Source organism: Geotrypetes seraphini, chromosome 18 (assembly GCF_902459505.1).
Source record: "Geotrypetes seraphini chromosome 18, aGeoSer1.1, whole genome shotgun sequence".
NCBI classification, from domain to species: domain Eukaryota; kingdom Metazoa; phylum Chordata; class Amphibia; order Gymnophiona; family Dermophiidae; genus Geotrypetes; species Geotrypetes seraphini.
The window spans coordinates 2,252,728-2,324,816 of NC_047101.1; the positions used below are offsets into that span (position 1 = coordinate 2,252,728).

The window sequence follows — 72,089 nt, forward strand, 5'->3', positions numbered from 1 at the left end:
CTCTAATTGCAAAAATTAGAGTAAAGAAATCCACGTGTGACAAGGACTAATGCAGAAAAAAAAAGAGGAGATCTAGAAAACAGCCCCAGCAGAGAGATGCTGGAAGAGAAAATGGAGAAATACAGGCCGAGTCAGGAATCGAAGTGAGAGACCCAGAAGCTGCCCTGTTCAGAGACAGCTCTACCTTCTGGTGTCCAGCTTAAACTTGGCGTCTACTGCAGAAAGTGATCATCAATTGATGCCTTCGTGCAGTACAAGCAAAGTAGTTTCTATATTATATAGGGAAAGGAAAGCTGGATAGGACTTGATGTACTGCCTTCTGTGGCTACCGTCATGCAGAAATGTGCTTAACATCACCCAGGCACCGCTAGGCTTCCCATTGTATAGGCGTACCTTAGGGTTTTCTTGGCCTAGAGCGCCTAAGTCAAACACACCCATGACCTCACTTTTAGCTTTGTGCTTGGTGCCTACTAAATTGTGCGCCTAATATTTAATTAACGCCAATTATGAGGCATTCATTGGGACTTATCAGCACTGATTACGGTAGTCCAATTATTTAATTAAGCTATGTGCTTACATCAGCTAAGCATCCTGTGATGTATGTGCATAAGTTTAGGCATCAGATATACAGTAGAATTTGGAAAAGAGTGCATAATTAACCTGTGGAATTTGGTGCCAGAGGATGCGGTTAACCTGACAGAGGTTTGGACAAATTCCCGGAGGAAAAATCCATAAAAATTTAATAGACAGGTAGACTCGGAAGAGCCAGTGCTCACCCCTGCAAATGAACTATGAGAAATAGATTGACCTTTTGGGATCTGGACTGACCACCGTTAGACACAGGATGCTGGGTTTGATAAGAACATAAGAACAGCCTTACTGGGTCAGACCAATGGTCCATCAAGCCCAATAGCCCGTTCTCACAGTGACCAATCCAGGTCCCTAGTACCTGGCCAAAACCCAAGGAGTAGCAACATTCCATGCTACCGATCCAGGGTAAGCAGTGGCTTCCCCATGTCTTTTTCAAGAACAGACTATGGACTTTTCCTCCAGGAACTTGTCCAAACCTTTGATAGATCTTGGTCTCATTCAGCATGGCTTTTCTTATGCTTGATATTTTTATTGATTTATAAACCGCCTATCAAAGTTAATCTAAGCGGTTTACATACAGGCATTTTCCCTATCTGTCCCAGTGGGCTCACAATCTATCTAACATACCTGGGACAGGAGGATTGAGTGACTTGCTCAGAGTCACAAGGAACAGCATAGGATTCAACGTTCGAACCCCCCCCTCCCCCCACACACAACCTTAGGGTGCTGAGGTTGTAGCTCTAACCACTAGCTCATTCCTTTCTCTTGTAGGCTTGTAAGAATCAATAAATTATGAGTACCTTAGATGACAAATTCCGATGCAAGGAAACCAGACATTGTGGTAAAAGATGCCCCCCCTTACAAGGATGGCATTATATAGGCATGTAAGTCTAAAGCAACTATTCTGAATTATGTGTGGAGAGTGAGAAGATCCCCCACATATCAAGAAATGCACCAGAAATTAAGAAAATGTGTCAGAGAAACAAACAGAAATGGTTCAGCTGATCCTGGGTGCCTTGGCTTTGATTACAAAGAACTTCCAAGCACACCTGCAAATATTAAACCCTAAGACTTCAAAAAGAAACGGTTCTGACATGGTGCAAGTGCATATTAAAAAAAGCGTTAGCATTAATTTTGAGAGCCTGAAATCTTCTCTAACATCCTCTGGCTTAGGGAGAAATCATCCAGAAGAGACCAGCCTTGCAGCCTCTATACTGCGATCTCAAGTTGTTTGCAATTCATCATTAAAAAAAATATATTCTATGGGCTAAAATTCATCGTTCTCTTCTTTGATGGAAATGCTGAATTCTCATTACATGCATTTTTTCATGTAAATATTGTTAAATACTTTAAAAAGCATAAGACAAAAAGAATAGTAATCTGAATGTATATGTGTTTCATGCCTTCTAGCTCCTTGTCTTTCTAAAACTTGAGCTGCTGGAACTCCAGCCTCCACCAATAGATGGCATCGTGCATATGAAGCTTCATGGCTGCAGTTCTGGCCTCCATCCTCTAGAGGCTGTCAGGAACCTGTCTGTGACAGATAATGCTTCAGTTCTGTGCTCTCATTTCCTGGTTCAATGTCATGTCCAAATGGGTCCTTGAGATTATCAAAATGGATTTTGGAGAGAAATAAATACAGTAAACCAAACGAAACGTTAGACTTTGACCGTGATCCCAGTCAGGTCTCTGTCAAGGCTGATGATGGTGGACTGTGTTTTGTGCTATGAACCCTAAATGTTCTCTATTGCTTGTTTTCTACAGCCCATGTAGATTTAGCACCTTGGTATAACAATATATTTAGGGATTCTGTTTTAAGCAGTTATATATAATTTTGTGTTTTAGAGTTCTATATGGACATGGTATTTGCTGGGGTTTTCACCACTCTCTCAATATCTCTCCCCCTTTTACAAAACCGCAAAAGCAGTTTTTAGCAAAGACCGGCACACTTTGAATGCTCTGCACTACTCCCGACACTCATAGAGTTCCTTTGAGCATTGAGAGCAGCGCAGAGCATTCAGCGTTCTGGCCTGTGCTGAAAGGGGGAGTGGGGGTATATGTCTCTGCTGCCTAATCTATTTTTTTACACCCATGTTTTGACATATGGTGCAGTGAAGTGGAAATTGGAGAACCTGTTGACTGGGGCCAGTCCTGTGGTTCAGTGACTGCTCTGTGGAGGGATCTCAATTCTAATCCCAGCTAAGTCCTGGATTTGCAACCGTGAGGATGAGCTACTAGGTTAGATGGACCATTGGTCTGGGGTTGCCAGATTTTCTTTTCGGAACATCTGGACCCCTCAGCCCTGCCCCCGCCCAGTTCTTCCCATCTCTGCCCTAATCCCACCCCAAGCCCGCCCTAACCCTGCCCCCGCTGCCTGCTCTTCTCGGGTCCAGACCCCCGGACATGTGCTCAAAAGAAGGATATGACCTAAGGGCCGCCGTGTGAGCGGACTGCTGGGCACGATGGACCACTGGTCTGATCCAGCAGCGGCAAATCTTATGTTCTTATGAAATCTGGACATCTGGAAATCCTACCATTGGTCTGACCCAGTAAGGCTATTCTTAGGTCTTCTTTCACCAGGAGGAGGGGATTCAGGATGCTGCTGAGACCTGCCATGATCCGAATCTGTGTACAGGAAGTGAGTCCCAAGCACCGTGCATGCACTAGTAAGACATAAGGGATGCATTTAAGACCCAGGATTAGAGGGTTTTGGAAATAACCCTGGTGGATGGTCTTAGATGAAGACTGCCATTGTATGATGTGACTACAAACAGCTGGAAGGGTTTCTAAAGAGGGAAATATCCCTATGTAGAAAAAAATGGATGATGGGCCTAAATCCCAGCTCTGGTTCTGATCGATCTGGAAGCTTAAAGGAGCAGGTTGGAACCACTGGGTGAAAAACAAACCTTGTGCAGCTGAGGCAGCTCAGAAGAGCAGTAAAGGCAGAGCAGAGGATCTGAAAACACCACAGAAGATATTGAGAGAGTGAAGGGATGCAGTGGTTTTTGTGCATGTGTGTGTTTATCTGATAAACAGATTTCATTTTATGACACTTGGGTTATGTCATTAGTGTTAAACAGAAGACAAATATAATCATACCTGAACTGCTGCTTCAAATACTATGTAATAAGCAGACATTATATTCACGAGGCAGTGACATTATGTTGGAAAGAGAGGAGGTGACTTTAGAATGTGATCTTTGAACATATTGTATCTTTCACATTCAAAATCATTGAAATACACGACAGAGAAAGCAAGAGCTGAGCTCATGCACACACCCTACTGCTGTCTGTTCCCTAAATTCTCGGGGTCATCCTTCAGTGCTGGTTTGGCAAACATATGTGCTCTGAGAACGCACTTGCTTCAGCATGGACTGCAGCCTCTGCTGGCCAGCTAGTGGCTTCCCTTGGCAATCTCTTAGAACTGGCAGTGGGTCTTCAAACAAGCAAATGGTCTGATAGCTGGCCTTGTCTGTGCCTTATTTCAGGACTGTTTTGGCAAAGTGTGGAGTGTGACTCAAGAAAAGCCAGAGTTAGGAGCATCGTGAGGAGCCAGAGGTTGGAGCGCTGCTTTCTGGAACTCTCCATCTTCCAGCACTGGTTCTTCACACATTGGGATCCAGACACTCTGCTTTGGAAGGAACTTTACCAGGCAGAGCCCACTCCAGCAGCTGAGGAGGTTAATGCACTTTGTGCACGGTCCAACACGGTTTCTGTAAGGAGCAAGATCAAAGATTAGCATGTTCTCCCTCTGAACCCTTTCAGCAGCAAGAATGCTGGCTGATTTCTGGCAAAAAAACATACAGTCCTCTTAGGCTGGTTATGAAATGAACTGCTAGGCACTGATAGAAGCAATGCCAAGACTGAATCTGCCACCTGGTGGCACCAGCTCCCATGTAATCCTGTTCCACCCTCAGCTCTGAGATCTCTTATAACCATGTATACTGTATAGGGACGTAGCCATGAGTAGGTACCCTTGAGAGTGCTTTGATGAAGCAAGCTGGGCTCAGCCCCACATCTCCCTCCCTTCTTTCCTTCACAAAGGGTTGCCAGCAATTCTCATATGCTGCCCCCAGCTAACCTGGAAACATCTCCTCTGCCGCATACCAGCCCCATTGATATCTTCCTGTTTTTGACTGAGCAGTACACGGCAGAGGAGATGTTTTTGGGTTACCTGTGGGCAACATGTGGAGTTCAGTGCCACTGCTGGCAACCCTTTCTTAGACAAATTTGTGAAGGTAAGGAGAGAGGGAGGGGGAGATGAGGACAGATTTGCAGAGGATGCATGGGAGGGAAGGAAAGAGGGCTACATGTGGGGAAGGTAAGAGAAAGGGTTGATTACTAGAAGTGGGGTGGGGTGTGAGGGAGGATTGCTAGAGCTTGGTTGGGAGGGAAAGATTCTGCACAAGAAGGGAGAGGAGCAAGAGAGAGAAAGAAATGTTAGCTATGGGAGTGGAGAGGAGAGAGGAGGGAGGGAGGAAGAAAGATGGTGGAATTAGGATGCAAAGAAGAGAGGGATGTGGAGAATGGGAGAGAGGATAGAAGAGAGGTTGGAGAAGAGGAAGGGAGAGATATGCAAGGAGGAAGAAGGGAGAAAGAGGAAGATGGATCCAGGGACAGAAAAGAGTGAAGGAGAAATGCTGGACCATGGGGGAGGGGGCTGGGGGAAGTGAGAAAGGAGAAAGGAGGAAGATGCTGGGGAGGGTTGTGGAATGGAAGGGACAAGGAGATGTCAGGCTACAACAGTGGGGATGGAAGAAAGAGGGAGCAGGTGCTGGGCTAGAAGGCTGGAGGGAGGAAGACACTGGAAATGGAGTGCGGGTAGGACAGAGGCAGAAAAAATATTGTTTCCACCCAATTTGGGCACAGGCTCACCCAAAATTGACTGTCTGGCTATGCCACTGCTGTAGGATTTAAACCATGTACATCCTGCAGTACAGATAGAGCAGACTCTTACATCAGGAGAACACATCGTAACTTTTTAGATAGTGGGAAGGGATTTAATATACTTAGGGTTACCACAAGGAAGACGGATTGAGACGTACTTTCAATGGAAGTAAAACCTGGATGTCTCAATCCATCTTCCTTTTTCTGGAGCCATATTTATTTATTTAAATATTCTTTTAGCCCGCTTAAAATAATAATAAATAATAATTTTATTCTTGTATACCGCCATACCCAATGCCACCGGAAATGAAGGGTCTTCCTCAATCTAGATCCCTAGGGCCCTTCACTTCCAGCAAAAAGCCAAAGTACTGAGCCATACTCAGTTGTCCAAGCCCATAGCTGAGAAGTGACAACGTACTGTCTCTTCACATCTCTAGATCTCTTTGTTGGGAGCTTGATGACCTTGTACATAGTGAAGGAACAAGCCTAGCTCACTCTCCAAAGGTCAGTGCAGAGACTTGGACCCAGTTAGAAAAACAAAGGCTGAATAAATGCCTGCAGCAGCTTATCACTGGAACACGTTTGTTTATTTATTTACCTTGAGTTTAAAGAGAATAAGAAGAAAGAAAGGTATGCAAAGGTTATATTGTCCTTCAACTTTGGTCTCCTCCCCATTGCCTAGCCAAGAAGCAAGGGCAGCCATCCTATGTCGTAACTTTGCCTCTCAGGAAGAAGCTGGTTGTTTTTCGGAATTAGCCTGAGAGTCAGTTGAAGACCCAGCATTAGTGGCTGAAGCATGCTTGAGTGAATTAAGTGCCGCTGGGATGGCCACTGTTGGAAATAGGATCCTGGGCTTGATGGACCTTCAGTCTGTCCCAGTATGGCAGCTCAGGTGGGTGATGTCTTTGGCTGGTGGGGCTTGGCAACCTTGCCAGTCATAAAAGCAGAGGGATTTGGAGCCAAAGGTAAGGGGGCCCAGGCCTCTGAGGCCACCCCCCTAGATACATGATTTTATGTTAATGATCCATGTGCTACCACTACATATTAATGGCCACTCTACTCTGTCCTGGTCACTCCTCCATAGGTAGTAGAAACTGCACTGACTGTTTGAGATGTTTTGATTAGGTTTGTAAGTACTTTGCTTTGTGGACAACTCAATAAATGGGAATTATACAGTAATTAAGATTCAAGTTTCATTTCAAATGTGATTAATCACTTATCAAAACCAAGTGATGCACAATAATTTAAAAAAGGGGAAAGTACGTTTAACATATTAGACTTAAACGCAGACCAAAAAATTACTAGACACAATGGAAAAAAGGGAAGAATGACAATAGTTAAAGGAAAATTAAACGTCTAAGGAAAACCATTGGGGGGGGGGGGACCAGGATCAGAAAAAAACCCTCTGCCTAAAAAGCATAGGCTAGGAATAATCAGTTGTTTCAGTGAATTGGTCTCAATGATAACTATTGGAGTTTCTAAGATTCGAAAGCGTCTTCCAATAAGAAACTTTTCAGACTTCCTTAAAACCGATCTAAACTCTTTTTCTCATAGCTAAGGAGTTCCAGGTTTGAGGTGTTGGAACAGAAAAGATTGTATTAATTACTCTCAGAGTCTCCCAGATACCTTTTGCGCTAGTTCTTGGCGCGTAGCACGGGGTTAGCGTGCGCGTCAATTTAAAGTATTTGCACGGCCTTTCTCCTACCTCTCATATCCAACTTCTAACGTTTCCGGTAGTGTGGAAATCATCACGCTTTTATTTCACACTGAATTTGGGTTTTCCAATAGTTAGACATGTTCAATAGATAAGTCCTTCTGAGAGCTCATGTACATATGAATCTAGCAAAATGTGGAACAATTACCCTCTCAGAGAGAGAACGAGATAACGGTTACTGCAGATGGGCAGACTAGATGGGCCATTTGGCCTTTATTGGCCGTCATGTTTCTAGGTTTCTACCTCGAGGCAAATACAAACAATACCAGAATATTGGAATTTTGATAAGGCTTTGAAAACTTATTTAATGAGCATTTTAACTTGTGAATGGGATGAACTCTCTAATGTTTCTACTGTTTGATTGTTGTAACCCGCTAAGATGCGAGCGAAATAGAAATGCTGAGAATAGAGTTGACTAGCATAGAGACGTTTCGAGAGAGCTGGAGTGCATTTTGGCCATAGATCTTAACTCAAATCCCTTAACGCCAATATCTGAGAGGTGCGTTCCATAATCAGAACCAAAGATCCAGCCCTGATTTTGCCTCAGTGCATGCAGGGAGCTGTAGTTTATTTATTTCAGTATTTATATACCACTTATATTTCTTTATTTATTTTTAGAATTTAGATACTGTTTAAAACTAAGCAGTTTACATAATTTACATACATGATAAAATAAACATGCAAACAGAAAGATGTCATAATTTGGATACTAAAGATCGGGGATAGTTCATCAATTTTACTAGAGATAGCTGGAAAAAGGCATCTACAAATAACTGTGTTTTAAGTACTTTTCTAAACCTGGTTCCCATTCAGCTACTCAGGCATTTTCCCCTGTCTGCCCCCACTCTACCTAATGTATCTGGGGAAATGGGGGATTTAGTGACATGGGATAAAGAGAGATCAATCATAAATCCACAAAAATACCTCCCTTATATTCAATTTTCAAATTCTTAAGTAGAAACATATCAGAGGCAGAGCCGAGCTGGCATAAGCTGCTCACCTATGCCAGGAAAGAAATCAAGAGGTAGGGGTGGGCAGAGAGGAGGAGATAGGGTTTCCATATGGCTCCAGAAAAAGAAGGATGGATTAAGACATCCAGGTTTTACTTTCATTGAAAGCAATGACAGGCTGCGACATCTGGCTTAGAGAACGACACAGGGACAAATTTTTCCCTATCCCCCAGGTGAACTCATTTTCCCATCCCACCCCCAGGAGTTATTTTCCTGCACCATTCCTGCAAGCTCTGTCCTCCTCTGCACAAGCCTCAAACGCTTTAAAATCCTAAGTGTTCAAGGCTTGACAAAATTCATGGGGACAGGTCGGAAAAATCGAGTTCCTATGAGGACAGGGACAAATATGTTCTCTAATCTGGCCTTTCCATAGGAAGCAATGTAAGTAAAACCTGGATCTCTCAATCCTTCCTGATATGGAAACCCTATCTCCTCTTCTCTGCCCACCCCTACCTTTGATTTCTTTCCTGGCATAGGTGAGCAGCATCTCCAACCTGCTTCTTGTGCCAGCTCGGCTCTCCCTCTGATGTGACAAAACCAGAATCAAGGAGCCAACATCCACTGCTCCTAGAACCACTGGCACCATGCCCACCCCACTGCCTGCATAGCACGAGAACTGCAATTCTCTGAATGCTATGGGCCAAAGTCAGCACTAGATCAGCCTGTTCTTTATGGCACAAAGTGGCAAACCTAGCATTGCTCATGTGAATCTGAAGCAAAGGGAAGTGTTACTGTTTTATATCTTGGTTTGTAAGCGTCAATTTTGCCAAGCCGGCAGTAGGATGTAGGACTTTGCTGTCAGGTCTTTACATCCTGTGCTTCAATTATCTTGTCAGCCTGGTACTTCATAAGCAAAATCAAGTTATTGGGCCTTAATAAGACAGAGGATCTATGGTCATCTTCTGCTTGGTTCTTGAAATCAAGTCAGGAGCTCAGGAAGTGGATGTCCTTCCCCTGCCCTAATTGCATTTCTGGATTTGCTCGGTCTAGTGACTCTGGTCCTAAGGCCAGTAATATTCAGGGATAACTGGCGTCGGCAGCTCCAGTCATACACTTACCTTTCTTACTGGTTCTCCAGCTTTGGCTCCAGGCTGCCAACGACATTCACATTCTACAGTAGATGTAACGTAAGTTTTGCATTATTGTGTCTTGACACACATCAACGCAAAGTGACTCTTGAGTGTGTGTTTATAGTACCATAGCAACTGAAATAGACAAAGACTGCCCAGCAAGGTGGCAAGCCTAATACCTGCCATTCCTCATCTATGCCTTGTTTGGGATTGTACCCTCTGCTCCATGCACATTACACCCCTCCATATCATTTCTTTTGCTTTGATCCCATCCTCGTTAGATACAGTACTTCTCTGTGCTTATCCCTCACCTAGAACACCAAGGTATTACATAGCTGCTAGGTTTTTACTTCGTGTGATTACATAAAAACATGATGGCAGATAAAGGCCAAATGGCCCATCCGCTGCATCCACTATCTCCTCCTCTCCCTAAGAGATCCCATGTGCCTGTCCCATACTTTTTTGAACTCAGACACAGTCTTTGTCTCCGCCACCTCTTCCGGAGACTGTTCCACGCATCTACAGCCCTTTCTGTAAAAAAGTATTTCCTTAGATTACTCCAGAGCTTATCACTTCTTAACTTCATCCTATGCCTTCTCATTCCCGAGCTTCCTTTCAAATGAAAGAGATTTGCCTTATGCGCATTTATGCCACTTAGGTATTTAAACACCTCTGTCATATCTGTCCTCTTCTGCCTTTCTTCCAGAGTCTCCGTACGCCGTATGATGTAGATGTGTGGAATAGTCTCCTGGTAGAGGTGGTGGAGACAAAGGGTCTATCTGAATTCAAAAAAGCTGCAGATGGGCAGGCTGGATGAGGGTGGCATATGTATGCAGGTCACATCTGGTGGCCCCCCTGGCAAGAGACAAGATGTGATGGCAGGAAAGAGAGCAAGGCATCCAACAACATTAGCAATGCAACAGGAAGTGAGACTAAGGAAAAACTAGACAAAAAGTGAAATGGCCACTGAAAAGTAGCTAGAAAGCAATGACCCTAAATGCTCAGAGTCTAGGCCAGAAAAATCACAATCTGCAAGCCCTGATGTCAGACTTGGATATTGTAGAGATCACATAGACATGGTTCAGTGATTCCCGTGCATTCTACAGTTTAATTACATGTAGAGTGAAGAAATATTTTCTCCAATTTGTTTAAAATCTACTACTTAGTAGCTTCATCACATGTCCCCTAGTCCTAGTATTTTGGGAAAGAGTAAACAGGCGATTCACATCTATCCTTTCTACTCCACTCAGGATTTTATAGACCTCTGTCATTTCTCCCCCAGGCCATCTCTTCTCCAAGCAGAAGAACCTTCATAGGGAAGTTGACCCATCCCTCTATATCTTTCTTGAGATGAGGGGACCAGAATTACACACAGTATTTGCACCATGGCGTGATACAAAGTCATTATAACATTCATATGTTTTCCATTCCTTCTCTTTGTTTTCTTAATCGCTACTGTGCACTGAGCAGAAGGTTTCAACAAGTCCTTTTCCTGGGTGAAGCAACTTCTAATGTGATCTTTGCATTGCATAACTATAGTTTGGGTTCCTCTTTCCTATATGCATTTACTTTTGTATCTGTCTAGTTCTTCACCGTGTATCTCAGTACCTTAACTGAAACAACCTCTTTCTCGTCTTCTCTGCTCTCAGCTAATGTAACATTTCTACAGATTTCACAAGTTCACAGATTCTGCATCTATTTCATAATAAACTTCTGCTTTCATGGAACTCCCAGAGATTTCTGTCTGGTTTTGCCCAGTAATAGAAGACAGATTGCTTCCCAACAGGAGAAAAATACTTTCCCTCCAATTCACTTCAAGATCCAACCACTTCCAGGCTCAATTTTGGAAGGCTCCCTGTTGACTCAGCCTATAGTGAGGAAGCTGTATGTGGAAAGCAGGCTTTTGTGAGATTAAAGCTGCCTTTTTCCTGTCTGATCATGTCCAGGATCTCATTTCTTTCTCAAATTCATTCTCTTTTCATCTGAAAAGATTTGCAGATTCTGATGCTCTTTGCAAGCTTTAATTGTTGTCTCTCTGTTCCATCCCTCTTGATGATAATCTTCCTTAATCATAACCCAAAGCCCATTCATTGCTGTGTCAGAAATCTGCACAAGTTTGCATTTGTAAAGGAGAGCAAACAAGGCGGATGTACGGAAGCATTAGGGAAGGGAGCCATTCAAGCCTTTCCATACCATATTGCAAAGGCGGCAAGTGACGGTGCTGAGAAACACACTCGGTGCACATCCTGAGTTTCTCCTTTTGGAGGTTGTTCCTGGAGAATCTTCCATCTCCGCACTCTCCAGTGCTAGACCCCCCTCTTGACCCAGAGTTTCATTTGATAACAGCAGCTGCAAAAATAATGTATCCCAGCTTTGGCTTCTCTTTTTACACTGAAGAAAATAAGCATGGTAAAAAAGAGAACAGATATTTCAATTACTACACTAAAAATAAAATGATTTATCTTACCTTTGTTGGCTGCTGATTTTCTTTCTAATCTTCTTGTTCCCTGACCCTGGTGCTTGCAGCACCCATCCAGCATCTTTCCCTTCTTCTCCTGCCTCCTACCCTCCCCACCACCCCTGGGTCCACCATCTCTCCCTTTCTCTTCCCAACTATCCTCCCATCCAACATCCTTCCCATCCACTCCCAGATCCACCATCTCTTTCTTTCTTTCTTTCTCTCTCCCTCCCCACCACCCCAGAGTCCACCATTTCTTTTATCCCAATTGCTCTCCCATCCAGCATCTCTCCCTTCCTCTCCCCAATTTCGCATTTCTGGTTAATGGGAGGTCAAGCAGGCCTGATCCAAGGGGGTCCCAATGAGCAGGAAGTCCTTCCCTTCTCCAGTCCTGGGTTGGCCACTGTTGGAAACAGGACACTGGGTTTGATGGACCATCAGTCTGACCCAGTATAACAGCTCTTATGTTCTTATGTGAGCCAAGTATAGGACAGTCAAGCCATTATGACCTCACTGATAAGGTTGGCTGTTAGGCATTGGTGGAATGAGGCATTATGAGATCACAATCTCAGCTCTGGAATGTTGCTACTCTTTGGGTTTCTGTCTGTTTGGCCACTGTTGGAAACAGGAGACTGGGCTTGATGGACCATCAGTCTGACCCAGTATAGCAGCTCTTATGTTCTTATGTGAGCCAAGTATGACAATGAAAGAAAGACTCCTAATGGTGTATTTTGTGTTAGTTATCTCATGAATAATTAAATATGTGGTATAGTCTACTTCACATACGCTCAGAATTGTGTAATTTGGCCAAGAGCTGAAGCTCCTATAGTCGAATCCACCACCCAATCACTGTGTATGGAATAGTGAAAAATGTGAGTAAAAGTGCTTTTCAAAGGTTGAAATCAGTGTTCTCAATGGCAAAAAAGGAAAATTCTCACTTAGCTTTCAGGATTTTCTGCAGGTCTCGACATGGACCATGTTTCAACTTTCTTTTCCAAGGAACCCAAAGTAAGAATTAAGCAGCTTAGATGTCTGACTAGTAAAAGTGAAGCTGTTCTGTCATGTACGAATAGTTGAGTAGAAAACTCCTCTGCTTCTTCTTTCGTTGAGCCAAGCCATTGTGACCTCACTGAGGTTTGTTCTTCTCTGACTCAAGGTGAGGTTGCACCATTGAGGGATGCAGAACCCTGGCGTAGGAAGGGGAGGGTCATTCTCATTTCTGCCTCTCCGCTCCTTCCCCATCCCCCCACTACCACACATGTACGCCTCTTGTGCCAGCGTCGGCTCCTCTTCGAACATCACTTCTGGGACCCGAGGCTAGGAAGTGACATCAGGGAAAGAGCCGATGCTCACGCCCTGAACGTTAAAGAGGTATGGGGGGAGGGGTACCACCACCCCGGTCGTCTCTCACTGATAGAGAGGCTTGATAATCATGTTCATCTTATTTTCTCTCAATACTATAAGAAGAGTAGGATATGGAAGGAAAAGGGGTTTCCTCTTACTCTAATGCTACCGAACTTCAAGATTTAGAATCTAAGATCAGACCAACTATGTGACCCGTTAATTGTGCACAGGCCATTGGCGTGCCACCAATTCCGCCCTGACATTTAAGCGCAGGAGAAATGTGCGCCACTCCTATGCCTTCCCATTTGCATTCTGAAGGGAGGGGTTTGGGGGGACTCCTCAACACACTTGCGCTCTTGTTGAGGGTGTGTGTGGGAACCCCCCCACTACACTTACAACTCGCGCTCTCCTCCCGAAGCCTTCCCGTTTCCGCTCTTCCGCTCTGAGGGGGGGGGGGAGGAGGAAACACCCCCCACTACAATCGCGCTCTCCTTCACGGAGATGTCAACGCGCTCTCAATTTGAAGATTGCCGCAAACCCCCCACCACTAAACATACAATTGTGCCCCCAAAATCCCGCTCCTTTCATGCGTACATTTGATGGAGCACAATTGTCCTGCGCGCTATTGACGGTATACCATGGAACATAGAACCCCAATACATAACAAACCAGAGATAAATAATTTGGAGGCTGAGCCCCGATGCCTTTAACCCTTCCTTTGTGGACTCAGAGGTCCTTCACCAGTTTCTCTTCTTTTCCCAACAGTAACCTTGACTCTTTACCACCCCCTCCCCCACCTTGATGACTGCTTAATGGTTAATCCAGCCTTGAACAGCAGCCAATCCTTGAAAACCTGCCAGGTCTCTTGCATCGCCATGGACTTGCCTTTGCAAAAGCAGGAAATGGTGGTCCAGCACCACGAAGGGCTCCTTCAGTTACTGAGTCTGCATTGCAGCACAGTGAGGGGTGGGTTTGTGCTTTCGAAGCTCATAGGAGATAGTCAACTAGAAAGATTGAATCTGCCGAAACATTGGTTGAGGCTACCGAAACCCAGTCCTCACAATGCCCTCCAGGAGAGAGTTAAGAAAAGCCTCACGTCAGTTTTGATTACAATAATATCACCCATTTATTTGCACAAAGTCAGTGCTATCAGGTGGAAACTTTGAGTGAAGTTAATCTGCTTCAGAGTAGAAAGTAAGATTAGAGCTGAAAGGTGGATATAGCCAGGAAGCAATCAGGAGAGCCATTCTGCACTTTCTTTAAGGTGATGATCTCACTTGGAACTGCCTGGATACTCCTACAACACAGTATGACAGTACCAAATCTACGCTGCTTTCAATTTAGGGTCACTGCAGCTCCTTATCACCTCCCTATGTCTTCTTCTACTTATGTCATCAGTGGCATAGTACGTTGGGTGGGGGGGGGGAGCACTAGCACACCTCCTCCTCTCTGCCTTGCCTTTTCCCATTCCTCCCCTCCAAGTACACACCTTCCTTCTGGGAAATGGTGCCAGAGGGAGAGCTGACGGGGTTGTGAGGAGCAGTTAATGACCTCCACGAGCAACAACTTCAACTAGAAATACAAAGGAAGGGGGGCGCACATGGCAGGTGGGATTAGGCAAAGAACGGGGGGCAGAGATGAGGGTGGGGAGGGGTGCCTCTCATTGGGAGGTGAGACAGTTTTGGAACAGCTGGAGTAGACTTCTTGTTTCTTGGAAGGGGAATCTCACGATTGGAACGACAGGTAGTCCTGCACTACATGAGTGAACTATATTGGCAGAGCAGTGTAGGGGTTTGAAATATTGGGACAACAGAGGATGCTGCAGGGCAGGAGTGAGTTGCATCAGCAGAGCTGTGTGTGTAGGAGTGGCTCAGGGCAATTCACTACCTGAGGCAAGGGTTGAGATGGTGTTTGCCCCAACAAGATCCCGAAAAGACAGGGCCTCGTTAGAGCTCTGGTCAGACAGCAAGGTGAGGGAAGTCCCCTCACTTGGAACTGAGGTAGTTGCCCCAAGAAAAAAAAAAAGAATGCAACTTAACACTTCCAGGCATGTCATACAAAAATGAACTTTGCCATTATGTAGCCTGGAACTCTAACACAAAAAGTATTGACATCTGACCTCTGCACACTGGACAGCCACTGTGTTAAATGCATCCACCAAAGTCCTCCTTCATCACCAAACAGCAGATGCCATGGTGGGAGGGTTGGTGGGGTTCTGCTGCACAGGAGGATGGAAGGGAGGGATAGAGAAATGCTGCACAAGGGGATGGGGGGAGAAAGGAAAGAGGAAGAATTGGGGTGGAGGAGAGGAAGGCATAGAAGTCAGATCTTGGCCCTGGGCAAATCTCTACCTTGCACCTCCTATTAACTCGTTGACCTTTTGCTTCCCCCCAACAATTACAAGCACCCCAACACTGTCACTCATTGCTGGTAAGGGAACCCCGTGTTGCTTTTTGAGTTTATGAGGTTGTCAGGACCTATTGTTTGCTCCCATCCCCCCCCCAACAAGTTGTTGCCTTAAACAGTTACCTAAGGGAAGATTCTCTAATATCACCGGTAAAATCCGCCGGGCCACTGTTGCGGCCATAAACGTAGCAATTTCAAAAAGATGAGTGATTCTCAAAGAACCACACATGCAAATGAGGTTCACAGAGGGTCACAGAGATGAGCATGTGTGCAGAATACACCACAGAAAGAGGCGTAACTGCGCACATGTGCCGGGCAAAGCTACGCTGTGGGCACACATTGATGGCATGGGTGGACATGAGGGGCAGAGAACAATCAATTAAAGCTACATCACTGGGTCAATCATGTATGCCAGGAGGGAGAGGAGGTGTGAGAATTGGCTTTCAACATGCACGGATTAGACATACCTTTAATATACGTGCTCGAAAATCATGCTTTTGAGATCTTTTCCCCCCAAACTACTATAATTTATGTGAATGGTGTACTTAAAAAAAAATTTCTTATGATGAATCACATCCAGAGGCGTGCTTTGCGCAGTTCCGGCATGCCCGGACCAGTAGGTAATTTGTGGTCATCAAAAGCCAGTGCCGCACTTGGAGAGTCACTCAGCAATGATAGAGAATCACCCGGAGTGCTTATTTAAATATTGATGAGCCCATTTTACTTTAATATTTATGACTTCATTATAATACATTTGCATGGCAGAGTTGGAGTCTGCCAGGAAGCTCAGAAAAGACCACAGTGAGTCATTTTGAAAATCAGCTGGTAAAATACTGCCACGCTATACCAGCTGGAGCCGGTTTAGCAGATACCGAAGAGGGAGTGGGAAATATGAAAAAGGATCTGCAAAAGTTAGAGGAATGGTCTAATGCCTGGCAATTAAAATTCAATGCAAAGAAATGCAGAGTAATGCATTTGGGGATTAATAATAGGAAGGAACCGTATATGCTGGGAGGAGAGAAGCTGATATGCACGGACGGGGAGAGGGACCTTGGGGTGATAGTGTCCGAAGATCTAAAGGCGAAAAAACAGTGTGACAAGGCAGTGGCTGCTACCAGAAGGATGCTGGGCTGTATAAAGAGAGGCGTAGTCAGTAGAAGGAAGAAGGTGTTGATGCCCCTGTACAGGTCATTGGTGAGGCCCCACTTGGAGTATTGTATTCAGTTTTGGAGACTGTATCTGGCGAAGGACGTAAGAAGACTTGAGGCGGTCCAGAGGAGGGCGACAAAAATGATAGGAGGCTTGCGCCAGAAGACGTATGAGGAAAGACTGGAAGCCCTGAATATGTATACCCTAGAGGAAAGGAGAGACAGGGGAGATATGATTCAGACGTTCAAATACTTGAAGGGTATTAACATAGAACAAAATATTTTTCAGAGAAAGGAAAATGGTAAAACCAGAGGACATAATTTGAGGTTGAGGGGTGGTAGATTCAAGAGCAATGTTAGGAAATTCTACTTTACGGAGAGGGTAGTGGATGCCTGGAATGCGCTCCCGAGAGAGGTGGTGGAGAGTAAAACTGTGACTGAGTTCAAAGAAGCGTGGGATGAACACAGAAGATTTAGAATCAGAAAATAATATTAAATATTGAACTAAGGCCAGTACTGGGCAGACTTGGTGGAGGATGGGCTGTGGAGGGCTTCAATGGCTGGGAGGGTGTAGATGGGTTGGAGTAAGTCTGAACAGAGATTTCGGCAGTTGGAACCCAAGCACAGTACCGGGTAAAGCTTTGGATTCTTGCCCAAAAATAGCTAAGAAGAAAAAATTTAAAAAATTTAAATTGAATCAGGTTGGGCAGACTGGATGGACCATTCGGGTCTTTATCTGCTGTCATCTACTATGTTACTATGTTACATTGTTAAAGGAACGGTAAGTTTTGAGAATCTGCTCCCTAGTCTGGACTAATGGTTGGGCTGTCGGTCCAGAGGAGATCCCAAGAAGTAGATCTGTTTCTCATGGCTGAATTCCAGCGATGAGCAATGGTTCTCCCAAATCTACTTGTCTAATAATTTGCTATGGACATTTCCTCCAGGAACTTGTCTAAACCTCTTTAGAATTCTGCTATGTTAGCGAACTTCACCAAATCCTCTGGCAACGGATTTCCTTTCAATAATTTGCTTTCAGTCTGCTGGCCACCAGTTTTGTGGTGAGTTCTCTTGTTTTTGAGTTGTTTAAAGGACTGAACAGTTGTTCCCTCTATAACTCTTCTACCCTACTCGTGATCAGATCTCTTTTCAGTCATTTCTTCCCCTAACCTTCTGCCTTTTATCTTTTTTTTTTTTTTTTTTTAATTCTTCTCTGAACTTTTGGCCACTTTGCAATCTATAAAAAGGTTTTGCCAAATTACCTTCTGAAAATCCAAATACACTACGTCAACTGGCTCACCCTTATCCACTCATTTATTTAAACCTTTAAGAAAATTGAACAAATGAGTCAGGTAAGACTAAGCTCATTTCTATTAAGCTGTGTTTATTAATATTGCCAGTAATTTTGCTTTTTAACACAGCTTCACTGGATCACCCTGGGGCCCCTTTTATAATTTGCATCCCATTAGCAGCCTCCAGTCTTCAGGTATTGTGGCTGGTTTGAATTGATAATGGTAATATGTAGCAAAAAAAAAACCCCATAAAGAACAAAAAATAAGACCTTTTCATTGGCGTTTATGACTAGCTTTGGAAGGTAACCCCTTCTTCCTCAGATCAGAAATAAGCAAATGTTGGTAAAATCAGTATTTATAAGGGAAGCACGAAAGCATTTCGATGGAGACAAAAGAGTTTGAATTTCTTTGAGTCAATAATGGAAAGTGAGCGACGGCTCGCTGCCTCTTCCTGAAGTTTCAAATATAGAAGCCCTGAGCCTCTAGGATACACTGTAACTTGTATCAGATAGGTTGTTGCAATCAGAATTGAGACTTCCAGGGCGGGAAGCGCTCCATCCGCCTGCATTTCACAAAAGACTTTGCCCGTGGGTTTGTGCCATTTGCCGTGGGAGCAGCCACCAGCACAAACAGAGCGGCATCAACGCATCAGCCTCCGGGCATAGGTACAGTAGGACCTTTTTGCAAACAGAAGCATATAAGTGCCAATTAGTGAGGGAGCATTTTTTATTAAAGCAAGGGATTAAAGGGAATCAAGGGTAAGTTATCAATGCCAGGTTATTTTTAGCAGAAAACTTCATTGCATAAAATGGGACCTGTGCGAAAGAACCCAACTTCTAGTAAAATAACCCAATTTAACTCTGCAATGAGAGGGCATAGGATGAAGTTTAGAGGTGAGAGGCTCCGGAGTAATCTAAGGAAATACTTTTGTACAGAAAGGGTGGTAGATGCATGGAACAGTCTCTCAGAAGAGGTGGTGGAGACAGAGACTGTGTCTGAATTCAAGAAAGCCTGGGATAGGCATGTGGGATCTCTTAGAGAGAGAAAGAGGTGATGGGCAGACTGGATGGGCCATTTGGCCTTTATCTGCCATCAGGTTTCTATATTCAAGAGGGCCTGGGATAGGCACGTGGGATCTCTCGGAGAGAGAAAGAGGTGATGGTTACTGCGGATGGGCAGACTGGATGGGCCATTTGGCCTTTATCTGCCCTCATGTTTCTATGTTTGTAACAGCAGCCCCCATTGATCATTCCCATCCTGCTGAAAGAAGCAATTTAACCCTTTAATTGGCAGATGGTGAAACGGCTGCTTTATATAACCTGATGTTGAACAAGAGCGACAGTGCCAAGTCACAACATTTGGCGATGCAAATCTCCCATAAGAGCCATCGAAGATGCATGTTGCTTCTGAGAAACAAGGCCAAATAAAGGGTTAAAAAAAGGTCTGTGTTTCCTGACAGTGAAATCTTTTGACGGTACAATGCATAATTTTCAGCTCTCCCAAATCATACCTATGCCAAGCCTTTGAAACCTCTGCAACCTAGGGATCTCCACATGCAAATTGTCCTTTTCACATACATGCCATGATTTACATGTGAAGATCCTTTTAAAGTGACCTCCTAAAGCTTCTCCTATTCTCTGTGTTACCCGTTACCTTTTCATGGTTTCTCCCACGCAGGATTTCTCCTTCCCGTTCCTAATTTCAGATGTCAGTGTTTTTCCCTCATGTGGATTTTGCATTTCCAGATGTGTCCTGTCTGCTGATCGCCGGGTATGAACAGGGCTCAGAGGAAGCTCCTGGCTGACTGGTCCAACCCTCCGGCAGTGTAGCAAGCGCTGGTATGCTGTACGGAAGTCCCGGTTCAGAGCCGCATAGAGTATTGGATTCAAAGCTGAGTTGGCATATCCCAACCACAACACAATCAAGAAAGCTGTTGAATCCACTTCTGTATCAGTCACTCCTTCATATGTAAACACAGTGAAATAGGGAAACCAGCAGATAATGAAGGCTCCCATTACGGCCGCCAATGTTACTGTGGCTTTATGCTCTTTGACAGTGGGAAGTGACGGGCTTATAGCATTGAAATAATTTGCATGGTTTATCCGTTTGGCCTGCTCCCTAGCTATTTTAAATATCCTATAATACATAATACACATAATGATTAAAGGGCAATAAAAAGTAAGCAATCCGTCCACCAGAACGTACTCCTTATTCAGCTCAAATTTGCATTCTTTTTTTTTATCGTCTTCACCCTGGTTTTGCACGGTCATGTCTTTTGTGTTCCATCCCAGGTGAATAGGAAGAAAAGACACCATGAGAGACACCACCCATATAATGCCCATTGCTATGGCAACTCGGCAAGGGGTGACCAGCATGGAATAACGCAAGGGAGCTGTAACCCCATAATAACGGTCCAAGCTAATCATGAAGAGATTGAGAATGGAGGCTGTGCAGAGCATAACATCCAAACTGGTATAGATGTTGCAGAAGGCGATGCCAAAGGGCCATTCTTCATAAAGTAAATTTATGGCTGAGAAAGGAAGCACAAGGAAGCCTAACAGAAGATCTGTAATGGCCAACGAGACAATGAAACAGTTGGTCAGGCTCCGGAGCTTACGGTCAAAGCCAACAGCCAAGCAGACGACCACATTGCCACAAACAGTGGTGAGGATGATGAATCCAAGGATCAAGCCAATCAAAACATTGTACAAAACCGGCCTCCTGCATGGTGCAACTGTATTATGGAGACCCTCATCCATTTCTGAAGAACACATGGCTTCAAGTCTTCGACTGCTTCCGACATTCAGTCTCAGAGGCACCGGCAGTTCAATCTCCAGGTAAAAGACCTTGCCCAGGTCTCAAATGATTTGAGAAACTTCCATCTCACCCAGATATGGGGAAAAAGTCAGTGGTTTGGAGAGTTCACAATTTCAGTCCTTTTTGGTCCTATTTCAATCACAAGTCTCTTGCTTCTGGATATATATACATCTATTAGTTTTTAAATCAATTTATACTTTAGATATTGGCGATCACATTTTTATTTGAAAACTCCAAGCTACAGTATTTCTTCCGGCTCCAGTGCTTTCTGTGCAGTTCACAGTGTTACCCTCATAAAGTCTCAGTTGCGTCTGGGAACTTTCCAACTGTTTCTTCGTTCACATTTTCCTCCTCTCTGTGGAGATAACAAAGTCTGCAGCACCTCATCCGTAGCTATCTGCCGACAAGCGGGGGGCCTGCAGAAGGCGGCTGTGGTTCTGCAGCATGATTCTCTAAGGCTTCCTCCTTCTGCCCATGAATGCAAAGTGGATGTGGAGGAGATGAAAAGCAGTCAGCATCTGTAAGAGAAAAACATCAAAGTCAAGCTGAAGGCTCTGTGCGGTGTGGGGAGACATTGGTCATATGGTCACCTCTAGCACTGCTTCCTAGGGGCTGGGAAGAAAGTCTTACCCTTAGCTATTGAGGGAGATTTCTTTCCCCAATGGATTTCTTCCACTCTGTACTTTATTACTTCCTTTCTCTTTGTTGCAGATCTTACTCATTAGGTACATTTTATACTGTAATACAACAGTTTGGTTGTTATAGTGATTTGATGTTTTATGTGTTATTGTTGTACTGGCACAGCACACAGAAAAGTCAACGACACCCACAAAGAGTGTAGACGCCAATAAAACCAGGACAGATGAGTCTTTATTCACTAATAAAAAGACCCGACACGGCCAGTGTTTCGGCACTTGTTGAGTGCAGATCATGGTACACAGTCTAAATTAACATCAGGACTACTTTGTAAAGAATTTGTATGACGGACATCGTAAGATACCCCTGATACAGGCGGTGTTGGGTCTTTTTAGTGAATAAAGGATCATCTGTCCCGGTTCTATTGGCGTCTACACTCTTACTGTTGTACCAACAATTGTTCCCTGCCAAGAATGGTAGATTATGTGGGTTATAAATATTTAAGGGCCCCTTTTATCAAGTTGTAGCAGAGCATTTTAACGCAGGCTGGCAAGGTAAATGCTCTGACACTCATTCAATTCCTATCCCACCACTGTTGTAGTTAAAGTTTCCTGGGGAATTTGAGGCCCGTTTCTTTAATGTAGACACTGCTCTTGGTTTACTTAAATAATTAGCCAGACAGGTCATATGATGCACTGGAGAACATGGGATGTATATTTATCGCAAATCATAGCGCAATCCACCCGGTAATAAATGGATTGCCCACAAGGCATGCGGCACAAAGTGCTAGAGCTCCCGCAAACTTTGGAACTGCTATTTCTGCACGGGACGAACCACGTTGTGTACACATGTAAACCTCACTGTTTGTGTGCCGCTCCTTCTGCTAACGCTCACACATTCATCCCACTGCGTGTTCTAACCAGCTAAGAGAATCAGAAAAGCAGGTTCTGAATACTGGACAGAGGAACGTTAGTGCAGAGCAGGAACCATATACTGTACAGTTGAGAGAATAAGAAGCTTTTGCTCTATAAATACGACTCTAAACCCTCATGGTAATGTGGTGACCTCCATTAACCAGTCATCTTTCACATAGATTAATGACAATCCTTCACTTCCGACAGCTTTTAGGGCCGCAATTGGATGCAAAAGGATTAGCTTTGCATTCAAGCTTTTAGCCAAGAAGATGGAGAGAAGAAAAAATAAGCAGGAAGGAGAAAAATTGATAATGGGAAAAAAAGGGAGAGAGGAATCATTTGCTTGCACAGGAGTAATATGAATTGGTAAGTAAGGTAGTAGCGTCTCTCTTCAGCTATTTACTGAACATTGGACATTAGGGGGCTCATAATAAAAAAACAAAAACATCCAAAAAGGGGCCTACATCGGTGCTTGGGCGATCAAAAAGCCGGATCGTCCAAGTACCGATAATCAAAGCTGGTTTTAGACATATCTAAACCCAGCTTAGGCCTTTCCCCTGCCTCTAAATGCCTAGAGCGAAAAGAGGCGTTTTTAGAGAAGGGGAAAGGGCGGGAGGTGGACCGACCTAGACTTAGATGCACAGCAAGTATAATCAAAACCTTGAACAGGTTACCTAGTCGGAACTTATACGTTTTGACTTAGACCAAGTCAAAACAGGTTTAAGTTCCGAAAAGGGCAACGATCGCGGCAGGAGAGGGGTGGGGGGTGGATTCTGTAACCGGTGCTGTTTTTGACAGAATCCAGCTTTTAGGCGAAGGACTGGCCCCTCCTTCACCTAAAAGCTCTTGTTTTGGGCGTTTGGGACTTAGGCTTAGTTTTGGTTGATTATGTGTTGTAAGTTTAGACGTAGTAGTGGTCTGGCCGTTTAAACTGCTGAACGTCTCCAAAAACCCTTCATTTTGGACGTTTTTATTTGAGAATGGACATTTTCCCTGCTGCTGCATTTAGGGCCTTAGGCCAAAAGGGGGCTTAGACATTTGTTTTGATTATGCCCCTCCACAGTGGTCATGTGTGATATTTGTTATGTCAAATGGCATCCAACATGTCTACGTAGCTATGTAAGCCATTCTGAACAAAGGCAACTAATTAGAAGCTCTCTGAGATGACTAAGGCTTAGAAAATAGACTCATTAAGTTTCTCTAGATGACATTTTAGTCATATTCCCTTGTGCAAGGCTTGAAAAATAATCTTTACTGATTATGTTTCACTTCTTTTATTTATAAAAATGTGTATATTACATTCCTGTATGTGGGGCCGCTGAAAAGTTCTCAGCCCAGCCAGGAAGAGAACGATGTGGAGCCATAAAACTTACAAGTTAGTCTATACTTTTCTTGACACTTTTTTTTCCAATGATATGAAATGGAATGAAAAGTGCCAAGAAAAGTGTGGAATAACTTGTAAGTTTCATGGCTCCACATCGTTCCCCTCTTGGTTGGGCTGAAAACTTTTCAGCGGCCCCTCACATGACAATTCATGTGGTTTTTCTAAAATTAAAAACAAGCCATATAAAACTAAACCAAGACAATACAAGACTAAGTTCTGCAACCTTCTGCCCCTAAGACACTGACCACATGGAGAAGAAGCTGCCCTGCTCATTTCTTCGGCAGAAATCAAAATCAAGTTTATTCATATTGTTTGATTAAATGCTTAACCAAAAGTACAAAGCGTTGTACGAAAAGTAAAAATAACATTTTAAGAAATCAAATGTACATAATTCATTACAGGACATACTTGGGTAACTGCTTTTAAAGCCACAGGAAACAATAGGGAAGAGGGGGAGAAGTACAATTTTAAAGAAAAAGTACATAAGGGGAGTAAGAAGAAAAGGATTGCTGACAAAGATAGGGTCGAATTAGAGAACTGTTAAAATTCTTAATTTTAGAGATAGCTGAAATTAATAAGTATTACGTTTTAGTTAGACATTGTATTTTCAGTTAAAGGCTTTCAATTTCTTTAAGAAAACTGGTAGATTTAATGACAAGTGGAAGCTATTAATGAGAAACACAAGACCTCCAGCCAATGCTGAAGTTCGCCCCTAAGCATGCCCACTTGTATTGTAGGCACTTTGAGCTAGGCACCTACTCTTTATACAAATGGAATCGTTTTTTGAGTTAAATGCCTAACTTTAGGCGAACTTTATAGAGTCAGGGTTTGTGAGTTCAAGTGCTTTGAAAATGAGCCTGTTGAAAGCCTAGGTGCCAACCTTTCGGAATAATTGTGGCTGCCAAACACAATACAAATCACCTGTCCCTGGGCTTAATGAAGGAGCAGCTCAGCACACACAGGACTGGCTGAAAGAGACATTGTGAATTCCCCTCGAGATGTTCACCTGCTCTTTCCTCCTGTCCAGTCCCTAAAGGCAGCCAAAATCCATGCAAGACTTACACCCTTAATGGTGAGATCCTAGCGAGGACTGTAGCAGAACTTGACTTAGGGGTGATCATCAGTGAGGACATGAAGACTGCCAAGCAAGTGGAGAAAGCTTCATCTAAGGCTAGACAAATCATGGGATGTATACGTAGGAGTTTTGTCAGCCGTAAGCCCGAAGTCATTATGCCATTGTATAGATCCATGGTGAGACCCCATCTGGAATACTGTGTACAATTCTGGAGGCCGCATTACCGCAAGGATGTGCTGAGACTGGAGTCTGTCCAGAGAATGGCCACCCGGATGGTCTCGAGACTCAAGGATCTCCCGTATGAGGAACAGCTGAAAAGATTGCAGCTATACTCACTCGAGGAACGCAGAGAGAGGGGAGACATGATCCAGACGTTCAAATATCTCACGGTGGAATATCTCGAGGTGGAAGAGGACATCTTCTTTTTCAAAGGCCCCACGGCAACAAGAGGGCATCCGTGGAAAATCAGGGGCGGGAAACTACACGGTGACACCAGGAAATACTTCTTCACCGAAAGGGTGGTTGATCGCTGGAATAATCTTCCACTACAGGTAATTGAGGCCAGCAGCGTGCCTGATTTTAAGACAAAATGGGATCATCACGTGGGATCTCTTCACAGAGAAAGGTAGGGGAGGGTTATTGGGGTGGGCAGACTAGATGGGCCGTGGCCCTTATCTGCCGTCTGTTTTTATGTTTTTAAATCTTCTTGTAACCCTTTGTTTCCCCCAATTCTACATCCAGTGTACATGGTCCTGATCTTAAATCTGTTGTAAACTGCAGAGAATCCTAGCGGGAAATCGCGGATAAGAAGAACATGTATGGTCTGGTCACTAAAGCCCAGCTCAAGCTCACTTAAGACATGCTGTGATGTCACTTGAACACAGCATAAGTTCAGTATCAGGGCTGTCTGGGAGTTGATTGTGCTCAAAGCCAGCGTCTACAACCATCTTCCCAAGGAGATTCTTTGGTGAACTGAGCACATGTTTGTGTGCGGCACTGGGGTCTGCTGCTGATGGGTCGCTCCACATGGAGACCCTTCGGCTTCTCTGATAGAATAATAGAACATTTGCTGAGGGAGAAAGAAATCAAAGAATGCAATTCACGTTCATCTGTCTCCCTGCGGCGCATCACCCCATACAGACGCCAAAGAAGCAGAAATGTGAAGTATCACTCAGTTTACCCACACAGGCTCAAGCTAGTCTTACCGCTGTGAGACTTTAATCCTGGCTAATTACAGAAAATAACAAAACACATAAGTAGCACTTGCAAAGCTATTGAAAAGAAAGCAGAACATAAGATTAACATGTCCTGTCCCTCCTGTTCTGTGTATTTTGCTGTGTGCTGCTGGGAAGTGACAACCGGACTATTCCACTGTGTGAGGCAGGGGATTTCTAGTCTTTGCATTCTTTCTGCCTTCTGTAGGAAAAAGGTTGCAAACTCTAGGTCACCCTGGATCACCGTAAGCACAACGGGTGTTTGCGTTGGCTCTTTTTGCTCCATAAAAAGACATTGGTCTTGCTTGTGGTACCAGTGGAACAGGCTGCCGTGTGTGGGACCATTCACATTTTCCTCAAAGATCTCTCGCCTCAGGTGGCATCTCCCTACCGTACAGAAAAGATTTCACTGGAAGCAGCTATTAATCCACAGACTCTGTTTCTCGGAGTGGCTTGGTGCAACGCCTTTCAGTTACGTGCTATGCGTATACTGCGAAATGTTGAAGCAGTAAAGCACTACCTCCTACACCATCCAATATTTTGGGAAGGAAACGTATTTAAGATAGTTTCTGAATATTTGAAAAACAGTTCATAAATGACAAACGGGATGGAGCAATCAACTTTTAGGCATAGAATGTGCCCTGTATTAATGCAATTCCCTCAGAACCAGTATCAATTAGAAATGTAGCCAACCCACTATCGTATGTAACCAAATAAACACAGGTTGGAATGTTTATACTCAAAAGAGAACTTTTCTGAAATACCTCAGCCCCACCACTCCACCGCTATAATAGTTTTTTAAGCGGGTCTTTCCACAGACCTCAATCTTGTGAGTCGGATGACTACGGCCACCTAGGGAGACCCTTGAGACAGCACCGATGGTGCGAAACATGTCGGGTCATACTCCCTGGTTGAGCTGTGTGTAGAAGCTAAGTATACAAATTCTACTTTTACTTCTGCTTATTTATTTACCTATTTATTGTGAAATTAATACGAAAATTAACTAAAAAAAATATTTTTTGAATAGAAAAAGTAAAAAAATATATACACTCATGGTGCTTTAAAAACGATCTACCGATGATGAGGCACCACATAAATCTCCCGCTTAAAAAACTATTATAGCGGAGGAATGGTGGGGCTGAGGTATTTCAGAAAAGTTCTCTTTTGAGTATAAACATTCCAACCTGTATTAATGCAAGACACCCCAATGAAGCAGCAAAGGAGTTTATTGTTTTGCTTCTTGCAAGAAGGGTGTCCAATAAAGGCAGGTCCAGCCGTCCACTTTCCTGTCCACTTGTCTCACTGGGGAAGACAAAAGCAGCTCACAACTCAAGAACTGAATGAAGTGATTACAAACTAGCTTTTTCAACAAATAATGCAACTTAAGTGACGAGTTCCAAAGTTCTCAACTTCAGTTAACACAGTTTTCGCTTAACTCCAAGACAGTATGTTACATTTATGATCTTATATTCTGCCTTAACCTTACAGATCTAGGTGGTTTACAATGTTAATGGACATCTCCAGGAATTACATATTTAAAAATTTGTCCAGTTAGTTGGCTTAATGCAGCAATTTCAGTGTTCAAACAATGAGGATGCAGAATTTCTGGCTAGTTAGCCTTCTGGCTGTGCTCACAGGTCCATGTCTTGGAAAGATAAGCATTTCATTTGCACTCATCAATAAATTTGGTTCATTACCATCCCTTAAAATCAATTTAATGTGTGTTGAATTACAAATTAACCTAAATAAAGTCAATTAGCTCTCATCATAAAGTTCTAATGCACATGAGATACCTTTTAGAATTAAAATGATGTGTGAAATGAACTGAAAAAGTCCCAGATTCTTTTCTTGGACCTTAGCATCCAGTAACTGGGATTCAGGTTCTTCCTCATCAAACATGACATGGGCCGTGTTTCGGTTAAAAGCTTGCCTCAGGAGTCCTCATGAATGGAGGACCGGGTTACAAATAACACTAACACCCCCCCCCCCCTCCTTTACAAAATCGTAGCATGGTATTTAGCACCAGTTGTGATGGTAACAGCTCTGATGCAGAGTCAGTGTCAGAGCTGTTACCACCGCTAACAACTGTGCTATGGTTCTGTAAAAGGGGTGAGTTGGGGGGTAAAAGAGCTGGAAAGCCAAGAACGGCTACACAGTGAAACTAAACACATCCTATGAAACAAACAGATATAAATTTGCTGAAAAGTTTTGAATGCATGCAGTCAACGGTCATCAGATAAAAAACTCAACAAGGAGCCCCTCATTCTGCCAAAGCTGCGTCAGGGGGGTAAAGACATTTCTTCTTTCTTTGGGCTGAGTTTTTGCACTTTCTCTGCTTTTTTTTTTTTTTTTTGGGGGGGGGGGGAGTGGTCATGTAAATGCCAGCAAGTTGACAAGGAATTTTCAATTATAGGTTAGTTTTGCGTAGACCATGACAAGTGGCATTGCCAGACCTCAAATTATGGGTGAGGCTATGGGTAAAATGGGTGGACACAATGTACTCTTTGGAGCCTACCCCCCTCTCTGGTGCCCCCACCCCAGCTGAAGACCTCCTCAAAGGCACCCAGAACAACCCCCCCAATGCAGCTCAGCAATCAGCAGCAGTACATGCTGGCACTGGGCCGATAAGGAAAGCTGGACCAGCACCAACCTCCCTCTGACCTTGTCTTTGATATGGACTGTACATTTAACCCAGTCATACACAAGGCTCCTCTTTGCCTGACTCCCTTCCTCGGGCATCCTGTCCATTCACCCAGAAGTTGTCCTAGGAAGCTCCCCATAGTTTTATTTAAAGGTTTTGAAACTCCCTAATCCCCTACTTGTCCTGCTTGTCTATTTGATTAGATTGTAAGCTCTACAGAGCAGGGACTGCGTACGTCTAGAACGGTTATAGTAGTATTGATGCACCAATTTGTATATCAATAATTTTCAAATGCAAGTCGCTTTGAATCTGCTTTTGACATAGTGCGACTCAGATTAGATTATTATTAGTAGCAGTAATTTCTCTCAGCAACTCTTTCCTGGAAGCTTCTGAGCTTTTAAAACTGAGTCTGATGCTTCAGAGATTTCACTTAGATATAATTCAGAATGTAAGTCCTTATTACTAGATTCTGAGCACAGACAGAGTTACGGAAGTGGGAGGGCAGGCGTGACAGAATACGTGAAAGGGGTAAAGCGGGAAATAAGAAGGTAGTGATGGGGAACTGAGTAAGACAGATGAAGTTGAGGAAAAAAGAAATACAGAAAAGATTCATGCACCGCCCTGTCTGTCCCAAGGGAAGCTTTGGAGTCTTCCAATTTCCTGCATAAATGAAATAATATATGCAAGAAAGTGCTGGAAAGGAACAGAGAGTATGTAAAGGAAGCGGATAAGCTGAGCAAATAATTTGCTGATTTGGAAGCTTTTCACGCCTGGAACTGAGTTCCTCAATCATTTTCATCTGGAACATGCTGTAATTATTAGGCATGATGTGGTGAATGTTGCCAGCAGTTACTTCTGCTACGGCTCCCAAGTGGGTCTATTGGGAATAATCCCTGCAATAGATTCCAGGCAAGGGCTGAATTTATGATTGGGAGATGTTGGTATTGAGCAAGGGCTCTCAATCCCGACCTCGGAACATCCACAGTGAATATATATGAAATAAATGTGCATGCTTTGCCTCCATTGTATGCAAATGTCTCTCGTGTATATAAGTTGTGAGGGTCCTGAAAACCTGACTGGCTTGGAGTGGCCCATAGAGTAGGTGGAGAACCCCTGCTATTATGCCGTGTGTCATGCTATGATTTTATTGTGTTGATCTCTAAGTACATCTTTCAACCAGGAACAGTAAATGTAGGGATCATTTGGAAAGCCAAGTGATCAAAGGAACCAACTTTTCACACCAGTGGGAGGTGCTATACCTAGTGGAAATGGCCCCTTCCTTGACACTGTCATGGAGATTGCTCAAGTCCCTACAGAGCCGGTTCCTATGCAAGTGATATCGAAGAATTTGCCAACTTATGGAGTTTTCATCGAGCAGATTGCATCCAAAAGGCACTATCCTGATGCGCCTTCATGGGCCTCAGTTGATCTCTTTCCGATTATGGATCTTGATTTGGTTACCACCCCTACTGGGAGAGTATTCTATACATTCACATAATGGGGGCTCCTGAGTCATGTTGTGAACTCTTTGTTATAATTTATTGCTGGATTCAAGGATTGGACACTTCGGGTCGGATTCTACAAACAACGCTGGTAGTGGCGGCTGCCTAAAAAATGGCCACCAACCAGGCATCAATCATGCAACCGAGCCGTTTGTAGAATCGTGGTTCAGATGGTCTTTAATATTAATGAATTATTAACTTTTTAGGAATTATTGAGGTTTTCAGAAAGCAATAATATTAGAAGGCAATAATAATCTAGCAGAAATCAATTTAAGATTGAAGAACTAGAGACAAGATGGTGACGGGAGTGGACACGTGAGTCCAAGCTCCCGCTCTGGCAGTAAACTTTACCTTCGGTAACGATTTCCCCAACAGTTTTTGGATGCCTAAGAGGAGGGGACGGCAGAGGGATATCCCTCATTCCTTGGCCGCGACTTCGACACCGCGTCAAACTGCGATAACATCATTCGCAGTGCCGATGGCGTTGGGCGGATCCGCAGCTGAGCTCCAGGAGCAGCTCAGTATGGACGGCGATGCGTCGCTGAGCCCCTTGGGACCTGATCCTCCTCCTCCCCCGAGCAGCGCAACGGAGCTGTTACTTCCTGTTGAGGGACTTCGGCAGCAGCCGACTCAGGAGATGACCCTGTTGCAGACAAACTCGGAGAAAAGACCTGGAGAGGGAGGAGGAACACTGCAGGCAAGCGGTGGTGAGAGTGGGGGAGGTGAAACCCGGGAAGGAGCGTGGGAACCCGGGTTACCTCAGCTCAAGCCGCTTGTGAAACCGGCGGTGGTTATACTGGACTCACTGTGGGGAGCAATTGAAAATCTACAAACTGTATGTATTGGATTTATTTCCTTGATGGCTGAAGTTTCTACTAAAGTTAATAAATTGGAAATTGTTTCTTGTGATCAAGCAAAACAAGTAGGAGATATTGAAAAATCTATAACTGAGATTAAATCTATAAATAACCAGAATGCAAAAGACAAAGCTTTTCTTCTTCGCAAAATTGAAAACTTGGAAAATCAAAATAGGAGTTTAAATTTGAGGATTTTAAATTTTCCTATGTCTAAACTTAAAACTCCTAAGGAATTATTTAAGGATTTCCTGGTTTCCATATTGAAAATTACGGAAATGAATATTCCACCTTTGCAGAAGATTTACTATTTAAACAGGACAATAAAAGAGTCTGATACAACTACTGAACAAGATTTAACAACTTTCTTGGAATCATCAAATCTCGAATTGTCCGGACGAGCTACACTGATAGTTTCCCTGGTATTTTATCAGGATAAAGAAATGATTTTGAAATTGTATTATGGTTTAAAACAAGTTTCTTTTTTGGGAGAAAGAATATATATATATCCGGATGTTTCAAAATGGACCCAGATTAGAAGGAAAGAATTTCTTACATACAGGGATAAAGTTGTATCATTAGGAGCTTCTTTTCAGTTAAGATTCCCTTGTAAATGTTTTGTTGTATATCAAAACAATAGATACATTTTCTATGATTCTCAGCAGTTACGTTTCTTTTTAGAGGGAAAAGGTGTTTCATTTGCACCACAGTGATTTTCGGTATAACTCAAGTCTATTTTTATTAAACCATCGGTTTTCACTTAATTTCCTGTAAAACTTTAAGTTGTGAGCTTTCCTGGAAGAATTTCTCTTTCTTAGTCTCCTTCCTCTCTTATTGAGGACTATGTTTGAATAAAAAGTATGGTTTACTTCTTTTTGTTAAATATATTGATCCAATAATGAAAATGGATTTATTTTGTATCAAGTTTTTGAAATATCATGACTACTAATATTGGATGTATTAATATGGTATATTGCCTGTTAAGCACAATTGCTGTTTATTTGAAAATTTAAATAAAGAATTTAACATAAGATTGAAGAACTAAAAGATGAATTGCATACGTTAGGATTAAGGTAGGGAGGATAGGTTGAAGCTAGTGATGCTAATAGGAGTAAGAGAAAGAACCCTGAATGGGCAAAACTCCATAATCTGAGGCTTGTTCCTGTTTATAACATATAAGAAATTACATAGAGAAGAAAAAGTTAAATAAGCACCTTCAGTGTCATTTTGGTTTATACCAATGGTTTTGTAAATTATATTCAACTGATACATCAAATATAGGCACAGAAATGTAGGTCAGGGTTTTGGAGGCCTGTATTAGACGTGAATTGCGTCTACAGAAGCACCTAAAGAATAGGAGGTAACGGTCAATATTCTTAATGGAGAAAGGTAAATAGCGGGATTCCTCAGGGGTCTGTGCGTCAATGACCTAGAGATGGGAATAACTAGTGAGAGAATTCAATTTGTTGATGACACAAAGTTGTTAAATCGCAAGAGGACCTTTTGAGCCTGGAAGCCTGGGCGTCAAAATGGCAGATGAGCAAGTACAAAGTGATACGTGTGGGAAAGTGGAACCCAAACTATAGCTACGTGATGCTGGGTTCTGTGTTAGAAGTCACTGCCCAGGAAGAGGAACTAGGTGTTGTCGAGGATACGTTGAAACCCTCTGCTCAATGTGTGGCGGTGCTAAGAATGCAAATAAAACATTAGGAATTATCATGAAAGGAATGGAAAACAAAGATGAAAATGTTACAATGTCCTTGTATCGCTATATAATACAGCTGCACATCGAATACTGTGTGAAATTCTGGTCGCCGTATCTCAATAAAGGTATAGCGTAAAAATACAGAGAAGGGTGACAAAATGATAAACCGCATAGGAATTAGATGGTATAGAAATTTTAAAAATAAATAAATAAAAGGGATGGGATGACTTTCCTATGAGGAGAGGCTAAAGCGACTAGGGCTCTTCAGCTTGGAGAAGAGACGGCTCAGGAGGGATATGATAAAGGTCTATAAAATACTGAGTGGAGTGGTAAGTGTAGATGTGAATCATTGATTCACACTTTCCAAAAATACTAGGAGTAGGGGGCATGCGATGAAGCTGCTAAGCAGTAGATTTTAAACAAACCAGAGAAAATATTTCTTCACACAACATGTAATTAAACTCTGGAATTCGTTGATGGAGAATGTGGTGAAATCAGTTAGCTTAGCGGGGTTTAAAAAAGGTTTGGATCATTTCCTAAAACAGACGTCCATAAGCCGTTATTGAGATGGTTTGGGGAAATCTGCTACTTGGGATCTAGTGGGGTACTTGGGACCTGGGTTGGCCACTGTTGAAAACAAGATACTGGGCTTGATGGACCTTCGGTCTGTCCCAGTATGGCCATTCTTATGTTCCTATGTTTTTACTTCAACATTAGGTGCTGGTTTTGTAGGTGCCTACATTTTTTGTTTGTAAATGTTTTTTAAAATACTTAAGATGTTGTTTCAGAATAAGGACCTTTTTGCATAAATGTGTTGGGATTCATATGTACATAAATCTTCTAAATACCGTTTGGTTCCTACCAAGGCGCAGTGTCCTGCATTCAGCAGCTGAAGAGAACGAAGAGATGTGATCATTTTGAGACAAGGTTGTTGATTTAAGGAGTGTCTTAAATGCTTTAAAATTCAGTTCTAACTGCAAGTAATTGGGAAGCTAATTCCATAGGCAAGAAGCCAATAAATGCATTTTGTCTGCAATTTGTCACCTGGTATTAGTAAAATCGTCGAAAAGAAAGTTAGCAGTTTCTGAGCTGGGGAGCCATTAAGAAGGGAAAGAGGCCAGATTCACGAGGTCAAAGGTCATTTGTTCAGTCCCAAAGTTATTCCACGAACTTTTCCCAGTGTTCTGCAAATCCCACTGACCTCAGAGGTTAGCTGGGTTATTTCAAAGAACCTATAAATAGAAATCACTAATGGCTGATTTGGGGAGGGAAGTGTGGAACAGTCCATAGTATCAAGCAGTGTGTAGAAAGGACAAAAGTGTCATTCAGCCCCTCCTCCTTTCTTTGCAATGAGCTCAATTTTACCAGCAGAACATTTTGCAGGGCAGCAGATAAACATCTCAATTTTTGTCCATGCATTTAGCTCTTCTTTTGAGTCTAGTTTGTCAGATGTTATTACTCTTCTGATTCCTCTCGTTTTTCTGAGCTTTGATCAATAGTGTTTGTAAACAGTTCAGTGATATGAGCCGCATCAGAACCAAGGATGCAATGACAGATGCCATGAATCACAGCCATGCCCTTGGAGAAACAGGCAGAGACAGCCTCGGCCATGTCAGTCCACCATGGAAAGGCTCCTTTTGGATAGTCACTGGAGCTGAGCCTGGAGAAAGGGGAATTACCCTCTAGGAATGCTAAGAACACAGTTGGTCTCTGGGGGTAGTGCATGTGAAAACTGATAGGCTCATTTTTTGAGGGTTATGAGCTTAAAATTGGGAGTTAGAGCCTAGTGGTTACTGCTACAGCCTCAGGACCCTGAGGTTGTAGATTCAAATCCCACGCTGCTCTTTGTGACCCTGACCCTGTGCAAGTCATTCAATCCTCCATTGGCCCAGGTACATTAGAGAGATTGTGAGGCCACCGGGACAGACAGGGAAAAATGCTTAAGTACCTTATTGTAACCTTGATAGGTGATATATATATACACACACACAGTGGGGAGCAAAAGTCTGTTATAGGGTTGCCATATGGCTCCAGAAAAAGGAGGACAGATTGAAAGAGATGGAAATAAAACCTGGTTGTCGCAATCCATTCTCCTTTTTCTGGAGCCATATGGTAACCCTATATAAATCCCTAAAATAAATAAATAAATAAATAGATGAATTATCTCCATTGAAAACTTGACTAGGGCTGAGTTTCCCCTTCCATTGCTCCAGGTATCATTGTGAGTGCGCTGGGAAAAACAGATTACGTCATAAATTACTTGGCTGTAAACCGCAGACACCAATTAATGGATATGTCCTGGTATATCAAGAATTGTAAATAATAATAATAACTTAGAAGTTGATAAAGCAGTCTCTCTCAGGGCATGGAACAAGGTTACTACATCTGCATTAAGAGAGCAGTAGATAGTAAAGAGGACTTAGTCCACATTGAGAAGCTAGGAAAGGTTCCAAGAAGAGCGACTAAGATGATCAACAGGATGGAACTCCTCTCGTATGAGGAAAGACTAAAACAGTTAGGGCTCTTCAGCTTGGAAAAGAGAAGGCTGAGGGGAGATATGATTGAAGTCTACAAAATCCTGAGTGGAGTAGAACTGGTACAAGTGGATCGATTTTTCACTCCGTCAAAAATTACAAAGACTAGGGGACACTCAAAGTTACAGGGAAACTTTTAAAAACAATTGGAGGAAATTTTTTTTCAAGCATAGCTGGTTTTAAGAAAGGTTTGGACAAGTTCCTGGAGGAAAAGTCCATAGTCTGTTATTGAGAAAGACTTGGGGGAAGCCACTACTTGCCCTAGATCAGTAGCATGGAATATTGCTATTCCTTAGGTTTTGGCCAGGTACTAGTGACCTGGATTGGCCATCGTGAGAACAGGCTTGATGGACCATTGGTCTGACCCAGTAAGGCTATTCGTATGTTCTTATGTTCATTAATTGCACTGAGGAATGAATTTCATAAGGAGCTGCTGCAACTTAATTAATAATGATTATTAAACCCCCTGCAATATGACATTCCAAAGTATCCTTTCCAAACACCAATAGGACCTTCAGAAGAAAGTACACTGTGGAGAGTGGAAAACCTTGGAGGATTAGAAACATAGAAACATGATGACAGATAAAGGCCAAATGGCCCATCCGCAGCATCCACTATCTCCTCCTTTCCCTATTGGCTAAGGCTCTTTACAGCTGCATTGTGATGTCATAGAACTTTATGGTTATAGAAACATTGTCCACAAAGAAACACACCCTCAAAGTGTTCAGGATGACGTAACTTATCTTAACTAAAAGGGAGAAAAGACCTCAGTGTCCAGTAGGGGCTATCAAAACAGCAACCCACAAATATGACTTGAGACCAGCAGACACATCCTTGGTCAAAAAACTCCCAAAAGATTTTGCCACAAGAGGCCACCCGCTCAAACTCAGGGGCGGAAAATTTCATGGCGACACCAGAAAGTATTTCTGGTTGATCATTGGAACAAGCTTCCAGTGCAGGTGATCGAGGCAGACAGCGTGCCAGACTTTAAGAATAAATGGGATACCCATGTGGGATCCCTACGAGGGTCAAGATAAGGAAATTGGGTCATTAGGGCATAGACAGGGGGTGGGTAAGCAGAGTGGGCAGACTTGATGGGCTGGAGCCCTTTTCTGCCGTCATCTTCTAGGTTTCTATCCCAGGCTTTCTTGAATTCAGACACAGTCTCTATCTCCACCACCTCTTCAGGGAGACTGCTAAGATTTCAACAGGGGAAATGTATGTTTAACTATTTTGAAGTCTGATACTGTGTGTGCGCTTCTAATCTGAACATTATAGCTAGTAATATATAAAAAAGATTTCTCCTCTAATAGGCCTATTACTAGGGTAAAAAGAACCCTGAAGTGACTGACAAAGGCCAGTGCCAGAGGCTTATTTTTCAGAGTTTTCTTTGGTGATTTAATTTAGTTCAGTTTGACAGGTGCATCTGTATCTATTGTGACACCATTAAAGGCCTATCTGAAATGTCGATCTCTCTCCATGGACTGCGGCCTGCTCATCTGGAAAGACGTCATCCATTGTGAAAGTGTTGGTATGCTCTGCATTAACAAAGACGGTGGAGAAAACACTTTAGAATCACATTGAGACGGCTCTGCTGAATGCTCAAGAGCTTCTCGGCCCAGGAACAGAAGGGGATTCATACTTCCATTGCTTATTTATATTTTCTATTCTGCCTTATTCTATTTTAAAAAAGGGAAGAAACCAATCAACCATTTTAACATCCATTCAATACAGAACTACTCCTTCACTTTGGAACTCGGCCCCAAGTCATTTAAGAGAGGCTACGTCTCTAGATAGCTCTAAATCCAATCTAAAAACATTTCTTTTTAAAGATGCTTTCGAAACTTGACCGTCCTTTTAGGGATGTGTTAAGACAACACGAGGCCTGACCTTCAGGCTGCTCCTCCTGTTTCCCCCCCTTTTTGGTTCTTTACTATGCAAATATTGTAGTTCTTTCCCCTTTTCCTCTCGTTTCAATTAGTCTTCGTCTTTATAGTCTGTCTATGTCTTACGTCTTTATGTCTGTTGAGTAAGTTTTTGCCCCTTTTAAAAAATTTTTATGTATTCATTCTGCTATTTTAATTTTTGTAAAACCGCTTTGAATTTGGATAAGGCGGGATATCAATTTTTTTTTTTTTTTAATCGTTATTCATTTTCAAAAGCCAACATTAAGTGCAACAGATTAACAAACAAATTTTACAATAATCAGCACTCAATACAATCAAATGATATAATAAATATATACAACACCCCTCTCCTGCACCCTCCCACCCACCCTTCCTGGATGTGCATAACAGAAATCAAAAGGAAATACGCATGTTCATTTCATCCAAAATTTTGTTAATGGATCCCAAATTGCTTTGAATTTATTATAGTGTCCCAATTTTAACAAATTCATATGTTCAAATTTATAAATTTGGCATAATGTTTCCCACCAAAAACAATAATTTATATTATCCCAATTTTTCATGATCAGCTGCATAGCAACTCCTGTCATGACGAAAAGCAGCCTATTCTGATTTGTATTGATTGGACTTTTGGGCATTAATAATGTTCCAAACAACACAACATCATACGTCAATGACAATGGAACTTCCAGGATCATAGGAATTTGACCCCATAGAGATCTCCAAAATTTAAGTATTAAGGGATAACCTTGAAACCTTGATATTTAACTTAAATAATTTCAAAACAACACATTAAAAAGGTTAAGTAATCAGGTCCCGTGGCCTAGCAGGACAGAAACAAAAAAAACTATCTGTTAAACACCAGGGAAAAGAAATGTGCTTTTAACTGATCCTTAATTTTTTTCAGGGAGCAGGAAAAGCATTGCCCAAGAGGGGCGAGAGGACTAAGAAAGCCGAGTTATGAGTGGATTCTAAATGAGCTCGCTTAGTTGAGGGAATGAATAACCGTAATTCATAAACTGAAGGGGTTGGAAAGCATGGCGACATTGAGATAATGAGATCAGTGAGGGAAGAGGGGTTTTTTTTTCAAACAGGCACAGTAAGTTAAAGTCTATCCAGGACCAGGCCAACAAACCCAAGGCACTAAGAAATGTTTTTTTGGTTGGCCTGCGTTATAGAGCAGAGAAGGTGAGTCTCAGCTGAAAGGAAGCTCTGGAATGAGAGGCATAAGCTGAAGGTGAAAGAGGGTAGGCTCAAGACTAAATTAAGGAAATATTACTATACAGAAAAGGTGCTGGAGATAAAGACTATATCAAATGATGAAAGCATGGCACAGGCCTGTGGAGAGGAAGGGCTTATACGAGTACATCGCATTAACTGGTATGGATAGACCATGTTTTATTATTTCTCTGTCTCTCTGAAGCACCTCAAAAAGCAGGTGGCTTTTTGTTGAAAACGGTACTTGAGCCGCTTAAAGACTGCTCTGAAATTTCAAGCCAGGCAAAAAATGAATAGGATGAATTCATTTCTGGTTCTTCCTCTTCTGCAGAATCCCCAGGGTACTTCTGTTCTTATAATAAATGTATAACCAGGTTAAAACCACAATGCGGAAACTCCTCATCAATGTCAAACTGATGACAAGCGAAATGGCAAACTCCTCCAGCTCTGCTAATAAAGATGGTCTCAGGGGAACGCGGTTTATATCCCACCGCAGTTCCTTCTGATCTTGGCCAACACATCAACGTCTTTTCATAATCACACACCATTGTATGCTTTTGAGCATATTTAAGTCTAGTGGTATTTTGCATTTGGACCCCTGAAGAAGGACTTTATAGCCGAAACACGGACCGTGTGGGGTCCACCCCACTATCCACTGTTGTGTGGTGTTTGGAATGTTTATGAAGAAGTACCACAATCAAATCCGACATCAAGTACCTCGTTTCCACCGTTCTCTGGTTTCCTGTGGTTCTTGGTGGTGTTTTTGTTGTTGTTGACTCAAGCCATTTAACCCTCCAGAGACAGAATAAACAACATAACTTCAATAACTTTTGTTCAAAACAAATGCAAGGAAGTTTTTTTTCACCCAGAGGGTCGTGGACACTTGGAATGCGCTACCGGAGGAAGTGATCAGGCAGAGTACGGTCCAGGGATTCAAACAGGGATTGGACGGATTCCTGAGGGATAAAGGGATCGTGGGATACTGAGGGAGGAGCTGGGATGTATCACAGGTATAGAAAGCTAACCAGGTAATGAGTATAAACCAACCAGGTCGTACATGTGCAAGACCGGAGGGCTAGGACTTCGATAGGAAGGCAGGACTTAAATGGGAAACCAAGGTGGCAAGGGAGCCCCTTCTGATGATTCGGACAGGTCGTGACCTGTTTGGGCCGCCGCGGGAGCGGACTGCTGGGCAGGATGGACCTATGGTCTGACCCGGCAGAGGCACTGCTTATGTTCTTATGTTCTTAAGAGAGGTTTTCCATGCTTCTCATCTACTTCTGAATATTTGCCTCAACACAAGCCCTGGGCAAATATACTTGCTCTGATCTCTGCACTAGACTTCCGTGGTCTCATGTGTAAATTGGAGAAAAACAGGGGTTGTAGCTGCAGCTGAATCAGAGACTGGGTTGCCACACACATATAAATAAAATAAAAAATGTTTAAGCTGTTTGCTAGCTTTGTAGATTTCTTTCCCAAGGCACTGGAACTCTCTTTTCAATTATAAGACATCCTATCACTAACAGCTATTAACTTCTGGAGCCACAAAGATAAGATTGCTCTTCAGGGTCCCCTTATCTTGTTCCACTTTCAATTGCAAACTCCAGATTGGAGAAACATTGTTTGACTAAAACAGCCTGAAACACAGAGTATTTTCTCACAGGCAGAAAATGGGAAAAATCTCTTCATATACACATTTTGCTAATCCTACATAGAGTATTTTACACATTTTGGTTTGTCATTCAAGCAATATATTCAGAAATCTTAAGCCACTGTCCAGAGAATTGCCTTTACTTCGAAGAAACATATATCTAGATCAGGGGTGTCAAATGTCGGTCCTCGAGGGTCGCAATCTAGTCGGGTTTTCGGGATTTCCCCAATGCTTTCATTGTATGCAAATAGATCTCATGCATATTCATTGAGGAAAACCTTAAAACCTGACTGGCCCTCAAGGATCAACATTTGACACCCCTGATCTAGACAGTGAAAGTCCTGAGACTTTCCAGCATTTGTAGTCAGGAGAACTATTCATATGTACCAGTTCTGGGGATCCTGTGGTGAGCAGTGAGCACCCTCACTATTGAGAAACCAAGTTAGAGCAGGGACCATATATATATATATAATAATAATAACATTTCTATAGCACTGAAGGGCGTATGCAGCACAGTACATTTTGATATTAATAAACGGTCCCTGCTCTAACTTGGACAGACTTGGGGATGTAGAACCCAAGGAGGAGAGTTAGGAGTTGACAGCAGACTCCAAGAGGTGAGCTTTTAACTTGGACTTGAATACTGCCAGAGACGGAGCCTGCTGTAGGGATTCAGGTCGTTTGTTCCAGGCATACGGCACAGCAAGACAGAAAGGATGGAGTCTGGAGTTGGCAGAGGAAGAGAAGGGCACAGATAGGAGGGACTTACTAGTTGAGCGGAGCTCGTGGGGGGGAGGGGAGGTATGGGGGGAGAAAAGTGAAGAGAAATAATGAGGGGCAGCTGAGTGAATGCGTTTGTAGGACAGTAAGAGCAGTTTGAATTGTATTCAGAAATGGATGGGAAGCAGCTCTCACGGAATATGAGCCATGCAGCCGAATTTTGGCAAATTGAAGGGAAGAAAGATGGCAGAGCGGAAGTTGCAGTAATCTAAGCATGAGGTGATGAGGGCGTGGAAACTCAACAACCACGATTACCCCAACATCACCCTTCCCAGAACAATACCATAGAAAACTGGCCACCTCTCTATAGGTTGATGGTTCTTTGCATATGTGACTTTTAGGAACTATTATTCTGCTTTGCATGAAGGGACTGCCCTCCTTCCCCCTCCTTCTTAACACTGGCCAGTTTGGCTAACAGTTAAGACAACATTGCATGTACTGGGCAAACCTTTCTGTCAAATGTTGAAGTCTTCTTCAGAGTCTCTCAACGCTTTCTCAGGCTTTCTTTAGATGAGAATTTCATGGCCATTTTTTTTTGAATTTAGAGCTTTTTGGAGGTTGCAAGAGCTTTTCAAGTAAATTGCCAATCAAACGCTGCATCTAGGAGTGATACAACAAAGGTGACCAATTTGCTCTTCACTGGTATGAAGGCAGTTTCTCCTGATGGTTCCCAAGCATCTGAGACTGAGACAGTCTTTCACTGAGGCTGCTACAGTCAAGGAGTTTTCAAATTTTGTGCAGGAGACAACAGAGTAACAAACAAAAGAATAATTTAAAGTGATAACCTTTTTTATTGGATTTAACTTAATACATTCCTTGATTTAAAAAAAAAAAAAAATGATTCATACATTCAACCCACTGTTGGTAGCTTTCCACCTCTCACTCTCTGCTTCTTTGCTAAGGGACTACTCTTGCTTTTGCTTTCGAATACTGTTGCTTACAGCTCGTTCCTACAGACATTGTAGAAAAAAATTAAAGACCTATCTCTTCTCTAAATATTTGACTGACTAACTAACCATATTATTTTATGCAACATGCTTATTTTCATAATCTTTTGTAAACCGCGTTGAACTTCTGGTTACGCGGTCAATAAGCACAATATTATATTATTATGTTATGTTATAGAAAGACCATGAACCTGACATGGTTTAACTACTCTTCGTGGCTTCCCTTTCTCTATGTCTGTTGGATTGTACATTTAAAGTTTATGTCTGTTTTCCTGGCTGATTATGGCATCAGTTATTGGGGTTTCAGATAATTAATTATTCTAAAGAGAGTTTTTGAACTTTGTTAGCTGAAAATGTGTTATTAGAGGGTTATACGAGAACAAGTTAGTAGAGTCCCAGACCCCAGGGGGATGTGAGGCCTGGGACGAATCCTCCAGAGATTGAAATGTGGTAGTAACGGTGGTGGAGAGACAGGAATGAAAGACCTTCTCGAGACCATACCTGAAATTCCTTCTCTTCCCATCCTTCCTTTTGTTTTAATATGTTTTGCAAGGTTGAGTTTTTACCGTTTGTTTTGTTGCCCCCTAAAAATTTGTAATTTTATTGATGTGTACATCGCTTAGAATTTTGAATAAGCGATCAATCAAATTTATAATAAACTTGAAACTTGAATACCACAGTAGGTAGGTCTTGCCTCTCAACATGAGCTATTGCGTCTCTCATGAGCTGATGAGTTTTTCTAACTCTATAGCCCACACTTCCTATTGGTGGCCATCTTGTTCCTATTTATACATAACATACTGTAGTAACATTGTATCTGATACCATATAAAGACCGAAATGACTTATCTAGGTTGCCAAGCCAGATGGTTGAGGTTGTAACTGCTGCTAAGTGCACATTATCCTCCATGTCTTTGTGTATGTATATATTTCTATCTATGATGTAAATTTAGTAAAGGAGGGGATGGGGTATGTTTTATGTTTATTAAAATTCTATATCATCAAATCTTACAACAGCTCTCAGCGGTTTACATAATGATAAAAATTCAATAAAACATAGGACAGCCCTAAAAGAAACACTATCAGACAACCTGTAAACCATTATTTCAAAGTGTTTAAGGAACGCCTGATAACTTCTCAATCAATGAATGTGATCAATCGGAAAAGAGTCTATACCAAAAGCTAACTGAAAAAAAAAGGGTCTTCAACAATGTCTTAGAGGCCTTAAAATTTACTTCAGACGGAAGATGATTCCAAAGTCTAGGTGCTATATAAAAAAAGCTTTATGACGAGTGATTTCCCACCTGGTTCTACACACTGTTGGCGGAACTAATCCATTATCTTGCAATGATCGTAATTTAAAGGATGGTCTATTTGTTGTAGATGTTTAAGATAAGTGTGTTATTGACATCTGCTAATATTATATATTTTACATTGTGAGTCCTGCAATGATTATAAATCAGAAAACTGATTTTGCTGCATAAGGGCAAGTTTCGTTTTGTGGCAGTCTAGAGTCTAGAGCTGAGCCACAGAAAGTCTGTTGATAAGGTACAGCTTTTGATAGTAGAATAAGGCAAAATCCGAAGCCATGTTAGGCTTTTTTATGGCCGGTCGTGGTGGTATTAGCTTCAACACTGATAGGAATTCTATGAGCATCCGAGCTAATACTGCCGTGGCCAGTGATAAAAATGCCTCAAGCGGCTTCATAAAAGGGGGCCTTTATTACATATGGATTTTTATTCTTATATTAAAGAAAAAGAAATAAATATATTGAAAAGGAATAGTATCCATGATTTTCTTAGGTTGTCACAACTTGGTCTCTTCCTGCTCTTTGAACTCGGAAATCCTTCACTGTTCAAGTCTGGGCTCAATCCAAGGGGAAAGTGACTTGTGCAGGCAGAAAGTGCTGGATTCTGTGTAGGAAGTCGCCTAAGCAGCTTTTGAAAATCGCACACAGGTGTCCAACACCACAATTCTTTAGCCAGCGTCCATGTTAGAGAACCGGGTTGCCGTTGAGCTGATCGTGGCAAGGGAATCTCTCTGTCCACTACATCAAGTATGTCCACCTTCCTATTCAAGATAGTCTTTTTGGATCTCATCTTTGTTTCCTTCCACATACCCAGTTTCCCATGTCTCACCACAAAACTATATATGGATGAATCTGGGCAAAAACGGGCCATTTGCTTCTATTTGTTTGGCTTTTTTTTCCCCACACCAATTTTTGGGGGGGTTTTAAAAATCCATTTGAAAAATGTTAGGACTTTTAGGCATACTTTATAAGTTCATAGGTTTATGGGCATACAATCAGTCTTGGTCACTTAAAATTGAAGGTGCACAGATGACCCAAATGTGTGCTAATGAATACATATCTATCCCCTTTTAACTTTAGAGGGCACTCGCTAAAGTTAAAAGGGGAGAGATTCCATACAAACGTAAGGAAGGTCCCCTCTGAAATTCTTAACAAACTGTATATTGTAATTTCGCTGCATTTTTTAAGATTCTGTACAATATAATTCCTCTGACTATCTGAATATTGTAACTCGCTGATTGTCCAGCTCTCTTCAATGTGAACCGCCTAGAAGTCGCAAGATTATAGCAGTATAGAAGAATAAAGTTGTTATTATTATTATTATTATTCACCCAGAGAGTGGTAGAAAACTGGGACGCTCTTCCGGGGCTGTTATAGGGGAAAACACCCTCCAGGGATTCAAGAAAAGGTTGGATAAGTTCCTACTGGAACAGAACGTACACAGGTAAGGCTAGATTCAAATAGGGCACTGGTCTTTGACCTAAGGGACACCGCGTGAGCAGACTGCTGGGCATGATGGACCAGCGGGAATTCTTATGTTCTGTAATACTCAAGTGGTCATTCCCTGAAAGGCTGCTACATATCCAACTCTGGCAGTGGTTTCAAAAGTTTGGTAAAAAAAAAAAATGCAAGTTAAAGATCAAGCGCTATACACTTACCCTCCCCCTTTACAAAACAGTAGCACAGTTTTTAAGCTCATATGAGCATCAGAGTTGTTACCACCGTGGCCGGCGCAAAAAAACGTACTACGGTTTTGTAAACATAACAGCAGATTTCTAGACCGCAAAGCCATGAGTTCAACGCGGTTAAGAAAAGATTATACTAAAGTAAAAAAGAATATAAAGAATACAAACGGATCTAATTAACTGAAAATTTAGAGAAGAGAAAGGTTTTCAACAACTTTCTAAAATGTTCATATGAAATAGATCTAAGAATAGTCGTAAATCTTTATCATAATACACCGCCTTATAGGCGAGAGTGCGTTCGTGATATTTCTTGCTTTTACAGTCCTTGACCGAAGGAAACGTAAACAGAGCATGTGATTTCCTACTATTCTTCTGCGACACAATATCAAACCTGTCAACAAGGTATCGTGGGGCAAGTCCAAAGGCTACTTCATAGTATAAACATCCCAACTTAAAGATTACCCGGGTTGTTCATCTTGCGAATTTCCACTTTTTTCGTAAGCTATTTTTCCTACTTTATGAACAATCTGGAACCTTGCTGGACTATGTGTCTAGCCCTTGATCGAAACTATCCTCTTTAACTTGCATTTTTGCCAAACTTTTCAAACCACCCTTGTACTTGCAGTCTGTCAGACAGACTGGAAACCAGTCATCTCTACCATCACAGACAACTTGGTCCATCTCATTCAGTCGCCTTGCTGTCTGAGTCCTCGGCTGAGTTGGCTGAGTACGGTGGCCCAAAAGCAAAACTCTGAAAACGGGCGTTTGAAATTGAGTAATTAGGAAAGCTGTAATAGCCCCCTGGATTCTATATAGGGCGCTCAAAGTTGCATTCATGCCCCATTTATGTCTGCAGTTTAATTGGACAACAAACCAATTAGCTCAATTGGGAACTAAGAATCAGTTATCGGAATCAGCTCCAGCAGACTTCCAGTCTCGCACACCTTCCTCAGCTCACAGACCACACGGCGATTTAAGATACCTTTCCCATCCTCTCAAGGAGTACGTCGGAAGAGGATATTTAACTCCACCTTCAAATCTGTGGGATGCTGATCTTTGGACGCCGATCCACGATGTGCACCCAACTACGGGCTAGATGCACTAAAGTCTCCGATCATCTAATGATTGTTGCCAAACCAGTTTAGCGACCGATCAGATTTGCCAACCCTATGCACAAAATGGCTCACCACATGGTTTTCCATGCAGTCCTACATTCTCCGATTCTGGCATGCAAATGAGGTCATTAATATTAAAACTGGGCATCCAGTGCATGCCAGAATCGGATTGGTATTACTGACCCGGAACATCATGTGCTCTTCTATAGAAGTGCGCAACCCAGAGCAGGCGTGGACATGGGAGGTATATGGGCAAGGCAAGGGCATTCCTAAAATTTGCCCACAGTGTTATAAAATACCCAGGATGTGTGCCCAGATTGGGTGCTGGGACTTACACCTGGTTTCAGTAGCCTTAATGCTGGCGTCCAAATTTGAGCCCTGAAATTGGCACTCAGTGTTGTTCTTTGATGAGTGATCAGCTTTGAGAGTCCAGTAGAGCTGAATTTTGAGCGCCATCTCCTGAATCCAGCCTACAGTTCTATGAGGATTTTTCCCTATCTGACCCAATGTGGGCTCCCACTCTATCTAATGTACCTGGGGCAATGAGGATAAGTGCCCAGGGTCACAAGGAGCAGTGCGGGATTCAAACCCACAACCTCAGGGTGCTGAGGCTGTAGCTGTAGCTCTAGTCACTGCACCACATACTCCCACTTGTCTGGGTATCAGACAGACATTATGATCTGGGACCTTCTACAAGGGCATAAAGTGAATGTCCTAGAGAGGGCGGGGTTAGAATTTCTGCTTTAAAATAAAGCATCCACCAAGGGCAAGATTTTGATGTCAGCTTGTCAGCCTTTTGAATATGTATGTGATCGGAGACTGAAAGGCAGCTTCCTGTCACTGGAATTCTGCTTGGAAAGGAACGGAGCAAAGAGAGACCACAGGAAACAATGTGAAAGGGGCACAAGCACCGTGAACAGTCTGAACACCATGGCTAATGCTGCAGGGGGGGTGGGTGGGGGAGGGGGGAGTGGGAATACCAGTCAGGTTTCAAGATATCCATAATGAGCAGGCATGAGATAAATTTGCACGCAAAGGAAGCAGCACATGGTAGCCTAGCTCCTGAATATTCATGGTACACCTGAAAATCTAACTGGCTAAGGTTCGGGAACCAGTGCTAGAGATAGACGCACATGCAGAAATCCACCGAGGTGCTTTCAAATCCATTCTAATCTTCAAGTTTGCAAGAGTCTAAAAGTATCGCGTCTGATCTGTTCAGTCAAGCAGATGCCAGCGCAGCACCAGCTGGAGAAAGGCGAGGCACAGCACTGCTCCTTTTCCAGATTCCAAACCTGCTCCTTAATCTTTCCCTGCCAGCCTCTTCCACTGCTCTTAAGTACCCTTCCCTGGATTCTGGCGTAAAGTTGCTTGTGCCAAGGACTGCACTCCATTGCTACTTCTCGGTGCATATGATAGTCTCATCATCCTGAACAAGGGAAAGGTCTCCCTTTCTTCCTTACCTGACAGCCTGGGAGCCACAGACAGAGACTGGGAACATGGCGAGGCATGAGACACTCCTGCAGTCCAAAAGCGCCCTTAGAAAGCACCCAGGCAGGAGTACTGGGATCCAGTGAATCGGAGCTCTGTCACACGTACACAGGCACACACGGTCTGGATGTGAAATGACTCAGGAGGAGTGGGCGGGCACAGAGCGGCTCTAACTTTCTTCAGATGCAACGAAAGTGCTGTATCCAGTGTCCAAAAAGTGCAACGAGAAACAGAATTCTGAGCACTATTTTGTCACTGTAGCTGAAAAGTCTTATCTTATTTCATCAAGTGCAAATTTGCAGAAATGAAATTCTATGTTTTGACGTTGTTTTAGAACATTGATTGAACCATATCCAGGTCATTCTCTTGGTTGAGCTGAGAACTTTTTAGCACTCCCTCGTAGTGCAGAGTTTTAGTCTCTGGTAACCAGAGCTGAGATTGTGATGTCATAATACCTCATTCAACCAATAAGAGCCAACTTTCTCAGTGATGTCACAATGGCTTGATTGTCCTACACGTGGCTCACGTTTATTACATGCAAGGGGCAGCCCAACCAACCAGCTTCCTAAATTCTGAGCGTTATTTGGCACCTTAGCTGTAAAGAGTCTTAACTTATTTCGTTAAGGGCCAATTTGTAGAAACAAAATTCTATGTTTTGACAATTGTTTCAGATCATTGATTGAACCATATCTATGTCATTCTGTTCTGGGTTGGGCTGAGAACTTTTCAGCACCCCCTGGTGTGATCAGCAGGCTACAGTAGTTGCTTGCGCATGTGAAGATTTTAAAGCGGAACCGGGTTGGGGAAGGGAAGGCGCGAGCATGGCATGGGGGCGGAGAGGTGCCAGCCCCCCCACCAAGAAGGCGCTCGGGGTGGTCCGTCCCCACCTTCTCTACTATGCCACTGCACACAAATTTTCTAGTGCATGGAATAAAGTGTGACTCAGCTTCTGTTAAAGTTTCAAATTTTTATTACAATTTGATTCAATCATTTATTTTACTTACTAAGCGAGGTACAATTAAATAAAATTGGGTAGCATACAAATTAAAATACAATAACAATATTATGAATTACAAACACACTGACAAACTAGTACGAAAGGATGGAAGGGGTAGAAATAGACTCTTTAAAGAATAAGAAGAGATTCAAGGAAAAAAACAATAGGGAGGGGGAAAGGGAATGGAGAAGTGGAGTTGCTTTCAGTTTCAGTTTCAATCAATTCTGGTCAAGTGCGACTGTCCTGAACTTCTTCTTTCTGTTCGCTAAGAATCTCTTCCTTCCAAATTTCTCAAGCTTTTAGTAACTGCTCTATCAAAAATGAGAATGTTGGTTTTCTTTTTCCTGACACTACCTCTCTCGTAGAGAAAAAGTGTTCTCTGCTCAGCCTACAGCATCCTTCTTGTTAAAGGGCTACTCTGGATTGACACTAAAGAATGTGAGATTTTGTAGATTTATTGAAAAGGATAAAGTCGTATGCTTGATACTTTAGTCCATGTGAATGTACAGAAATGAAGATCAATAAAAAGGTGTCAGGTATTTATTTATTTAAAACTTTATATACTGCATAAAAACTATGCGGTTTACAAAATTACATGCATACATATTAAAAATACTAAAACATGCTTTGACAGAACAAATACAATAAAAACATTAACTAACTGGATCATTATTAAAACCTTCTTTCAAATTCATCCAACAAGATGGAAGGACAAAATCCCATCAAAACATTTACAGGTATGGATCTATCTTCATTGACTGGATGAACCTAATATACATTTTGGACTAGTTTTCAAGAGCTAAAATCCTCTTCTTGAGGACAGAATCAGCAAAAGGTCCAAAGTTCTAGGGAATCCTGTTAAGGCAGAAAATCATAAAAACGCAGATACTTATGGTATAACGATCTCTGTGGTTGCTGAAAGCTCTGTACCAAATGGCTGTTTTAAGAGCCGTTTTAAATTTAGGGTGACACTTCTCTGGGAACTGTTCCACATTGTGGGGCCCACCACTGTAAACACGGAATTAAAAAAAAAAATGTTGAAAGGATGGAACAAGCAACTGATTTGGTTGTGCATAAGAAAGTGTAGCAGGGCACAGAATCAGATCCTTTGATAAAAATAACGAGAGCCTGACATTTATGGACTAAGACTAGTATTTTGTAAACTAATGGGCAACCAATGTTCAGCCTTTATTAATAACAGAATCATGCGATCATTTTTTTTTTCACACCAAAGATGAATTTCACTGCTGTTGAAGCAAAAGATAGAAATATTCAAATATGTCAGTCCTAAGCAGCATTTGCAATGATGTCAGGAAGGAGAAGGAAGATGTTTGTCCAGAGGGTAAAAGATGTGGAAGTGGCCCCTTCGGTTAGTTGGTTTCCTGCATATATACGGTATGTTTGCAGGTGGCCATTGCTGATAAAGAAAGGTGGCACTTACAGAGTTGACTTTTTCTGTAGAATAATCAATTTTGAATCTTATTGAAGGCAGGGGCATAGCCAGAAGTCCAATTTTTAGGGTTCCCAAAAATAGACTGAGGAGGTCTCATGCATACTAACTCTCCTTTCCCTCTGTTGAAGGTATTAATTAGCTCAGTCAGTAAAAAGGCTCATTGTTATTAACTGCATTGTGGAATGATCAACCTTCGCAAATAGGATCTTGTATTTTGCTTCAGGTCTTCCGAGAAATCTTAAAAACCATGTTTCAACATTTTTAAACAATTTTTAAGGACTGTAATGTTATCCTTTATAGATAAATTGTTGTAAACTGAGCCAAGCCCAATTTTGTAAGGGATGACTGGGTATAGAAATCTAAGATTACAATAGATTCTCCCCCCTGCAATATTACCACCAGATAAAGCCGTCTCCCTCCTGGGTTGCACCTACAGCAGCACTTAATTCACTCAGGCATACTTCATCCACTAATGCCGGATCTCCTGCACATGCTCAGTTACATAAGAGCATAAGAATTGGCGCTGCTGGGTCAGACCAGTGGTCCATTGTGCCCAGTAGTCTGCTCCCGCGGTGGTCCTCTGGTCAAAGACCAGCGCCCTAACTGAGACTAGCCTTACCTGCATACGTTGTGGTTCAGCAGGAACTTGTCTAACTTTGTCTTGAATCCCTGGAGGGTGTTTTCCCCTATAACAGCCTCCGGAAGAGTGTTCCAGTTTTCCACCATTCTCTGGGTGAAGAAGAACTTCCTTATGTTTGTAAGGAATCGATCCCCTTTTAACTTCAGAGAGTGCCCTCTTGTTCTCCCTACCTCGGAGAGGGTGAATAACCTGTCCTTATCTACTAAGTCTATCCCCTTCAGTACCTTGAATGTTTCGATCATGTCCCCTCTCAATCTCCTCTGTTTGAGAGAGAAGAGGCCCAGTTTCTCTAATCTTTCGCTGTACGGCAGCTCCTCCAGCCCCTTAACCATCTTAGTCACTCTTCTCTGGACCCTTTCGAGTAGTACCGTGTCCTTCTTCGGTACGGCGACCAGTGCTGGACGCAGTACTCCAGGTGAGGGCGTACCATGGCCCGGTACAGCGGCATGATAACCTTCTCTGATCTGTTCATGATCCCCTTCTTTATCATTCCTAGCATTCTGTTTGCCATTTTTGCTGCCGCCGTACATTGTGTGGATGGCTTCATCGACTTGTCGATCAGAACTCCCAAGTCCCTTTCCTGGGAGGTCTCTCCAAGTACCGCCCTGGACATCCTGTATTCGTGCATGAGATTTTTGTTACCGACATGCATCACTTTACACTTATCCACGTTGAACCTCATCTGCCATGTCGATGCCCATTCCTCGAGCTTGATTATGTCACGTTGCAGATCTTCGCAATTCCCCTGCGTCTTTACTACTCTGAATAACTTCGTATCATTCACAAATTTAATCACCTCGCTCGTCGTACCTATGTCCAGATCATTTATAAAGATGTTAAAGAGCACAGGTCCAAGCACCGAGCCCTGCGGCACCCCACTGGTGACGCTCTTCCAGTCCGAGTATTGTCCATTTACCCCCACTCTCTGTTTCCTATGCTCCAGCCAGTTTTTAATCCACGTGAGTATTTCACCTTCAATTCCATGGCTTGCAATTTTCCAAAGTAGTCGTTCATGCGGAACCTTGTCGAACGCCTTCTGAAAATCCAGATATACAATGTCGACTGGATCGCCCTTGTCTATCTGTCTGTTTACTCCCTCAAAGAAGTGCAGCAAGTTCGTCAAACACGATCTGCCTTTGCTAAAACCGTGCTGACTGGTCCTCATCAGCCCGTTTCTGTCAAGGTGATCAATGATGCTGTCCTTTATCAGTGACTCTCCCATCTTTCCCAGTACAGAGGTTAGACTCACCGGTCTATAGTTCCCCGGATCTCCCCTCGATAGGTGTAACATTCACTACCTTCCAGTCTTCCGGAATCTTTCCCGATTTGATCAACAGATTGGCTATTAGTTGAAGCAGTTCAGCTATGGTCCCTTTCAGTTCCTTGATGACCCTCAGATGGATGCCATCCGGTCCCGGGGATTTATCGCTCTTAAGCCTATCAATCTGCCTACATACCTCCTCTAGACTGACCATCAATCCTGTCAGCTTTCCATCTTCGTTTCCAGCATATAGCCTGATGGGTTCCGGTATGCTGTGTACATCTTCTTCGGTAAATACAGATGCAAAAAATGTGTTTAGTTTGTCAGCGATTGCTTTGTCCTCCTTTAGTGCTCCCTTTATTCCATCGTCATCCAACGGTCCCACCACTTCCTTGCGGGTCGTTTCCCCTTAATATATCGAAAGAACGACTTGAAGTTCTTCGCCTCCTTGGCTATTTTTTCCTCGTAGTCTCTTTTGGCCCCTTTTACCGCCTTATGGTACCTGCATTGATGTTGTTTGTGCTTGTTCCAGTTTTCATCCGTTTTTGACCTTTTCCATTCCTTAAATGAAGTTTTCTTGTCTCTGATCGCTTCCTTCACCTCTACAGTGAGCCACGCCGGTTCTTTGTTCTTATAAGTTTTTAAAACGAATAAAGATTTACAAAACAAAATAGCATGAAGAGGTTGATCTCTTTAGCCCCTTTGTCTGCACTGTGACCAGGAAGTAATTCAGAGGGGAACCAGGCTGGCACTAGCGAAGATAATACGGAGATATGGGGTGGGGGGGAGGGATGGTGCAAGGGTGGCATGGTGTGGCAGGGCAGGGTGGAGCGGTACCAGCTTCTCCACCAACTTGGCACTCAGGGCAGTTCACGATCCCCTTACTATGCCACTGGCACTAGCCACCTAAGAAAGAGGATATTGGGCTAGACAGAGCATTGGTCAGACCTATTATGGCTATTATGTCCGTAAGAAGTGCTATGAGAAAATAAGACCCCCCCCCCCCATGGACAAAAGAACTTAGAAAGCAAAATGGATGAAAGAAGAGAAAAAGGAAAAGCAAATGAAACAGAACAATGCCTATAGTCAACGGAGCAGACAGGGCAGATGGTCAAGAGGTCATCATGTCGTCTGCAGTGCGAGGAGAGAGGAAATGTGGCTGCTCCGGTACCGATAAGACACCAGTCCAGAGCAGGCTGAGCGGCTAGGTGGGGTCTGGGAAGATAGCTTGGCTGAGAGGTTTTCCATATCAAGTAATTGGTGGAAAGGCCGAATCCCAGAAGCAGTTTCACACCTCAGCGACTATCAATGATTATTGCACTGAAGGCCGAAGCGGACCCTGTGACTCGTCTTCTCTAGCGCCCAGCACTGCTGTGAGGGATAATTGCTCCAAGCGACGAGAGACGGGAGGCTCATCTCCATCTTATCTCTTCTGAGTTCAGTGGTGTCACGCAGTACGCAGATTCACCTGTGACCTCTATCAGTGCGAGAGAAACAAGTACGCTCACATCTCTGAGGACAGGAATACAAGCAAAGAAACCTCTTGTGTCCTTTGGAAATAGAAATTGGAGCAAAAAGCAGGGTTTTGAAAACACGTGAGCATATCATACAGCAGTATCAAGTTTTCCAAATCTCCACAGTGGAGGAAGTGCACACAGGTGTCTCTCATGAATAGTCCTTATGGATATCCTGAAACCAGTGGCTTAGTGAGGGTCTCTCTCCCCTGCCCCCATCCGCTCCTTCCCTGCCCCTCCGGCCACGCGCCCATTCCCTTCCCCGATAACACTTTAAGGTTCCCAGTGCGAGCAGCAATCCCAACCTGCTGCTTGCACCATCAGGTCTTCATCTAATGTTAGTTCCTAGGCACTGGTCCAGGAAGTGACATCACAGGAAGAGCCGAGCAGCAGGTTGGGGTTGCTGCTTGCACCAGGAACATTAAACAGGTACGGGTGAAGGAAGGGACACGTGAGCACAGTAGTGATGGGGGAGGGGGAGAGCAGGGGGGACGGGTGCTGGTGCCCCCACCTAGACAGTGCCTGGGGTACACCCCCCACCCCCATTACTACACCACTGTCTGGCTGGGATGCCTCCAGGACCAGGTTTGGGAATTACTGTGATGCAGTGACACGGTGAAGCTTCTGCTTTCCAATAGAGAATGACATGGGAACAAATGTTTCCACGTCCCCGCGAGTTATTTTCCTGCACCTGCCCCATTTCTGCAAGCTCCGTCCTCATCCGCACAAGCCTCAAACCCTTGAAAATCCTAAGTAGCGACATTCTAGAGCTCAGATTGTGATGTCATAATGCCTCATTCCGCCAATGCCTGAGCTCCGTCCTCATCTGCACAAGCCTCAAACGCTTTCAAATCCTAAGTATTCAAGGCTTGGGTGGTTAAGACAGAGCTTACAGGAATGGGGCAGGGGCAGCGACAACATGGAGAAATTGAGTTCCTGCGGGGAAGGAGAAAAATTTGTCCCCGTGTCATTCTCTACTTTCCAACACTCTGCCCTTTTTAGAAAGTTATCAAAGACACATAAAAACCACTGACAACTGTAGGTATAGACTGGCATTGTATAATTGTAAGAATCATTCAAACCATGCCCAGAATGTGCCTTCCTTCTTCTAAAATCATTCCTTTGGCGTCTCTGACTGCTCTAAATTGACCTGCCTTATATATAAGCTAAGGATTATGAGATACACCAGCTTCTGCTGCTTATTTCACCTTGTTCTCCTATTTACACAACAGTGTAGATGAGCTCAAAGGAAAGTAGCTGACTGATTGACTGTGCCAAAATCACGTAGGAGGCAGAATATTCCGTGCGGATAAAGTGAACTAATCAGGGCAACAGTATTGAAACTGCAGCTTTTGGTGTGGAGGGGCAAAACCAGAAGAAACGTCCAAGTCCGATTTGGACATAGGGCACTAGCCACCAATATCGGCAGCGGAAAAATGTCCTTTTGGGAAAATCTGGTAACCCTAACCCTACAGATATTTGGAACTCACTCTCCCATCAAACAAGAAACAAACACTGCTAAATTCAGATCTGACCTTAAAACCTTTCTTTTCAAAGATGCTTATGAGGGATAGAGCTGGAGCTTGATTTCAGATATACCACACACCCTTTTGTCTTTCCCACCACCAATGATTTTTAAATTTTATTTTAGGAAGCATTTGTATCCTGTGAAGTTTCCCTCATTGCTTGTATTATATTTTAATTGTATATGTCGGATCCCCCTGTTTTAAATTCTTTTAGCTTTGTATCCTATAAACCGCTTAGCATGGATAAGTGGTATATCAAGCCTAAATAAACTTGAGGATACCAGAAGATGTGGAGTGTGCACTCAAGTGTCTATAGCTGGAGGAGCTCCCAGCCTGCCCTGCTCTGATCTGGGCCTTTCTCCCAGTGTTCTGTCACCCTTCAGGCACTGACTTGAGAACACTTTAACAATATTTATATACATCTTAAATAGGGATTAGTTTGGTGCGGCTGCTGTAGTGAAGGCATTACCCTGAGTATAAACAAACAAAGGAAGTCCAAAGATCCCACTGAATTAATGCCATTTCTCAGCCTCTGTCAAAATGAGGCCGGGGAGCACATGAGAAAGGGGTCACTTAACATAAATATTCACAATTAATACAACTCTACGGACCTAAACTGCAGCCATTGGAAGGGGAGGTGAGTTGCTTGTGGTGTTTCTAATGGAAGGGGAGTGGGAGATAGAGAATGACACAGGGACACGTATTTCCCCGTTCCCACGGAAACTCATTTTTCCGTTCCATCCTGGCAAGTTCTTTTCCTGCCCCTGCCCCATTCCTGCAAGCTCTGCCCTCATCTGCACAAGCCTCAAACACCTTAAAATCATAACTGTTTGAGGTTTGTGCGGTTAAGGCAAAGCTTATAGGAATGGGACAGGGACAGTGACAAAACTCGTGGGGATGGAGAAATTGAGCTCCTGTGGGGATGGGGAAAAATTTGTCTCCATGTCACTCTCTAGTGGGAGAAGGAGAAGCTTACGTGGTCATCTCAGTAGAAGGGGAGGAGGAACAGCTCACGTGGTACTCTCAGTGGAAGGGGAGGAGGAGCAGCTTATGTGGTACTCTCAGTAGAAGGGGAGGAGGAACAGCTCAAGTGGTAATCAGTAGAAGGGGAGGAGGAACAGCTCACGTGGTAATCAGTGGAAGGGGAGGAGGAGCAGCTCACGTGGTACTCTCAGTAGAAGGGGAGGAGGAGCAGCTTATGTGGTACTCTCAGTAGAAGGGGAGGAGGAGCAGCTCACGTGGTACTCTCAGTCAAAAGGGAGGAGGAGCAGCTCACGTGGTACTCTCAGTCAAAAGGGAGGAGGAGCAGCTCACGTGGTAATCAGTGGAAGGGGAGGAGGAGCAGCTCATGTGGTAATCAGTGGAAGGGGAGGAGGAGCAGCTTATGTGGTACTCTCAGTAGAAGGGGAGGAGGAGCAGCTCACGTGGTACTCTCAGTCAAAAGGGAGGAGGAGCAGCTCACGTGGTACTCTCAGTCAAAAGGGAGGAGGAGCAGCTCACGTGGTAATCAGTGGAAGGGGAGGAGGAGCAGATCATGTGGTAATCAGTGGAAGGGGGAGGAGGAGCAGCTCACGTGATACTCAGTGGAAGGGGAGGAGGAGCAGCTCATGTGGTACTCTCAGTGGAAAGGGAGGAGGAGCAGCTCACGTGATACTCAGAGGAACAGCTCACATGGTAATCGGTGGAAGGGGAGGAGGAGCAGCTCATGTGATACTCAGTGGAAGGGGAGGAGGAGCAGCTCACATGATACTCAGTGGAAGGGGAGGAGGAGCAGCTCATGTGGTACTCTCAGTCAAAAGGGAGGAGGAGCAGCTCACATGGTACTCTCAGTAGAAGGGGAAGAGGAACAGCTCACGTGGTAATCAGTGGAAGGGGAGGAGGAGCAGCTCACGTGGTACTCTCAGTCAAAAGGGAGGAGGAGCAGCTCACGTGGTACTCAGAGGAACAGCTCACGTGGTAATCAGTAGAAGGGGAGGAGGAGCAGCTCATGTGGTACTCTCAGTGGAAGGGGAGGTCCTAAAGCCTCATGGATACAGCAAGATCTTCAGACCTTCTCTGCCACTATGAGTTTAACCTGCTCAGAGAACTGACTTTCTTTCTGGCATTAATTAGTAATAACATTAATAATGTGCCTGTTTCCCTTTGCCTTATGAAAATCATCATGTGGATCTCTAAATCCAATTGCTGTTGCTACACTGATGAACTATGATGATCATGCCACTGAGAAAACCATTTTATACCACCTGTCCTCTGTGTGTGAATCCCTTCATGCTGAGAAACCATTCAAAGATTTCACCTTTAATTGGGCCCATTTTCCCAATGGGAAATTTTTGGTCATTTTCCCAGCCATTTAACAAGTCAGAAAACAGATTCATAGGTTGAGAAGAATTTCAGTTAGAATATTATAAGGTGGGGAAGCCAATTAAAAGATTAAAAATGAGAAGAAAGAAATGGAATGGCTCTCAGCCCCTATTTTTCTGCTTCATAAGAGCAGAAAGTGGAAGATCGTAAATGCCTGGTCCACGGCATACTCGTTCCAAACGCTTTGAGAACATGCCGTGTGCTGGCGATCTCAAGGCTAAGACACATTTCGAGCTTGACCTGGGAGAGAATGGCATCTAAGTTGGGATCCAGATAACAAAACTCCCAGCAGCAGAGCTCGACAAGACTTATGTTAGGAAGTAAGAGAGACCCTGCAATCCATGAATGGAAAGAGAGACAGAAGAAACTGTCCAATTCAAAGCAGAGGCCAGATATTTAGGTGTAATCAGAGCCCTGCCAAAAATCATGGGTTGCCATGGAAATTCTTGCTCTCAGTAAGCGTCATTCTAATTCAACAAAAAGCCTTCAAAGACAAGGAGAAGTGGAAGCAGGTGACCCCCTCCAACACTCCTTCATCTCTTCGGGATTCCTCTCTTTCTCAGATCTTCTCATCCCTGTATAAGGGCTTGCAGGGTGGGGTGGGAGGAAGTAGAAGGCAGGAGTGAGAAAATGACAGCAAATAAGCCTCGTTTAGTCCCTGCCCAATTCCACTCCCACTGAGATGATCTAGAACCCAGGTGACTAGCTTTCTCCTGCCATTGATGGGAAGCATCAATCTGAACCTATCCTGTAAGTTAAATGGTTTAGTTAAAATCCAGTACAATATGTTTTTTATTTAGTTATTTATAAAATTCTTAATGACTGACTTCCAGGCCTCCAAGAGTTATTCAAACTGGTTTACAATGAATGTAAGACTCGGCCAATATGGCCCCAGATGACAAAAACAGAATAGCAGACCTGCACACCCCTTGCCCTTTCTCACCCATGTCTCCCCAAGCAGGGCCTGGATTTCCAGTTCAAAGAGGAAGCCCTGTTTCTGTGACCCCGTTTGGAGGCTGCTACCTGAACTTTGGAAACAAATAAGTGGGCAGATAAAATGGACTCTCGAAAAAGGAGGTTCTTGACTTCTTTCTTCATTGTCTATATTTCTTATGGTTTCCATAAGGGTCTTTTGTAGTGGACATTTGTGCAAGTCTGCATACAGCTAACAGTGAGATTGGGTTGTATACACCAGTGTGCAGTTGTTCTACTATAGCTGTCATATTTTTACCATTTATGTTTTCTTTAATATATACGATTGTAGTTCCACCCTTTCTTTCCCCGTGTGTCTGTTAGTTTGTATGATTTTATTTATTATTTTGTATGATAATGTGTTAAATTTATGTATCCTTTTATAATTAATCTGATGTATCTATTTTTTATCTGTAAATCGCTTAGCAAATTAAATTAAGCGATTCAATAAGTCAAAAATAAACTTGAAACTTGATGTTAAACAAATACAATCAAGAGAAAGGATTATTATAAAGAAACGAGCAAAAAGTGCATTAGGTACTGAGAGGGTGAACAGATTCTCCTCAACAGTGGTCTTGGAAAATCTCTAGTATTTTCCAGAATGGACTGACCCTACTTTGGGAGTAACAGTGATGGGGACATGAGAACATAAGAATAGCCTTACTGGATCAGACCAATGGTCCATCTTGCCCTATAGCTCGTCCTCATGGTGGCTAATCCAGGTCAAAACCCAAAGAGTAGCAACACTCCATGCAACCAATCCAGGGCAAGCAGTGGCTTCTCCCAGGTCTGTCTCAATAGCAAACTATGGATACCCTTTGGAGGGAAGCTGAGGGACCATAAATAGTAAGCTCATGGGAGTGGCCTTCTCTCTGGCTTTTTGCTCCTCTGGCCACTGCACCATTAAGCAAAGGAGAATCGTGACTGACTAACACAGGAGGAAATGGTCATAGAACCTACCCAGTTCCTGAACTGATTTCCAGATGTGCCTGTATTGCAGAACCAAAGGGTCTCCCGTACGAAGAAAGATTGAGCAAATTGCAGCTCTACACTCTCGAAGAGCGTAGGGAGAGGGGAGACATGATTGAGACTTTTAAGTATATCACGGGACGGGTCGAGGTGGAAGAGGATATCTTTCTTCTCAAGGGACCCTCGACCACAAGAGGACATCCGCTCAAACTCAAGGGAGGGAAGTTTCGTGGAGACGCCAGGAAGTACTTCTTCACGGAGAGAGTGATTGAGCATTGGAACAAGCTTCCAGTACAGGTGGTCGAGGCACGCAGCATCCCAGACTTCAAGAACAAATGGGATACCTATGTGGGATCCCTACGAGGTCATGCCAAGGGATAGGGTCACTAGGACTTGAATGAGCGGGTCAGTAGAGTGACAGTATAATTATTGTACTTTAGGGGTCAGTAGACTTAAGAGGGTGGGTAAATGGTGTGGGCAGACTTGAAGGGCTATGACCCTTATCTGCCGTCATCTTTCTATGTTTCTATGTTTCTAACCAGACCCCAACACAGCCCTCACAGGAGGATAAGGAAGAACACAGAAGCACCAAAACAAAGAACCCCACTGGCTCAGAAACAAAAATCAGATTGAAAGCCCTCCAAGGACAGGGAAATACCTTGTGGAGATGAATGTAGCTTATAAGAACATAAGAGCTGCCATACTGGGACAGACTGAAGGTCCATCAAGCCCTGAATCCCACTTCCAACAGTGCCCAATCCAGGTCACGAGTACCTGGCAAGATCCCAAAAGAGTAAAACAGATTTTATGCTGCTTATCCAAGGAATAAGCAGCGGTGTGGTAAGAGTGGTTTTAAGAAGGGTTTGGACAGGTTCCTGGAGGAAAAGTCCATAGTCTGTTATTGAGATAGACGTGGAGGAAGCCACTGTTTGCCCTGGATCGGCAGCATGGAATGTTGCTACTCTGGGGATTCTAGAATCTTGCTATTCTTTAGGATTCTGTATGGAATGCTGCTACTCTTTGGATTTGGCCAGGTTCTAGTGCCCTGGATTGGCCACCGTGATAATTGACCATTGATCCGACCCAGTAAGGCTATTCTTATGTGCTGAAGCCCTAAGCATTTCCCCCAAGCTTTGTCCACTGCAAACCTATTAAGGCATGAGGGTCAAGGCACAATGTGCAAGAACAGAGAATGCGGTTTGTTTAATCTGCTCCATTTTTTAAAAAGAAATGCAACATTTTTGGTCTTAGAAGTTCAGTTTCTTAAAGCTTTTGCCAAAAGTGTGTCTACACTTTCTTTCATCTCCAGAGCACTTACTTTAATGTAGCTGCTAATGGATTCTCACCCAGGAAACCCTTCTAAAAGTCGGGTGTCGAAGGCAAGGGGGTGGACAGTGCTCCTTTCAGGTTATATTTGAAGAAATGAGGAACATTGAGATGTGAGTTTCACATGGGTTAAAGCTGATAATCAGGATCTAATTCTGTTCATTTTTAAGCCTTTTCGAGCTCTGCAATAAAGGGCTCCGTTTTCTTTTCATGTGCTTATTTTCCAGTTTAGGTCTCTGGCTTCATCATGTAGGCTCTTTCACTGAAAGGTAATGATGGTCTATTGTACCATTTATGTTCTGGGTCCCTGGCTTCTCTCATCTTTCCAGTACTACAAAATAAATTAGATCAGCAGGTGGGGAACAACAATGAGAAATGTAAAGTCTTACTTCATTGATCAACACCAAACAGGTGAATGGTTAAGGAGCAGTGAATTCTAGAGAATGACATGGTGACAGAATTCATCACAGTTCCCTTCCCTGTGAATAACCGCAGTAAACCTTCCCGTGTCATTCTTTAGTGTTCATCTCAACCTCAGTCCTTCTACACCAGCATTCTTCAATACAAGGCTTGAGGGTCAGTGGCTGGAAACCATCCCGTGTCCTTCTTTAATGTCCATCTCAACCTCAGTCCTTCTATACCAGCATTCTCCAATGCAAGGCTTGAGGGTCAGTGGTTGTGCCCATTCATACTCTGATTCTTCCCTCTCTCCTTAAAGAATGATATGGGTATGGTTTCCCATGGTTATCTGCAGGGATGGGAACAGTAATGAATTCTGTCATAGAAGCATAGAAACATGACGGAAGATAAAGGCCAAATGGCCCATCTAGTCTGCCAATTTAAAGTAACCATTATCTCTTTCTCTCTCTGAGAGATCCCACTTGCCTATCCCAGGCCCTTTTGAATTCAGACACAGTCTATGTGTTATTCTCTAATCCTACGGATGAGCAATTGGTAGTTGCAGTCCAAGATAGTGGATTATGGAAGAGATGGTTTACAACATGCATAGAAAAAACTGGTGTAGCAAACATCTTTAGATTGTATAAGAAAGAACTGGAAATGGTTAAATCTAATCTTCAATTTTTGGATCAATATATGCCTAACTGGGTTTGGTGTGATTTACAAGTTAAGAATTTCACATTATGTTAAGAATTACAGCTCAGTATTACAAGTAAGAGGTAAGCCTTTGACAAGGTGCCTCATGAATGCCTACTCCAGAAACTGAAGAACCATGGGGTGGAAGGAGACGTACATAGATTGATCAGAAACTGGTTGGCTTGTAGGAAACAGAGGGTAGGAGTGAAGGGCCACTACTCGGACTGGAGGAGGGTCACGAGTGGGGTCCTGCAGGGCTCGGTGCTCGGGCCGCTGCTATTTAATATATTCATAAATGATCTAGAAACAGGGACGAAGTGTGAGATAATAAAATTTGCAGACAACCCCAAACTATTTAGTGGAGCTTGGATTAAAGAGGACTGCGAAGAATTGCAAAGGGACTTGAACAAACTAGGGGAATGGGCGACGAGATGGCAGATGAAGTTCAACGTTGAGAAATGTAAAGTATTACATGTGGGAAACAGAAACCCGAGGTACAACTATACGATGGGAGGGATGTTATTGAATGAGAGTACTCAAGAAAGGGACTTGGGGGTAATGGTGGACACGACAATGAAGCCGACGGCACAGTGTGCAGCGGCCGCTAAGAGAGCGAATAGAATGCTAGGTATAATCAAGAAGGGTATTACAACCAGAACGAAAGAAGTTATCCTGCCGTTGTATCAGGCGATGGTGCGTCCGCATCTGGAGTACTGCGTACAATATTGATCGCCGTACCTTAAGAAGGATATGGCGATTCTCGAGAGGGTTCAGAGGAGAGCGACACGTCCGATAAAAGGTTTGGAAAACCTTTCATACGCTGAGAGATTTGAGAAACTGGGTCTCTTTTCCTGGAGCAGAGGAGACTTAGAGGGGATATGACAGAGACTTACAAGATCATGAAGGGCATAGAGAGAGTAGAGAGGGACAGATTCTTCAAACTTTCGAAAAATAAGAGAACAAGAGAGCGTTCAGAATAGTTGAAAGGGGACAGATTCAAAACGAATGGTAGGAAGTTCTTCTTTACCCAACGTGTGGTGGACACCTGGAATGCGCTTCCAGAGGACGTTATAAGGCAGAGTACGGTACTGGGGTTCAAGAAAGGATTGGACAATTTCCTGCTGGAAAAGGGGATAGAGGGGTATAGATAGAGGATTACTGCACAGGTCCTGGACCTGTTGGACTGCTGGGCACGATGGACCTCAGGTCTGACCCAGCGGAGGCATTGCTTATGTTCTTATGACCTCACAGCATATCCTGAAGAAGGCCACAGTGTGATGGCTGAAATGTCGGTTCTACCACCTACCCAAACAGCAAGAATCTTTTCTAATTCCGCTATATCTTTATTTGAGATAAAGCAATCAGAATTATGTGCAGTATTCAAGGTGAGAGCACACCATGGAGTGACAGAGAGGCATGATAATATTCTCCTTCGTATTTACTATCCTTTTCCTAATAATTCCTATTATCCTGTTTTCTTTTTTGCTGCAACTGCATACTGGGCTGAAGATTTCAGCGTAGTGACTCCAAGGTGGACCCTAGCATCAGGTAACTATGATTTGGATTATTCTTCCCCGTGTGCAGCACTTTGAATTTGTCCCCATTACATTTCATCTGTCATTTGGATGCCCAGTCTTTCAATTTCCTAAGGTTTTCCTGCAATTTTTCACAGTCCTCATGTGTCTTGACAACTTTGAATAGTTTTGTGTCATCTGCAAATTTAATCACCTCACTTGTCATTCTAATTTCCAGATCATTTATAAATATGCTACAGTTAGAGTTAGAGTTATTTAATATGTCACAATTTTTAACAAAAAGTTAAATCAAAGTGTGAATAGCACTAGTCTTAGTACAGATCCCTGAGGCACTCCACTATTTACTCTCATTTGCAACTGCTTCTTTACCGCGATGCAGATATGCTCTGCTTGTTCAATGCTTGAATCTTCCTCCTTTGAGAACCTCCTTCTTGCCCTTGTCTCAAAAATAGATTACTGTAATTCCCTGTATCATAGTCTTCTTGTCCCCATTACTGAAAAAACCTGATCTCGACCCTTCCTTACCATTTAACTACTGCCCCATAGCAAATATCCCTTTCCTAACTAAAATACTAGAGGCCATCATTTCTACCCAGCTCTCATCTTACCTAGAGAGATTCTCCATTCTCTTATCCTACCAATAAGGCTTCAGACCCAACTTCAGCACCAAATCCCTACTGGTCTCCTTAATTTCAAAGGTGCAACAATTACATTTTCGTAATAAGTTCGCTGTCCTATTACAATTCGATATCTCTACAGCTTTCGATGTCATCCACCATGATATTCTAATTTATCAACTTTCCGAGATAGGCATCGACTCCACCGTACTAGAGTGGTTCTCGAACTTCTTACACTCCTGTTCCTACACTGTCAACACAAATGGAACCATGTCTGTTCCTTGGAAACCAACTTGCGGAGTCCCGCAGGGATCACCCCTATCCCCTATTCTCTTCAACATCTATATGTCTTCCCTAAAACTCTTCCAACTATCTCCCCTTGAAACAATCTATACATAACGCTGATGACATCCTTGACCTTCTCGAGTCAGACCCCAACCTCAGCAACCTCTCCTAGAACATTACAGCTTGCATAACGAGACTCCATTCCTGGTCTCTCTCAGTACAAATGAAACTGAACGAATCCAAAATGAAACTGCTCTGGCTCAGCCCAAAATTAGAACAGCTGCCTACCCTCTTCTCACTGCCCTCTGGCACAACGCTGCAGCTTGAGTTCTCAAGCAAGGTCCTAAGCATCATTATTGATTCTTCCCTTTCCTTCAATGACCACCTCAACTCCTTGGTAAAATCATGCTGTTTTAGCCTCCATATGTTGAGGAAAGTAAGATCCTACTTCCGCCATCAACATTTTGCCATCCTTGTCCAATCTATCATCCTCTCCAGACTAGACTACTGTAATGCCATCTATTTAAGCCTAATTAAAGAAAGTCTTCAAAGACTTCAGCTAATCCAGAACACTGTGGCCAAGTTGATATGCACAAAATGCTAATTTGATCATGTCTCCCCACTTCTGGCCAAACTTCACTGGCTCCCAGTAATTTCCAGAGTTCGTTTCAAATGCACTTGCCTAGCTTTTAAGATCTTTCATGGCATTCTCCCTCCCCTAATTCCACTATCTTATAACTCCTTGAGTCCTGACTCCACCAGGCCCACCCAAAAATATAAACTATCCTTTCCCTCTCTTCAAGGTATTCTCTATGCGGGTAAATTGGGAAAATCTCTCCTCTTCAAAATCACAGGGCTTTGGAATAATCTTAATGTCCCACTATGTCATTTGGGCTCCTTCCAATTATTCCGTAAGCACCTGAAAACTTGGCTTTTCACAAAAATGTAATGCTCTCTTCCCCCCTGTACTAAACCCCAACCCCTTATTCTTTTACTTCCTATATTTAAGCTCTTGTAAACCGTGCCGAGCTCTATAATTATTCAGAGGATGCGGTATATAAACTTAAGGTTTAGTTTAGTTTAGTCTTCTATTCATTCCAATTGGTCCATGATAGAAACATAGAAAGATGACGGCAGATAAGGGCTACAGCCCATCAAGTTTGCCCATACCATACAGCCAACAAAATATTATTTGGCAGAAAAAAATACAACCACATCTCTCCTCTCTTAATTTCTGAACACTGGCTTATCAAATCCCTTTCAAATACTTGACCATTACCCATCAGCTTCTACATTCTGGACTTCCGTCCTTTCTCTCCAGTCTTAATATTCCAACAAACTGTCTTCTGAGCAGCATCTCTTTACTATTCCATCGTATCTGGCTCGTTAGCATCTGACACTGTTGCTTCAGAGTCATCAGCCCAGCACTTTAGAACTGTTTTATAGGACCAAACTCTCCTAGTACAAATGCAGAAATACTCTAAAAGTCTCTTTGGACTGGCTTCTAGTAACGGTGCCGACATTGACAGGCGCCTCTGAAAACAGCACTAGCCATGTGTCAATCACATGTAGACACCATTAAGGGAATTGTGTCTTATGTCTAACTAGTACATAGCACCTATGACTGACAAGGATCACATCGACTAAGGTGCCTAGCGCTTCCTAAGGTAATTTTTGGTGTAAACCATGTCTGCTTTGACCTTAGACGCCTTTGTAGGCACCTATATTTTAAAATGACTTTTCAATTGGTTTTAAATGACACGGTCCATTTATGCACTGATTAACACCAATTAAAACAGTGGTAGGGTGCCTGCCGCCGCCAAACTTACGGCATGATTTATAGAATATGGCCCTTTCTGTTTTCAAGCTGTTCTGCAAATTTGATGCTGTATCTTCTGCCGAGACTCTTCTCTTGGTTGGCTTCAGCACTGATTCCGTAGCTTTTATTCATTTCTCCTTCACTGTTATCAGTCAAATAATTTAAGTACTTTGACTTTTTTTAAATCAGTCTCATTTTCTTTTCTTTATTCTTTATACTGTTCTCCCAGGAGAACTTAGAACAGTTTACATGAATTTATTCAGGTCCTCAAGCATTTTCCCCTGTCTGTCCTGGTGGGCTCACAATCTATCTAATGAATCTGGGGGAATGGGGGGATTAAGTGACTTGCCCAAGGGTTTGAGCATCCTCAGGGTGCTAAGGATGTAGCTTTTTGACTAATCAGCGCAGGCATCTGAGAGCTTAGTTGCAAATTGATCTATATACATTGAAGGCAATTAGATTTGCAAGTCCTTACTGTATGCTAATTTGCTTTAACCACTGTGCCACACTCTCCCCTTATTTTAAAATGTATAAACTGAAATATCTCTCAATTTCTAGGCAGTGTAAAATAAATTAAGCTTGAACATGAGTATGCAGGTACTGGTGGTCTTTAGACCACCAGCCAGATAAGGTTAAGAGAGATTTTTTGCTGTCTAAACTTTACCCAGGTGTTACCTGGTTAACGGATTGAAAATTGCTCCTAACTGAGTCCATGCTGGCTCTGCCCAGATTCTGTCCCCAGACCACCTTGGCGCTGACTGAATAGAGGTCGTCTGCCCGGATGTGCTGTTGAAAATCTGAGTAGGACCTGGTCAGCGTTACTTAACCATATAGGACAGAGTCTCTCATTTCCATCAAGAAGCACTGAAATCTGGGCCGTTTCTTTTGTACCGGGTCTGAAAATATGTATACATTGGTTCTTTAGGATTTATGAATTATGTGTTTGGGGAGCATTGGAGTATGAATTGTAATTTTCGGGTAAAATAGTTGGAAAAGAACAGAGTAAGGAAATGCATGTAGTACCTTTTTTTCTTCCTTTCTCCTTTTCTTTTTTTTCGTTCTTTTCAAATGTTATCGGTCTGTCTTTTGTTTGGGAGGCAATTTCTCCAAGTGGGTTAGTTTTGCGCATATCATAACTGGAATGAACCTCACGCCTATGCCATGGTTCTCTCAAATTTACAGTGTAGACTAGAGCTTAGGGTGGTGATTGGGTCTGAAGTGGTGGGATAGGGCTCCCTCTCCTGGCAAAAGAGCTGAACTTCAGTTAAGGCATTGAATTTACAGGATTCTTCTCAAGTCCTAGCGACTTGGTGAATTACAGATCTAAAAAGAAATTAGTTTTGTGCTAGTCCAGTAAGGATTATACTTGATGATTTATGTGTACAAACAGTCCATCTAAAATAGTTCTTCCTTCATACCACTAAGGGAGGAATTCATCAACGAGTGCTACCACCCATATTCCTATGGGTGTCTTTAGCCTTTAATCATTAGCAAGCATTAATACAGTGGCTTACTTTGATGAATTCTCCTAATTGTCCTTTAATCTATATTTAGGGATCCCTGGGATGTGTTTTGGTTAGGATCACCAAATGATATTCAAAAGTATTTATGTGGGTAACTTCAAAGTTAACCATATCATTTATTTTTTAAATAAAAGTTCCAGAAAATGCATAACCTTTGGTTGGAAACCTCCATGTCCAGCCAAAAATTATCCCCTTAAAAAAGATGACATATTCAGCCACCGTCTGATTAATTTTATCCTTATAAGCAGGATTGTTACTTTTGTGGTTCTAGATAAACTGATGCCATGGCTGAAAATCTCTACAAAGATAAGCAGATGTGTTATTGGGCTTTTCTTTCTTATTAATGTGGAAACCACCCCACTGATCATTGACCTCATAGAGATGGCATCGTTTCCTGTGTCATTTCTGGGAATATTTATTTTATGGGCTTTTGTTTGGCCATTGTTTTTGTCATGGGAAGAAAGTTGTCGAGCTTGCACTAGTGTGTGCAAGAGAGCGCACGTCTTGATAAAGCACAAAGTAAATTGTGCACATGATCTCTCATGGGTGCGCTATTACTGGCAAAGGATATAACATTAATTGCCACATTTTTCTGCTCATTTTTGTTTGATAGCAACCTGGCATATGCGAATGCATGTCCATCTCTGTTTATAGACACCATTTTCAAGAAAAGAAAGGTTGGGCAGGAGAGGGGCAGCAGACTGGAGAAATTAGGGATCATGGTTGTACAGCAAGACTACGGTGAAAGGTCATGGCCACCTTATTGGATGTAGCAACAACCATAGGCAGGAGCAAATGGACATCTTCTGCCTCAACAGACCCCTGCTAGACCATCAGGGATTTGGGCAGGTCCAGGGAAAGTAAGGGGAGTGGGGTGGAGGTTGCAGGGGAGGTGTAGGCTTTTCTGCTGTTAGTGGGAGGGAGGGGAGCTGCTCATTCTTTTCTTATAAAATTGTGCTTCTCCTAGGACAAGCAGGATGAGTCAACCATATATAGGTGTTGTCCCAACTGGTCCAGCTTCTGACCCAGCTCCTCACTCAGCAGGGGATCCTCCAGATACCGCAGCAGCCCAGCACCCAGATGAGCATCAGCTCACCCTCGATCCCTTCAAACCTTTGGGGGAGACAGATTCCAGATTCCTTGCCTGGAAAACCCTCTTCCTGACCTCCATCGCATCGTCTAGACGTATCAGCGAGATCCAGGCCCTGGCCTCCACAGCCAGGCGAAGAATGCACAGAGCGCTAAGGCGCAGGTCCATTCGGTACATCCTTCAGCTAGGGAGTCACCCATATGTGGCTGACTCATCCTGCTTGTCCTAGGAGAAAGTGTAGTTACTTACCTGTAACGTAGGTTCTCCGTGGACAGCAGGATAGTCAGCCATACAACCCACCCGCCTCCCCGTACGGCCGATCCGGCCACAGCTAGGAACATCCTGGGGATTAGGGGGAAGCAGGAGGAAATGGGTAGTGCTCGGGCATGCCCAGTGGGGCCCGGGCACGGCCCGTGCTCAGAGAAAAAAAAGAATCTCTCTGAGCTATTGGAGAATTTATCAGCAAATTGGGAACTGTTGGGACAACACCCATATGTGGCTGACTATCCTGCTGTCCACGGAGAACCTACGTTACAGGTAAGTAACTACACTTTCTTCCCTTTTACCCTACCGTCTAGTTTTGTGATGTTCAAAGTCTGTCTATTATAGGTTCCTGTTTGTGTATTTTTATTGATGTAGATCGCTTTGAAAATGTTCTAAGCATTTTATCAAATTTTAAATAAACCTTGAAACTTGAAAACTTACATTCCCCTAATCCAATTCAAGTTCTTCTAGTCCGTATCCAATCAAATATGTTTTGGAGCAGATTAAAATAAAAGTAACCCTAAATTGGTGGAATTATAAATGATAATAATCCTTTTAACTAAAAAGTAACTTCTGTTAGTTTTATGTCAGAATAAGAAGTCTGTAGAGCCTGAGGACATGGGAAACAACTTGAAACGATGCCTTGTTTCCATTCCCAAATCCAGGGATATCTACTGTATCTTCTCCTTCTCTTTCAGGATCATTGATTGATTCTCTGTTCAGTGGCGTATTAAGGGGAGGGGTGAGGTCTATCTCAGGGTACTGGCACCCTCCCCCTTCCCACGCGCCCCTTCCCCATACTTTAACTTTGGCATGAGCAGTGATGCACTTAAAGCCCACCTTGACTTTGGTGCTTTATCTGATGTCACTTCCGGGAGGAAGTGACATCGGAGAGAGCTCCGAAGCCAATAGGGGTGGCAAGTTCTCAAGGTCTGTTTCTCATAATGGTAAACCTAACACAACACAACACAACCTAGATCTTATAACGCACAAACTACATATAATATACATAATACTCATATAATATACATAACTCTTATCATTATGATCGCGGAAGAAAGAGGGTGAGAAGCAGTTCACTGGAAGAATATGTTTCAACATCAACAAGCCCCATAGTAGATCCACCCAATACACCCCAGGCAGGGCCATCTAATATTCCCATTGATTTTTTTAGACCAACTTTGGCCTGCAAGCACCATCAGAGGGCACTCGGGATTTCAGAATCGAGGCTCAAATGCGATACGGAGAGGACGGGGCTATTACAACAATGCCAAGAGAGGATTCCAGAGGGGCAAAGGCAGAACATTTTACAACACCCAAACATGGTATTAAATGAAATTCCAATTTATAATCTTTTTTCTGTCATAGTATCCAGCAAACAGCTTAAAATATTACATAAAGGTTTATCCTTTGTCCCAACCACACGGTATGACTCATTCCAAACTTGTGGATTTATTTAAGTTTATAAGGAAGTTGCAAATAAGACATTTTTTTTCAAAGGATGGTAATATTGATACCTATTCGGATATGCCTGGATTCCTCCAGGATCATCTGACCCTCAATGACGGAGAATGACTCGCTCTTTTTAAATCGCTACTATAACAGTTTTGATAGCGGTCTGTTGTTTTTGAATCTGGCCCTCACATGAGGCTCTCAGCTTTTACATTGTTTTTGGAACAATCACGAAATGCTGTGGTGGCAGATTTAGACCAGGGAAACATTAGGAACACTCCTAAACCCCTAAATCTGGGCAAATGAATTGAATCCAAACTTTTAGGATTGTAAATACAGGTAAATTTCAGCTGAAAACTTAGAAGCCATGTTTGGCTGAAAAGAGGTTCCTAGATTCAGGCAGTGCAATTTTTGTGAATGGTTGCTTTATGAAGAACTACTGCTTAGGTCCTGTGGCCCCCGGTGAGGTAGAAGAGGGTCATATGGATAGGGGGGTGCCCTGTCTGGAGTGTCTCACCTATCTACGGGAAAAGATATTATCAGGGTAAGGACATAATCTCTTTTTAAGGCTTCCACTACCAATCCTTACCAAACTACCTCCTCACCACCCAAGTATGTGACAACTTAGGATAGAAACTTCTACTGTAACTATAGCAAATTGTAACCTGTTAACTATATATTATGTATGTTTAACCTGAATGGGATAGGAAATTATATAAATAAGTTTCACAAGTATGAGAGGCCTAGAATGACGCTGAGGAAAACAGTTGGAAATTTCACCCTTCTGCCTCCATTGAGGATAGGGCTACATATATATTAATTTATCTTATATACTGCTCACTCATCAGAGAAGAGGTTCCAACTGTTCCAGTAATTATTCAAATTGGTCAGAGAAGAGAGATATTTTCCTGACATGCTGGAGAAGGGCGTAATCAACCAATGGAAGAATTACCTTAGGCTTGGTCCACTACCAGAGCTATTTGACCATTTGTCTACGAATCCTGCTGCCAGGACCCCCAGATTTGGAAGCTCCCACCAAGCACCAGTTTCACATAGAACAAGTGAATGAATATTGGCAATGCAGGTCACTTTATTAAAAGTGAAAAGAAATGAAAGAACCGCAGTGAGGCTGGCAGACAGTAGAGGGCAGAAGTGCTCTGGTTGCTCATTGGAAACAAGAGTGGCTGTGGTGTCTCAGTGACGAGTCAGCACTTTCCCTCCTTCCTGATGCGAATGTGAAGGTTCTTTTCCCTGTTAGAGAGAATCAAATTGTATAATTATTCGTTAGGGTAGTTTGGAAGCACCCCCAATGTGGCACAATCCCCAATTTGAAGGTGGGGAGCAGTTGCCAAACCCCCATTCTTTCTGAAACAGTGTACACCCCTTTCCTGATACCACATGCGTGTGCAGTGTTCGTTCATGGACAATGACTCAGTATTGGGAAAAGAGCTGACAGTGTTTCAGACGAAGGGAACCTTTTTCCAAATAGAACATCCTGTTTTGAAAGAGTGCAGCCTAGTATCAGCAAACAAACACACATATTTTCATAGTTTTTCTGCTGTTGTTTTGGATTTTAATGACATGCAAAGACAGCTCATCCCTAAAATACATGAAGAAATGACATTTATGGTCCGGTTACAGGGGGCATCTTGTCTAATGTACCAATGAGACCACAATGGGCACATAAACATTTATATTCAGATAGACCAACATAAATAGTTATGCTGGGCATATTAGAAATATAGGGCCTGATAGTCAGAGCGATTTAACACACCAGTGTGCCCTGCAAGTCGGAGTAGGGACACAGGAAAAACTGGGGATATTTGTAGCATCTGAGCAATTTTCAGAGGATTGTACTTGTGAGAAGCTAAGCTAAAGGTGGGCAAAGCAGTGGGGCCAGATGGTATACATCTGCGGGTTGTGACCGGGTAAGACCTGGTCTGGATTAGCCAGAGTCCTGACCTGGGTCATTCAAGCCTCAGCCAAGCGGTTGAATGAGGGAAGAGGGGTGTCTGCATCAAATAAAAAGGTATTTCGTGTGAATTACTGTGTCTTTATTTTCTGACTTATACTTTGGTGAAAGAAAAACAAAACAAGCC

General features: G+C 43.0%; 2 protein-coding genes across 3 annotated transcripts in view; both read right to left on the reverse strand.

The window, feature by feature from the left end:
• Nucleotides 1–3,651: 3,651 nt before the first annotated feature.
• Nucleotides 3,652–47,389, reverse strand: HRH2 (histamine receptor H2). 2 transcript variants are annotated; one of them, XR_004537508.1, is made up of 4 exons: nt 47,264–47,389; nt 19,570–21,251; nt 11,465–11,620; nt 4,265–4,303 (listed from the first exon to the last, which is right to left on the reverse strand). XR_004537508.1 is itself a non-coding variant. In XM_033927587.1 (3 exons), the coding sequence occupies exons 2-3, from the start codon at nt 20,688–20,690 to the stop codon at nt 4,108–4,110; spliced, it is 1,317 nt and encodes a 438-aa protein (XP_033783478.1). In that variant the 5' UTR covers nt 20,691–21,251; nt 47,264–47,389; the 3' UTR covers nt 3,652–4,107. The 2 variants fall into 2 exon arrangements, 1 of the variants encoding a protein (XP_033783478.1); XM_033927587.1 differs by lacking the exon at nt 11,465–11,620 and having other exon boundaries at nt 3,652–4,303.
• A 23,667-nt stretch (nt 47,390–71,056) lies between these two features.
• Nucleotides 71,057–72,089, reverse strand: part of LOC117351513 (serine protease inhibitor Kazal-type 1-like) — an 8,399-nt gene continuing 7,366 nt past the window's right edge. Inside the window, exon 4 of the mRNA XM_033926862.1 lies at nt 71,057–71,241. Within this exon, the coding sequence (XP_033782753.1) occupies nt 71,196–71,241 (46 nt within the window). The 3' untranslated portion in view covers nt 71,057–71,195. The remainder of the gene's footprint in view (nt 71,242–72,089) is intronic.

Excerpts from the sequence above, each read along its gene's own strand:
- HRH2 (XM_033927587.1), bottom strand. The coding sequence starts at position 20,690 with ATGTGTTCTTCAGAAATGGATGAGGGTCTCCATAATACAGTTGCACCA. Across the intron at positions 4,304-19,569 it reads GTGGGAGAAACCATGAAAAG|AAACCGTGTTGGACCGTGCA; the intron begins GTAACGGGTAAC and ends TGCTCCTTACAG.